The 72,089-nt window shown below is 36.8% G+C and overlaps 1 protein-coding gene across 1 annotated transcript; it reads left to right on the top strand.

The window, feature by feature from the left end:
* Positions 1–18,765: 18,765 nt before the first annotated feature.
* Positions 18,766–64,148, top strand: LOC131152415 (aspartic proteinase 36). Its single transcript, XM_058104281.1, has 10 exons — positions 18,766–19,364; positions 19,975–20,104; positions 20,213–20,460; positions 37,565–37,789; positions 47,255–47,417; positions 47,497–47,570; positions 48,506–48,593; positions 52,461–52,536; positions 53,263–53,334; positions 63,423–64,148. The coding sequence occupies exons 1-10, from the start codon at positions 19,009–19,011 to the stop codon at positions 63,572–63,574; spliced, it is 1,584 nt and encodes a 527-aa protein (XP_057960264.1). The 5' UTR covers positions 18,766–19,008; the 3' UTR covers positions 63,575–64,148.
* The last annotated feature ends 7,941 nt before the right edge of the window (positions 64,149–72,089 follow it).

The raw sequence follows: 72,089 nt of genomic DNA, 5'->3' as shown, positions 1-72,089 counted from the left end.
GATACCAAATTGTAACGACCTGCTTATCTTATCATATAATAAAACATAATAAATAAAATAGTCAACCTGAACCCGTGGGTAACAGGGATACCTGTCATACACAACGGAACCTAGGCAGTAGTAAATGTAAATCATCATTCTTATAACCACAAAATACCTAATGCCAGAGTCAAATATAATCCAAAACACAGTGTTTATATACAATCTTCCAAAAATACAAAAATAACCCTAGGATCCCATATCAAAATCTAGTTCAAACTTACCCTCCTAGTAGGGTAGTACAACTAACTCAACAGTGCCCACGATCCGTCGGTCTTTATGGGTTTCCTAAAAATTATTTAAGTTCGGGGCTGAGACACTTCTCAGTAAGGGAAAATAAACTAAATACAGTTGTGCGGCAACATGAATATTTGATGCAATTATACATATACAGTACATTTCTTATGCCTGAAAACATTCATCATAACATACTGAATTATCATATACTTTCATATTTTCTAATAAATCATACAGTTCATAAAATGTCTGATATAACTGATAATACTGAAAATTTACCCAGGATGTATAGCTAGCTGATGTCATGTATTACCCTCCCATGACGGATTATGCAACCCAAAGGCGGGACCTAACAATGGCTGGCTAACCACTGCCGAGTCAAAAATGTCTGTAAGTACGATGGGCCTGCCACACCCTGATCCAAACTGTCAGTTGGATGTCTATAACTCTACACTAAAAGCCACATTGACTATCCATCTCCCACCCCCTCTACTTGCAAAGGCGGTTAGCACAAGTCTGAACATAAATATATGATCTGTATAGCTACGGTACCGTGCTCCTGTAACTTAACTGAACTAACATCCAGGTTCTGATAACATATAATACATGATAATATACTTGCCTACCGCAAAAATATTGATAGTATTTTCTGTAATAACATATATACATACATATATACAGCCTTGCGCCAATTTCTTTCATATCTGCGGCCTTGCGCCGAACATTTCATAAAATACGGCCTTGCGCCAAAATCATACATATACGATGGACTTGCGTCGGTTATCAATCACGACCTTGCTCCAAATATTTCATACATATCATTCTGAATAAATAATTCATTTATCATGTATTTTAAAATCATAATGTACTGCATTATTTCATAATCTCTAAAAACATGTTTTATTCGTAAAATTGTCATAACATAATACTTTTCATGTAAAATAATATTCATGCCACACAATGCCGAATAAACCATACATTCCATTCTAAAATCATACTTTCTGGAATTTCATACTAATATATATACATTTCAACATAATAGCACTATTTTCCCCAAATATACATTTTTACCAACCTCCTCATATATAATATACATGCTTCCTGAAAATAAATTTGCTGATAAATAATGATAATAATTTTCATGGAAAATAACTGCTCTAATTTATTCTCTTGCATGACTTTTGAGAAGAAAACCCCCCCTAAAGTACACTCGTCTTGCACCCCCAAGGTATCCTGTTCAACACCCTGAAAACGATAACTTCCAGAACTAAACTTCAGTATTTTTCTGTGAATATCATTTCCTATAACTAGAAAGACCAAATTTTGCATAAAAAGTCTTACCTTAAACCAGGGATAAATTTCAACTTTGCCCCACCAACAATCCGCTCCGACAGACTTGGAGAGAACTTCCCCAAGAGCATCATGGTGACCTTAGATCATCAATCCATTGAGAAACAGGGCTGGAATCGAAGAGAGAAGAGGGAGAAACCATAGAGAGAAGAGAGAGTGAGGAATTTTCTGATTTTATGCGTAAAAATCCATGGTTTGGGCTATTTATACTATGGGCTTTGTCAACGAGTCACATCACCTTGTCGACGAGGTCAAGAGGCAATTTATCGACGAACTCTCCCCTTCGTCGATGAAATTTAAAATCACCCAAAACATCCTCTCAGCATCTTCTCGTCGACGAAGCACACCTACATCGATGAGCCCAATATGCCACATCATCGACAAATGCGAATCTATTACATTTTTCTCTCTCTTTATTACAATTATTCTTTGGGTCATTACGTGATACGTGAACATAGGCTGGACACCCAAGGACCTTCAATCTGGAGTAGTCTACAACATTTCCCGTCCAAACCTCTTCTGCCACTTTGCCCTCTAGTGACGCCTTTGGTGATTGGTTTATCAAAAAACAAGTCATACTCACTATCTCGGACCAGAAGTTCTTTGGTAACCCTACATTTAATTTGAGACACCGAACCCTTTCAAAAAGAGTCTGGTTCATTCATGCCGCCACACCATTTTGTTGAGGTCTCCGACGAACTGTAAAGTGTCTTTTGATGCCCTACTCTGCACAAAACGACATAAACCGAGAATCAGCATACTCGGTACCATTATCCGACCTTAAGTATTTGTTTCTCCTCCCTATAAGGTTTTCCACTTCAGCCTTCCAAATCTTAAACTTGGCAAACATATCTAATTTGTGATGCATGAAGTAAACCCAGACCTTTCATGAGTAATCATTAATGAAACTTAGATAATACACATGTCCACCCTTTAATGCAAGTCTAACCGGGCCCCAAACATCTGAATGCATATAATCAAGAATACCCTTTGTCTTGTATATAGCTGATCTGAACCTTGCCCTGTTCTGTTTTCCAAGAACACAAATCCTGCAAAATTCTAGCTAACATGATTTAACCCTTCAACAATTTCCTCTTGTGTAGTTCTTTCATTTCGTGTTCCCCCATATGCCCAAGGCGCATATGCCACAAAACGGTCTCATCTGATTCAGCATCTATGACTGCAGCTCCACCTACAATGGTAGTTCCCTGTAATGATATTCCCATCTAGTTTCTGCCCTTTCATTATAGTCAGATTACCTTTCCATACTATCATGACGCCACCTTTGGACTTGTAATTAAAACCATTACAATCCAAAGTTCCAAGTGATATTAAACTCTTCCTCTACTCTGGTATATGTATTACATTACACAATATTCTTACAACACCATCAAACATTTTTATCTTTATGTTTCCTATGCCAATAATCTTGTAAGAGGCATCATTACCCTTAAGAACAAATCCAGAATTCACTAACTTGTAAGTTTTGAACCACCCATTGTTTGGAGTCATGTGATAAGAACATGTCGAGTCAAGTATCCAAGAGTCCATTAGATTATCCGACCCTACTGAAACTGATAGAACATCACCATCACTACACATTGAACCTCCTTCGTGAATAACATTTACAAATTTTGAAGTACCCTATTAGCTTTAGTATATTCCCAAGAGGGGGGTGAATTGGGTATTTAAAGATTTCTTCCTAGGTTAAACCAGATCAACAGTATTACGTAGCCTAGGGTCTCTCTATGCAATTATAAACCCAATCATTTACAATAAAACATACACGCGCAGTAAATAAATCGTGGAAATGTAAAGTACATGCATTATATGTTATCGGGGTTTGGCCAATATTGCCTACGTCCCCGCCTCTAGCTTGCAAACCCAAGGATTCCACTAATACTCACTTAACAGGTGGAGCGGCATCAGTTACAACTAGGTCAATTAATGGGGCTGACCTCAACCTACAAACACACCTTACTAGAATGGTGCACCTAACTTTCCCAACCGGGTCTAAGTCAATCAGGGACTATTCAACAGGGTTAGTCTCCATCTTCAGGCCCACACCTGAAATACAACAATCAATTAAAATTTGGAGTACGAATAAAGTGCTTCTACACAAACAAGTATGTACTACAATACAACACAGTATAATCAATGCACATCAACACAATATATAAAAACTATAAGCTCTGTGTAGTAAGTGTCCAACTAAGTTCTTACAACCGTCAATATGTAATAACCACAAAGAGTGTACAATTAATATATATTTAAAACCAAGTATCAATATTGATCAATCATAGCAAGGGTTTCAAAGATTTGCAACAAGAATGTTCAAAATATCTCACAAGTGATTTTCTAAAAAAATATAGCTCAAAAGATATTTGAAAAATATGCTTGTAAAAATGTATTTGCACAATCAAAATACAAGGTTAGTGAGTCTTGCAATGGTGATGCAAAGACCCACTAGCTACAAGGTTTTCCCGCGTAAAGAGTATAGATTATACTAGGGAAAAACCTTAGCTAAAACTCTCCAACAAAATCAAACAATCAATCTCAGGTAAGGAGAGTTTTGAGCAAGTGTAGCTACTCAAGATCAGTAAATAACACTCTCAATAAACTTGGTTTATCAAAGGAATCACAATAGGAAAGTGTATTGGGTTTGTATGTTAAAAATAGGCACTTAAATTTTCAAAAGATTTTCAAGATATTCTAAGGGATAATCATGTCTTAATTTTGCAAATGAGCTTGTATATATAGGCATAGGCAAAATTATGACCATTGAGGACATAGGGGTAATTATTAAAATTGTTTTAAAACCATTTAAGGAAATTAACCCCGTTTAATTGTTCTTAATTGCGGTAAAAAATAAAACAACCTGAGAGTTTTAGGTGCCTAATTCACAATTCGGTCGCCCAAACAAACACACTCAGAATAGTTATATTTGAACTTCGGGCGCCCGAATATGGGTTCAATTTGCTGAACCGAGGCGATTCTCCAAAAGACCGCGATTCGGTCGCCTAGTCTAAAGTTTGGTATACCGACCTTGAATGTTCGGTCGCCCGAGACCTTTTTGAACGTATAAGTTCGGGCTGCTGAGTTCGTGGGAAAAGTCAAAGTCATGGTTCAGTTGACCGAGGATGGTACATTCATTTTTAGTTTGATCGCCCAAAACCAAGTCAACCTTTTGAATGGTTAAGGGTTCGGTCACTTGAGGTGTTTTGAACACCAGGGGTTCGGTCCCCCGAATCCTCACAATTTTGCCCTTTAAGTCCTAATTTAATTCAATTTATTCTCCTGATATTATATGTGATATTGGGGACAATCTTACGTGTAAGTGCAATGATGTAAGGTCTTTCTACGGTCTTTGAGTTAGTCCCAAAAACCTTGTGTCAGTCAACCGAACCCTAAGGTCACTCAATGGTCTTGAGCTTTGAAGTCCCTACATGTATGATGCACATCAATTATTATAGACCATTTCCTATATTACTATTATAAACCTGAATAAAACATAATATAGATTACAATAAAAATGAATATTCAGGGTCTTTAGTTCTCAAGTCTTCACATGCCACCATATGATTTCGCCAATATGAACCTGCACACAAACTTGACAGACATTAAATACCTTGTATTTGTCATTATCAAAAACGAGATAGAACTCAAAAAGTCAACAAACCCTCATGTTTCTCACAATTTCCCTTCTTCCAATCCAAACACTCCGGTTTCACATGCCCCTTTTTACCACATTTATAACACCGGATTTCTTTCTTCTTCTTGGATTGACTTCGGGATTTTTGACTTGATCCATGTTTGGATTTTCCTTTGCCTTGCTCGTTATTACCCTTTACCACAAGTCCTTCTCCTTCATCACATATCTTCAATCTTTGATGGAAATTTAGCAAAACACTTGTTACCTCTTCAAGATCAAGAGTTTCTTTTCCCCACGTAAGAGTGGTCACAAGATTTTCATAGGTATGAATTGAGGGCAAAGAGTGTAACAACATCAAAGCTTTGTCATCTTCATCAAACTTAACATCAACTCTCATCAAATCACTAATAATTTGATTGAATGAGTTAATATGCTGATCTAAGTTTGATCCTTCAACCATCTTAAGCCAATACAAACGTTGCTTAAGAAACAGTTTATTATTAAGAGATTTGGACATGTACCGACTCTCTAACTTTCTCCATATAACAGCTGGAGAATCTTCCTCCACCACCCGATAGAGTACTTCGTCGGCCAAACATAAGTGTATTGTAGAAGCAACCTTTGCTTGCAAATCTCCCCATGTTGCCTCATCCATTCCATCCTGTTGAACACCAAGTAATGCCTTTCCCATTCCTTATTGTACAAGAATATCTTTCACTCTCTTCTGCCACAAACCAAAGTTCCTGGTTCCATCAAATTTGACGATGTCAAATCTTGCAGAAGACGATCCCGATGTCATAACAACAATCGCTTTGATACCAATTTTTTGTGATATTGATCGAAATAATTAAGATGCACAGCGGAATAAATACAACAAGTAAATGACACAACCAGAAAGTGATAAACAACAAGAACAACAACCAAATTTATGTGGTCCGACAAAATTTACATCCATGGAAGCAATAACACAAGAATTTCACTAAGGAAATCACAAAGTACATAATACACTTCTCAAATGATAACCCACTCTGTTAATACACACCCAGAATAACATATATAACAGTCCCTCGGAGGTTTCCCACTAGTTACCCAACCACCCCAACGTTGAAAATTCAAAATGCAAAAAATTGCTTGCAGCCTAGAACTTCTCGTTGACAAGTAGGGGTGAGCAAACGGTCGGTTCAGCCAAATTTGGTTAATTAACTGAATTAACTGAAATTTTTGGTTAATGAAAACTGTTAACCGAACAAACTAAATAGTGGGGTCTCACTGAACCGAACCAAATTTAATCGAATTAATTTAAAATTAATTAATAAAATAGAATATAATTGTAGATTTTTTTACCAATTCCAGGTTAATTAAACACCTCATCTATTAATTTTATTAACAAAAAAGATATTTTTCTATTGAACTATAAGGGTAGAATTTCTCCCATCCTACCTTTAACAAATTAACATATACTAATTTATATTTAAATTTTACTTAATTATTAATTGGTTATTTCGGTTAACCGAATTAACATTCTTCTTAATCGAATCGATTATCTGAACTTTGTAAAACCATAACTGAATCGACCATTCTTATTTTCTTAACCGAACCGAACCAACCAATTTCAGTTGGTTAATTTGGGTTTCCCTGAATTATGCTCACCCATATCGACGAAAACAAAAGATTCGTCGATGATACCAAGAAAAACACTCGTCGATGAATCTATCCACTCGTCGACGATCCTATTTATCTGCTCTCGGTATCTTAGAAACTCTGAACTTTTGGGTCTCTCGGGATCTTCTCGTCGACGAATATAGGACACTCGTCAATAAGTCGTTGCTGTCTCCTCATCGACGATCACAGGGCACTCGTCAACAAGTCCCTACTGTGTTGCCCCTTCATGTTTTTCTTTCTTCTTTGTTTAAGAAAACCAAAGTATAAGAGCCATACCACAAACAACAGTTATCATCAAAATCAAGTTGATGAAACCTTAGGGCTAATAAGAGAGAGAGAGGGGGAAAGGAGAGAGAGAGAGAGAGAGAGAGAGAGAGAGAGAGAGAGAGAGAGAGAGAGAGAGAGAGATATCCCATCACAATTTGAAACATCATGTCCCAAACTACTCTACTCTTAAAAAGCTTGAAAATTTTCTAAATTATTCACGTCGACAAATATAAGTACTATTCTTTTTAAGCCTTTTGAGTAAATCCTTTTTAAGATGGAATAGTCGCAACAAGGCCAATTGATTCGCTTGTAGCCTAATTAACGATGTTATGGAGTCATTTCATCAAAATCTCCTTATAGGCCCAAGATTATAGATGTGCATAATAGACCATATTTGAACCCATGCAATTGCGAACAGTAAAAGCATCCATGTAGGAAATGGAGCTTGAGATGTACAAGCTTTCATCAATGACTCTTTTTTTTTTCAATTTAAAATTATAAAAAAATAGTATTAGAGAATCGGAGCCTCTACATTCCTTTCTTTTCTTGTTGTATTATGCAATAGTTAAATAATACAAATATTGATAAAAAAAATATTGTAATAATTTTTAAAATTTTGCCATCATTTTCTTTGTTTTTACTCTACTCTCACTACAATTCCTTATAGGAAATTTACATGAATGATGAATCTCACACTAGGGGTAAGTATAATTTGGGGAAACTCAAATTAACCGATCGAAATTGGTCAATTCGGTTCGGTTAAGAACACTGGATCGGTCGGTTCGGTTATGGTTTTACAAATTTTAGTTAATTGGTTAATCGGTTCAGTTAAGAGGAATGTTAATTCGGTTAATTGAAATAACCAATTTAATAATTAATTAAAATTTAAATATAAATTAGTATATGTTAATTTGTTAATATGTTAATTAGTATATATGCTAATTTGTTAATATGTTAATTAGTATATATTAATTTGTTAATATGTTAATTAGTATATGTTAATTTATTAATATGTTAATTAGTATTTGGGAAAAAATCTATAATTATATTATGCTTTTATAAAATTAATTTCTTATTAATTCGGTTAAATTCAGTTAACCAAATTATCCAAAAAGGTAATGCGGTCAGGTTCGATTCGGTGAGGCCCCTCTGATTACGCGCTAAAATTGCGTAATTAGGCATCTTAATTCGGTCATTATAACTTATATTTTTAATTAAATGTCTAATTACGTCCAATATTTTAACAAAGCACCATATTTATGATTTCTGAGTTTTATTAAACAATTTATGAATTTTTGACATTTTTTTTTATCATAAGAAAATTCCCGAGAGCCAAAACACCAATTCGTAAATCGCGCATAACTTTCCTGTCTGAGCTCCGATCGAGACAATTCAAAATTTTAGAGAAAGATGAGAAAGAGCTATACAACTTTTGTATTTTGAGATTTGAGAGATACTGGCTTTAGTATCATCAAAATCGTGTTTGTGCACTAGGCAAGCAGTGAGGTGTGTGAGAAGCAAATGAAAAACAAAAAAAGGAGTGGGCCAGGTCTTGATGTGACCCGGCCATGCAAGCCTAATATGTGTGTTTGCTGGAGTTAGGTGTAGGCTGGCAGTGGGAAGGTGGGGTAAAATCAATTGGAAAAAGTAAAAGTGGGAGCTTCTTTTGGGTGAATGAAAAATAAGAGAAAAGGAAGCTTGGGAGCTTGTGTAGGCGCTGGGGGAGAAATATTTGGGCTGGCACGTGCAGGCTAGTAGTGTGGCAAGGAAGAAAAAAAAAAGGCCAAGAGAAAAGGAAAAAAAAGGGGGAGGCATAGGGTTATTGGAGGCTAAGGGTTTATGAGGGCTCTCTCGTCAGTGCGCCACAAGAAAAAAAAAAAAAAAAAACACTAAGACAACAACTGCTACTGCTGTGTTGGAGGAGCTCCTCATGGCCACCTCCCCTCTCTCTCCCTCATTCTCTCTCTCTCACTCCCTCCCTCCCCCCCCCCCACTCTCTCTCTCTCTCTCTCTCTCTCTCTCTCTCTCTCTCTCTCGTTAATTAATTGTTATTATTTGTTTTTAGTTTGTCATTCAACCCATGTTTTACACTTAGTTTTAATTAATCATACATTGAATATTCTTCCTTGGAGTTAATGTTGAAATTTAAATTCTTGTTTAAGTTAGTTTGTGCATTGATTTATTTTGCTGTTAAAGAATCCTTTAATCTACTCAATCTCTCTCTTTGTGTTATTTTAATATTTGTTTAACTTTTGTTGGGGTCACTTAGAGTGGTTGCTTTTATTCTCTCCCTTAGCTTTGAATCTTAAATATTTGTTGGAATGAGATGTTGTTGGGTTTTTTTTAATTATTGAAGTCAGTTTATTTTTCTTTTTACTTAAAGTCATTAAATATAGTCTAAGTGATGCTTTGTGTTGAGTTTGCTTGCTGCATTTATTTAAAATTAGTGTTGGATTTAAATATTTGTTCAAGTAGTATTTTAGGTTAATTTATTATTGGAGGACTTTTGTCTATGTTAGCTTAGTTAATTTATTTGTTTAATTGTATGTTAGTTATTCTCCTGTTTATACTCGTTATGTTCTTATTTTAGGTTTTAATTTGTTTCAATTTCATCACGAAATTTCAAAGCCCCTAAAATTTCGAATCTGAACCATGTTCAATAAAACTTATTTTCTTATTTTCTTTGCCTATTTCACGCTAGTTTAAAACTAATCTGCATTCCCCGTGGAGACGATCTAGCCTATTTGGGCTAATTATTACACGACATAACTCCTGTACTTGGGATAGCCTTAGTGCTACTCATTTTTAGAAGTGAGTCAAGTTTTTGGCACCGTTGTCGGGGAGTGCCAGAGTTAGTTTTAATCTAGTGTTTCTCCATTTATTTTGATTTTTCTCATAATTTTAAAACCCAAAAAAATTAAAATATTTTCAAAAAAAAAAATAAAAAAAAAAATGATCATGCTTGACTGCTGCTATTTTGGTGACTGTCTGTTATTTGGGTTGATGTTTGATGCCTTGGGTTAGAGACATTTCACATAGGCTATACAAACTGTCACCTAGTACAAGTAGTAGGTTCCCTGTTTATATTGTAAGTGAGGACACTGAAATTGATTTGAGCGAACTTTTTGAAGAGAATTTTGAGAAAACCATGGCTGAACATCCACCTGCACCTCCACCTACACCATGCACTTTGAAAGAATTTTTGTAGCCTACACGCACCACTACACCATCCTGTATTGCTTTGCCAAATAATGCACTGAATTTCACCATTAAGCATGGTATGTTGTCAGTAATACCTCAGTTCCAAGGGATGGATTTTGAGAGTCCTTATCAGCATCTGACCAATTTTGAGTTGGCATGTACTACCTTCGTTACTAGAGCAGGAACTGATGAATACATTAAGCTTCATTTATTTCCTTTTTCCTAAAGGATAAAGCGAAGATCTGGTTTAATTCTCTAAGACCTAACTCTATTTATGATTGGACTGACATGCAACGTGAGTTCTTATATAATTTTTTTCCTTTTCAGAGAACCTAGTTCCTATAGGAACAAATCAGTCAATTTATGCAGAGAGGCGATGAGACTTTCCAGGCTTGTTGGGAAAGGTTCAAAGAGCTGATAAATATCTATACGCATCATGGGTTTGAGTTTTGGAGGCTGGTAAATTATTTCTACACTGCCCTCACTCCTGATTGTAAGATGTTTGTTTAGACTATGTGTAATGGGGAGTTCTTCAATAAGGAACCAGATGAGACACTAGCATTATTTGATTACTTAGCTGAAAGTGCACAACAGTGGAATACAAGATCTGATTGGGAACCAATGGTAGTGCAGCCTCTCAGGGCAATTGGTGGTGGAGGTAGATATGATGTGAATGAGGAAACTGATATCCAGGCTCATATTGCTGCATTAGCTAGGAGGGTGGAGGTTATAAAGTTAGAGAAGGTGAAAGCAGCGAAATCAGTTGAGGTGTGCTCTCTATGCGCCGACTCTAGCCATAAGGCCCAGGATTGTCCGATCATGACGGTAGTACAAGAGAGTAGGTCTGATCAGATTTAGTCAGCAAATTGGGTTAATAGAGCTCCCAATTAGCCCTTCTTAAACACTTACAATCCGGGATGGAGGAATCACCCAAATTTTTCTTGGAGGAATAATCAGGCTGGTCAATCTTCTTCACAGTTTCAGCAGCCTCCTTAGTTTTTTGCACCACAGTCTCAGCACCCGTATCAGCCACATCCGATTTCTCAGAACTACTCACCTCCAGGGTTTCCATCTAGTGTTACACCCGTTCCACTGAAAAGGTCTCTTGAGGATACTCTTCAATAGTTTATGCAAATTCAGGCCACAACTAACGATGAACTGCAAGGCGCCATTAATAAGATCAGTACACAGTTGAGTACCTTAGAGAAAGGGAAATTTCCAGTGCAGCCTCAGCCTAATCCTCTAGTATACCGGCAGCAACAACAGCCAGTGCATAATGTTTCAGGGGATTCCATTGAGACAACAAAGGTCGTCATTACTTTGAGAAGTGGGAAGGAAGTCCCCTGACCCGAGATATCTGCTGAAAGGCAAATAGTTGCTCGACACCGAAAGTTGCAATTGAGGCAGATGAGGCCAAAGAAAAATCAGAGGGATTAAGTCCAGAGTTAAAGAAGTCAATCGACGTGGAGGTTAAGATTAGTAAGGAGTACCAATCTGTGGTACCCTATCCTCAGAGGTTGACAGCTGATCAGAATAACAAATACCATACTGAGATTCAGGAGATCTTCAAGCAGGTGAAGATCAATATCCCACTTCTAGATGTTATTCAGCAGGTTCCTTCGCATGCGAAATTTTTAAAGGACTTGTGCACACTGAAGAGGAAATTGAATGTAAAGAAGAAAGCTTTCTTGATAGAGCAGGTTAGTGCATTGATATTGAGTGAAACTCCTCAGAAACTCAGAGATCCTGGTTTACCCACCATCTCCATTATGATTGGTGAATCTCGCATTGGGAGAGCTCTATTTGATTTGGGGAGTAATGTGAACTTGCTACCATTCTCGATATAAGAGCAGCTTGGGTTAGGTGAGCTGAAGAAGACTTCTATTGTGCTACAATTGGCAGACAGATCAGTGAAGGTACCATGGGGTGTTATTGAGGATGTATTGGTTCAAGTCGACAAATTTTACTACCCGGTGGACTTTGTGGTTTTGGATATGCAACAACCTATCTCTACCATTTCCCAAGCACCTGTCATACTTGGACGCCCATTCCTTGCTACCTCCAATGCGTTGATCAATTGTCGAAGTGGAGTGCTGAAGCTCACATTCAGAAATATGACATTGGAGATGAACGTGTTCAATGCTTGCAAGATGCCTAGTGGTTGTGATGACTCTAAGGTACGTGCAGTTGATGTGATGGATGATTTTGATATTTCAGAGTTATTATCAGTGTTTTATTCTGACAGTGCATTTAAGAATGACTCTCCTGAGCATCCTGATGTTTTTGATGAGACAGTTCCTTTGTCTAGAGAGTTGACAGAAGCTGAGGGGAAATGCACAAAGATAAATGGTTCCCCTCAGTTGTTAGATGCAGGTTATATAAGTAGTTGGCATAAGCCAACCTTTGAAGCTCTTGACTTACCAAAAGTCATGAAGTCATCGGAAGAAGAAGTCCTTACACTTGAGTTGAAGCCACTACCTGAGGACTTGAAATACGTTTTTATGGGCCCAGATGAGGGCACATTCCCTGTGGTAATTTCTTCTTATTTTACTTTGAAATAGGAAACTGAGTTATTGCAAGTATTGAGGCAGCATCGAGGAGCAATAGGCTGGACTATTGCAAATATCAAGGGGATTGATCTTGCAATCTACACTCACAACATCTTTCTAGAAGGAGATGCAAGGCCAGTTCGTGACATGCAGCAGAGATTGAATCCAACCATGAAAGAGGTGGTAAAGAAGGAAGTGCTGAAAATATTAACTACTGACATCATCTATCCTATCTCCGATAACAAGTGGGTAAGCCCGACACAGGTAGTACAAAAAAATTTTGGTTTAGTTGTCATTGAGAATGCTAGTGGAGAGTTGATCCCATCTAGAAAAGTAACGAGTTGGAAAATGTGCATTGATTATCATAAATTAAATCCAGTTTGTCGAAAAGATCACTTCCCGTTACCCTTCCTAGATCAGATACTCGAAAAGTAGCTGGTAATGCTTTCTATTGCTTTCTGGATGGTTTTTTTGGGTATTATCAAATTGCCATAGCACCAGAGGATCAAAAGAAGACTACCTTCACTTGCCCCTTTGGTACTTACGCCTTTTGTAGGATGCCATTCGGATTGTGCAATGCACTCGCTACTTTCCAGCGCCGCATGATGAGTATTTTCTCTGACATGTTAGATGAGATGTGTGAAATTTTCATAAATGATTTTTCTGTGTTTGGTAAGTCTTTTGATACTTGTTTGAAAAATTTGACTTCCATTCTAAAAAGGTGTAAAGAAAAGAACTTGTTGTTGAATTGGGAAAAGTGTTAGTTTATGGTAATTAGTGGTTTGGTACTTGGCCATTTAGTTTCTGAGCGTGGTATAGAGGTCGACAGAGTCAAGGTAGAGTTGATTTCCCAATTACCTATCCCTAAGACAGTGAGGGATATCCGTTCTTTCCTTGGCCATGCCGACTTCTATAGGCGTTTCATTCAGAATTTCAGTAGTATTGCTAAACCACTGTGTTCTTTATTGCAAACTGAAACTGAATTTTTATGGACTGATGCATGCCAACAGGCTTTTGAGACATTGAAAAAATATTTGACCATGACACCCATTATGCAACCCCCTCGGTGGGACTTGCCATTTGAAATTATGACAGATGCTAGTGATTTCGCTGTTGGGGCCGTTCTTGGTCAAAAAGTTGATAACAAGCCTTCTGTCATCTATTATGCAAGTCGTACCTTAAATGATGCTCAGAAAAATTATACCACCACTGATAAGGAGTTGTTGGCTGTTGTGTTTGCCTTGGAAAAAATTTGCTTTTATGTTATTGGATCTCTTATTATTATTTTTATTGATCATTTTGCTTTGAAATATTTGTTGACAAAAAAAGATGTTAAGTCCAAGTTGATAAGATGGATTCTACTTCTTCAAGAGTTTGACATCACCATTCGAAATAAAAAAGAGTAGAAAATGTTGTAACTGACCATCTTTCTTGTTTGCAGCTACCTGATATATTTGTATCCCTTTCTCCCTTAAATGATGATTTTCCTGATGAGCGTCTTTTTGTAGTGTCACATGCCCCTTGGTTTGTTGATATTGTGAGCTACCTTGCCATCGACCAAATGCCAGGCCATTGGGTAACTCAGGACAAGCGTAAGTTCCTTGCAGAGGTACGACACTACTATTTTGATAATCCATATCTGTTTAAATATTGTTCTGATCAATTGGTTCGTAGATGTGTGCCCGATGATGAATTTACTTCTGTGATGCATTTTTGTCATAGTGGAGCATGTGGAGACCACTTTGCTGTAAAGAAAATTGTTTCAAAAACTTTGCAAAGTGGACTCTATTGGCCTACTATGTTCAAAGATGTTGAGAATTTTTGTAAAACCTGTGAGGCTTGTCAAAAATTAGGGAAAATCACAGCAAAGAATGAAATGCCTATGTCTCCCATTTTGACTCTTGAAATTTTTTACTGTTGGGGGATTGATTTTATGGGACCATTCCAAAACTCTTTTGGGAATTCTTACATTTTAGTTGTTGAGGATTATGTCTCAAAATGGGTGGAAGCTATACCTTGTCGAACAAATGACCACATGGTTGTTATCCGTTTTCTCAAGGAGTTATTTGCACGTTTTGGCATGCCCAAGGCGATCATTAGTGATGAAAGGTTGCACTTTTGTAACAAACCGTTTGAAAAACTCATGCAAAAGTATGGAGTGACCCATAAGGTCTCTGCTCCATATCACCCCCAGACTAATGGTCAAGCTGAGTTGGCCAATAGAGAGATCAAAATCATACTTGAGAAAATGGTGCATCTTAATCGAAAAGTTTGGTCAGAAAAACTTGTTGATGCACTCTAGGCGTACCGAATTGCATTCAAGACAAATTTAGGGATGTCTCCCTACAGGTTAGTCTATGGTAAGGCATGTCATTTACCTATTTAGATTCAGCATTGCGCTTTGTGGGCTATAAAACAGATTAAATTTTCACTTGATGATGCCAAGGGTTTAAGGAAATTACAGGTATGTAAGCTTGAAGAGTCTAGGAGGGAAGCTTACGACAATGCCCACTTAGCAAATGAGCGGATGAAGTTGCTGCATGGTAGGAAAATCAAAGACAAACAACTTTTCCCTACTCAGCAAGTGCTTCTCTATGACTCCAGATTGCATCTATTTCCTAGGAAAATGTAGTCTTGATAGGGTGGCCCGTACATCGTTGAAAAAGTTCATTCTCATGGCGCAGTGGAAATTGTAAATCTAAGGAATGACAACAACTTCACAGTCAATGGCTAGCATCTCAAGCCTTTTATGACTCCATTCGATCCACATAAGGAGGTCTTGCTTCTGTAAGACCCCAGGGGAGTCCTCTGACCTTTCTCGTTTACTCTTTTCTTTTTCTTTTCGTTTTATTTGTTCTTATTTGCATCTTTTTTTTTTTTCTACTGTGTTTGTTGGTTGTGACTCTCTATTGTTTTTTTTTTTTTTTATTTTCTGTTGGTTTGTTTCCCCCATGCATATGTTTCCCATTTTCCCCTATGTTTTCACATTGAGGACAATGTTTCATTTTAGTTGGGGGGAGAGAATTTGCATGTGCAATAGTGCTTCCATGTGATAGAATTTTAATGTGAAAATTGCATGTGATGTTTGCATGTTAGTTAGGTCCACCTTTGGGAAATACTGTTATTGAGCTTATAGCATGTTAAATTCCTTATTTGTGAACGTTACATGCCCAATTTTTTTTTCTTTTTGAGGATATGAAACATGTAGGATGTAGTGCAGTCAAAGTTTGATTCAAAAGAGAGTTTTATTCACTTCATTTAGTTGTAACCAAGAGAAAGATGTTGAAAGTCTTGCTACACACACTACACAGGTTAGAAGACTTAGAAAGACTACCTTAGACCATTTCTAGTTGATATACACTTCAGTTGTTTGAGACTCTAATGAACCATATCCTAATGGTTTAGAAGGAAAAAGAAAGAAAAAGAAAAAGTTTGAAGCAAATGAAAACAAGAAACGAGCCAGGGAACAGTTGCAAAAAGAAGGAAAAAAAAAAAAGGGAAACAATTATATATTGGAAAGGGCTACCTATTACCGGGGCTCCAACTAAACAAAAAAGTGGGTACCTTTTAAAGTATAGTAATGTGAAAGCCATTTTTGTACATCCATGCACTGGAAATGGCTACTTACTACCGGGGTCCTAACTAATCAAAAAAAGTGGGTGTCTTTTAAAGTGTAATAGTGTGAAATCCGTCAGTACAATGATTTTGAATTAGAGTAAGACCGTGTGGTTGTCTCAGACTAATTGATTGTGTTGGAAACCGTTAATGTTTGCTGGTGGTCAATCTTGGAATTCTGATCCTCTCTTGTACACGTGAGCTTTGTTACATTCCATTACCTTAGAAGTTTTACTAAATGATGTATAAATCTTCCAATTGAGACGTAACTTGGATTAATTTGTGTCCTGTGTTCCTAAACTCATTAAACATATTTCATGACATGTAATTTTCATAAGTATTGAAATTTTAGTGCTTCTCCCCTAGTTTGATTGCATTCATGTTATTTGCTAGGGACTAGCAAAACGTTAGTTGGGGGAGTGTGATTATGCGCTAAAATTGCGTAATTAGGCATCTTAATACGGTCATTAGAGCTTCTATTTTCAATTAAATGTCTAATTACGTACAATATTTTAACAAAGTGTCATATTTATGATTTCTGAGTTTTATTGAACAATTTATGAATTTTTGGCATTTTTTTTTATAGTTGGAAAATTATAGGGAGCCAAAACCGGCACCAGTTCGTAAATCGTGCATAACTTTCCCATTCGAGCTTCAATCGAGACGATTCAAAATTTTGGAGAAATATGAGAAAGAGCTCTACAACTTTCATGTTTTGAGTTTTGAGAGATACCAGCTTCAGTGTCATTGAAATCGTACTTGTGCGTGGGGCTAGCAGTGAGGTGTGTGAGAAGCAAATGAAAAACAAAAAAATGAGTGGGTCGGGTCTTGATGTGACCCGGCCATGCAAGCCTAATATGTGTGTTTGTTGGAGTTAGGTGCAGGCTGGTAGTGGGCAGGTGGAGTAAAATCAATTGGAAAAAGTAAAAGTGGGGGCTTCTTTTGGGTGAAAGAAAAATAAGAGAAAAGGAAGCCTGGGAGCTGATGTAGGCGCTGGGGGAGAATTATTTGGGTTGGGATGTGCAAGGCGGTAGTGTGGCAGGGAAGGAAAAAAAAAGGCTAAGAGAAAAGGAAAAAAATGGGAGGAATAGGGTTATTGGAGGCTAGGGTTTTTGAGGGCTCTTTGGTCAGTGCGCTGCAAGGAAAAAAAAAAAAAAAAACGCAGAGATAGTAGCCGCTGCTGCTGTGTTGGAGGAGCTCCTCACGGCCCCCTCCCCTCTCTCTCCCTCACTCTTTCTCTCTCTCTCTCTCTCTCTCTCTCTCTCTCTCTCTTGTTAATTAATTGTTATTATTTGTTTTTAGTTTGTCAACCCATGTTTTACACTTAGTTTTAATTAATCATACATTGAATATTCTTCCTTGGAGTTAATGTTGAAATTTAAATTATTGTTTAAGTTAGTTTGTGCATTGATTTATTTTGCCGTTAAAGAATCCTTTAATCTACTCAATCTCTTTCTTTGTGTTATTTTAATATTTGTTTAACTTTTGTTGGGGTCACTTAGAGTGGTTGCTTTTATTCTCTCCCTTAGTTTTGAATCTTAAATATTTGTTGGAATGAGATGTTGTTGGGTTTTTTTTAATTATTGAAGTCAATTTATTTTTCTTTTTAATTAAAGTCATTAAATATAGTCTAAGTGATGCTTTATGTTGAGTTTGCTTGCTGCATTTATTTAAAATTAGTGTTGGATTTAAATATATGTTCAAGTAGTATGTTAGGTTAATTTATTATTGGAGGACTTTTGTCTATGTTAGCTTAGTTAATTTATTTGTTTAATTGTATGTTAGTTATTCTCCTGTTTATACTCGTTATGTTCTTATTTTAGGTTTTAATTTGTTTCAATTTCATCACGAAATTTCAAAGCCCCTAAAATTTCGAATCTGAACTATGTTTAGTAAAATTTGTTTTCTTATTTTCTTTACCTATTTCGCGCTAGTTTAAAACTAATCTGCATTCTCCATGGAGACAATTTGACTTATTTGGGCTAATTATTATATGATGTAACTCTTATACTTGGAATAACCTTATTGGTACTTATTTTTAGAAGTGAGTCACCATTTATTCGATTATATCGGTTAATAGTTCTCATTAATAGAAAATTTTGATTAATTTGATTAATTACCTGTCAACGGCCCTTTCATCACCCCTACGCGACAAGGCCTAATTAAAAATGAAAAACGGAGTGGATAAGCATTAGGAAAACCGATATGCTGGCCTAATGCTAGCGTGGGCATTCCAACTTGGCGAGCACGGCGTGGGCTTCCAGGAGTACCAAAACCGAGCGCCAATCATTTTCCTGACTGTTGGTCAGAAGGAGACGATCCGACGCACTCCCCCACCCCTCCCCTTATAGTCGCCTACCAACAGCCGCCGCCCTCGGCGGTCTGTTTCTGCTGCGGACGCGTGTGGGCCCCTCTCCTCCCGCAAGGCAGCGGTGAATGCCCAGCTACCACGCTGTAGCTCTTCTTTGCAAGCATCTACAAGCTCTCTCTCTCTCTCTCTCTCTCTCTCTCTTCTGCTGGCGAGCGTCGATGATGAAGTCGTCGTCTACTCCCTCTTCCATCTCTTTGTTGTCGATGGTCCTCATATTACTTTTGATCGCAACAAATACAACAACTGCGGCCAGTGGCGCCACTAATGTCTCTGCAAATGGGGTAATTCGCGTCAAGAACAAATTCGCAGGGCGTGAGCGGTCCCTTGATGCCCTAAAGGCTCACGACAGTCGCCGCCAGCTTCGATTTCTCGGCGGAGTCGATCTGCCCTTGGGCGGCTCTGGCCGTCCTGACGCTGTCGGGTTCACTCTTTGTTCCTTTTTTTTTTTTTTTTCGTTTATTTGTTTTTTTGATTGTTTGGTTTGGTTCTATTTGTGGTTGCGGTTCTCTTCGTTACTAACGGATGCATGTGCATGTGGCGTTGAATTTAATGCGTTCACCATTTCATTTTCTGTTCTTTATAGGATTTGACATGACTAAATTCCTGTTGTCATATATGAATATATGTTTATGAGTTAGTTTTAGTTTACATGCTTTCCCTGTCATCTGTTCAAAGCAGGGTTTCTGGTACAATGAATTGGGGCCCTACTGCCCTAGAATTCAAAAACGAGGCTTGAACTTCGATTCTAAGGTGTGGTCTATACGAATGAACATGGTTATGTAAATGAATATTTATTCCACCAATCCCCAATTCTTTCCCCACCCTGCCACCTCTCCGAAAGAAAAAAGAAAAAAAATTGCAGTAGAAGCTATAACTTTGGAGTCAATTCTTTTGTGTTCATATCTGGTATTATGTTCATATTTCCACATGTCCAACTTGTGCTTCCTCTGCCTCACGAGTCTCTTTGTATGTGTAGATGTGCACATATTTATCTAGCTATTTATTTATTTATTTATTTCAATGTGGTTTAGTCTGTACTTTGCTAAAATTGGGATTGGAACGCCTTCAAACAACTACTATGTGCAAGTAGATACGGGAAGTGACATTATCTGGGTTAATTGCATTCAGTGCAGCGATTGCCCCAAGAAAGGCTCCCTCGGGGTACCCCTTTCCTTTATCCATGCCTTTAGTACTTCCGAAACTACTCAATTGAAATATGCAACACTGCATTTCTGTATAATGCTTTTTTAACATGTGCTCTTCTGGTAGATTGAACTGACACTATACAATCTGGAGGACTCGCTTACTGGAAAATTGGTAACTTGTGATGAAGATTTTTGCTCCCAAGTAAATGGAGGACCAATATCTGGTTGCACAGCTAATATGTCCTGCCCATATAATGAGATGTATGAAGATGGGAGCTCTACTGCTGGGTACCTTGTGCAGGATGTTGTGCAATACAACTCAGTGTCCGGAGATCTTGAAACTACATCAGCAAATGGGAGCATTATATTTGGGTGAGTCAAATTCTTGACCTCCTGTTGTGGTAATTCGATATTATGTATATTATGTGTTGTGTTTCATGTAGAGGTAGAGAAAGGGACAATTGATGTAACAACACAAAACTATGACACTCCCTCACTTTCAATTTATAATAAGGAAATGCCTTGGACTTAAATATGTACTACCTTTTCCCGTATGCTCTTCAAAACTCCTCATGAAGCTAGGGCATATATATCATATGTTCCTAGCTTATTACAAATACGTTTAACCTTCTGGAGCCTTTGTGAATAAAATAGTGACTTAACCCTTTAACTTCACATTTGGTGACATGTTCTTCGAGAAGTTTCTATCTAACAAAGTGGCAATCAACTTCAATATGCTTTGTTCTCTTGTGATACATTGGATTCCAAGAATTTCAGACATTAGTCTCATTGTTGCATATTAGCACCATGGGACAATCAACTTGACACAAAAGCTCAAGCTACTAGGCCTTGAGCCGAACCTTATATACAAGCCACTCATTCTCCACTCAGATTTTCCATCTAGAGCAACCTCACAAGTAAAATTTCTCAAAAAATTTGCCCCTTCCTTGTGAGTTTCAACTACTCCCCCTTGATTTGAAGTCATTGTTGATCACTTGATGTCACAACCAACCAAGAGATATTACTCAACCATAGGAAAGGCAGGGAACTTGGGGAGTGTGCTCATCTAGGAAATGAACATCTATATCTACAATTCCTCTTCCATGGGTCTAATTCTATTAGATAAACATGCATGAAGACTCGAGCCCAACTTGAATCATTGGCTCTAATCTATTCATAATCAATTGCCACTCTCTACCTTGCTGTTGGTGCTTGTCACTTTGAATTATGAGATGAAGTCTACTAGCATTTTGCCTTTATGCCTTCATGGCTATTCACAGCTGTCGAACTCATTGAGCTCCACCGACCACTTCTTTTGTCTACCTAAATCAGGAGGCTCCTAGAAGAACTCTAGGGGCTGATCGGTTAGCATTATGATGGCAGGGGGTTGGAAGTAAGGCCTGAGCTTTCAAGTTGATAACACCAGCATGTAACTCATCTTCTTTGTTTTGGAGTAATGATCCTCTAGCCCGTTTAATGTCTTGCTAGAATAATAGACATGCTCTGCTTCTTATCTACTTCTCGTACCCTAATTGAGTGGGCTGAAATAGATAAATAGGGGAATATCTTGCCCCCTTTTTTGGTCTCCTTGAGAAGGGTTTCTTTTTTTTGTTTTTGGGGGGGGGGGGGGGGGGGAGGGGGGCCTGGGGGGAGAGCGTGTGTGTGTGTTCCCCACGTAGTTTTGAGGTTCTTAAATGATATGACATTTTCACTTTTCAGGATGCAAAGAAGGGCAAATAACGTAGAGATGAATAGGCTTAGAGACAATCCATCTTGTTAATTTGTGTACCTCACACATAGACTTGAGGTTTCATCTCTATTAGAGGCTGGATCTTTATGGGAGTAGTCTCTATCCTTAATTGTCCAAGACTCCAAGGAACTTCCTAAATGGCACCCCAATGTATGTTTGGTGGGGTTTAGCTTCATGTTGTACCTCCACAGCTTCTTCAGGTTGATCTGCGTAGATGCTTTTGACAAACTTGTCATTGGCAGAAACCTCCATATTCTACCTATTCGTTGCTTGATTACTTTTTTGACGAGTCTTTCATAGGTCACTTGGTGTAAACTGTCAACCATCGGTCTACAACCAAGAAATATTATTCTATTGTGGTTTTGTTTATTCTTTTTCTCGACATATCCTTTTCCACTTCTGTTTCTTGTCAAAAAGTGAGTATTGCTGTGGATCGTGCATGTAGTCCTATAGTGAAAAGTTGATGAGACTATATATGTGCGTGTGTGTGTATATATATATATATATTGTGATTAGCAAAGAAATTTTATTAGAGAGGGCATAATGTACAAGAAGTATAAAGCCAAAAAGAAAATAGGGAGAATAAAATCCAGTGGTATAAAACAAAAAAGAAAACAGGGAGAGTAAAATCCTCCCCTTACATCAAACTTGAATACTTACAAGTTTCACATCAGAACAATATCAATGCAAGAGAGTCAACCAGTCCCCCTGTATGTCTTTCAAAGAGATGTAGCGAAAAAAACCATTTGCTAACACCCACAATGATGAAAGATAAGTCACTCTGCTCCAAAGCAAGTTATTAGTCATAGCCACTCCTTTGAAAATTCTCGCATTCCTTTCCATCCAAGCACACCAGATTATAGCCATAATAGGAACCGCCATAAACCTTTCCTATCCTTTCCTTTACCAAAGCCTCTAAACATGATGGAGCAAAACATTTGCTCCTTCAATGTGGACAGACACACCCAGATCTCACCAAATATACCAAATATTTTGAAGACCTAATCACAGTGATAGGTCTCTCCTCTGTATAATGTGTGCAAGCTTTTTGGAATTGCAGGAGAACTTGGTATGCCCTTCTTTGGCAGGTGAATTTTGTGCTATTTCTTTTGCAGGCTTTGCTAGGAGGAAGGAGAAGACAGTCTTATGGAAGTGCGGTATACTTGTAGTTTTATGGGGGTTATGGTTGGAGCATAATGTTAGGGTATTCACTGGGAAAAAAATTAAATTGGGCGTTGGTTTGGGATAAAATTTAGTATTTGGCCTCACTATGGTGCGCTAGATTGAGATTTTTCGGAGGAATTGTTAGAGATTGGAGAATCCTATTGGCATGTTGATCTTTTCTTTTGTGGAATTTATTAGTTATTCTTTTCTGGATTGTTCCAGGCCTTTCTTGGGAGATGTCTCATTCCCCATCTTGTAAATTCTCTTCGTATTCATGAAATCTTCTTTTGCTATCCAAAAAAAAAAAAAAATGTAAGACCTAGTCACAATGATAGGTCTCTCCCCCAATTTATAATTTATTTGGAAGGCCAAAGCTCCCCTGAAGATTAAGGCTGAATCTGCTATACAAATAATCTGTTGCAAATTAGGAGACCTTTGAAGGCCTTATCTCCAGATGTTTGTGTACTTTGTTATCTGAATTATGAGTCAGTTCGTCGTTTGTTCTTACACTGTATTTTGCTTGGAGCAACTGGAATAATTTATTTGGCATGTTGGGAGAAGCCTTGGTTTGTCCACGATGGGTGGAATGTTGGCTATCTCCTTTGAGAGCTTCAGAAGAAGAAAGGATAGGGCTGCTCTATGGAAGTGTGGAATATTTTCAGTGCTGTGGGGTTTGTGGTTGGATCACAATGCATAGTTTTTTTCAGGGGTAAAATTGAATAGGCAGCTGATTTGGGGGAAGAGTTGTTATTTGGTTTCTTTATGGTTTGTTGTCTCTGGATGCTTTCAGGGAGCAAGCTTTTTAGAAATTCAGCGAGATTGGAGGAACTTTGCTCTGATATTATATGTTATATATATATTTGTGTTTTTAGTTTCTTTTTCTGAATTTTTTCACAATTTTGATGGGAGATGTCTTATTCTCCTCTTCGTAAATTCTTCTCTTTCTAATGAAATCTCTTCTTTTGCTATATAAAAAAAAATAATGTGTGCCAAGTACATGACAATGACAATATTATCCTTACTAACTAACACTTACTAACACAACCAAAAAGGTCTTAAATTTCGATTTTGACTAAAATTTCAAAGCTTCAAAAGTACAGAAATTTCAATGGAAAATTTGATTTCAATATATATTTCAATTTTAGAAAATGATTGAAACTAGCAGCGAAGCATGGAGTTTTTTATGAAACTTTACAAATGGTTAATAGACATAATAACGCAAGTTCTAGAACTAATATATATAAGTTAAATACATTAATTACAGGTATGTTGAGTATGAGGCGTAGTGGATGTAGTAAAATATTCATATTAAACATTAAGTTAATATAAATGAAATTCATAAATCAATTAAGCATTATTTATTATACAAATAAAGATTATTTATACATAAATGGTTAAATAAAATGTTGTTGGCAATATTAATGTTTAATTTTTCACATAATTTCAAAATCCCTTGTAATAACCTTTGGTTTCAATGAAAAAAAGAAGAAGATAAATTTCACTTTTCATTTAAAATATTTATTTGAATTCCAAGAAACTTTCGTGTTATAGTTAAAATTTCGAAAAGTTTTGTTGGAGTTCTGAGATTTCAATAAATTTTGCATGATCCATTGAAATTTCAATGGAAATTTTGCCATTGAGGGTGATGGAAAATGGAAATTTTGACAAAAAACATATAGTAGTAATGCGAAATAGCTAAGGTAACCGGTAACACTTTCCCCTAAGTTGGAGCATAGATATCATATGCTCCCAACTTGTTTAATCAAGAAAATGGCTCACAACACTTTCAATGAAAGATATATGGGGATGAGTGACTGTGAGATAGTTCAACCTTCCAACAAGGCTCTTTAAGGGTTAGCTAACAAATCATCCATATGATTTTCTGTTAAGATTTATGGATGTCTTGATAGGTTTCGATATCAATAGCATGGTCTCAACGAAAAAGTCCAGAGCATACTTCCTATATGCCAAAACAGTCCCCTGAGATTTGGATACTTCTACACCAAATAACAATTTCAATGGCCCTAAATCCTTGGTTTGAAATTAAATTTGTAGAAAATGCTGAAGGTGCTGGATACCTCGCTAATCATCATCAATAATCCTAGTACCATCCTCGATCATCATCATCAATAATCTCAATAAAATCCACACACAATGGGCAAAAAAGAAGTATGATGACAAAATAAAGAGTGATCTACAGTGCAATGCTGAAGACCAAACTCAAGTACTATGGCACTTAATCGATCAAACCATGCTTTGGGAAATTGCTTTGGACCATACACTTGAGCCAACATACTAATTTTGACCCCCTATTTGAGCAATAAACACTGGTGGTTGCTCCATATAGACCTCCTCCTATCATTATGTAGGAAGACATTCTTCACATCTAACTGATGTGGAGGCTAATAAGGCGTGGTGACAAAGGAGATGAATTAATTAGTTGAGGCAAGTTTGGTGATTGGGGAGAATGAGCTACAATAATCTGAATCGTACACTTGAGTATATCTCTTAGCAACATGGTGGGCTTTCAAACAAGCCTAAGGAACCATATGAGTTGACCTTCACCGTATGCACCCGGCGACAATCACCTGCAGACATATCATGAGGTAGATGTACCAATTCCCAAGCATTATTATCCTATAACGCATGCAACCATTGTAGTCCTTCCCCTAGAATGGGATAGGGCTTCAAAAACAAATTTAGGAAGAGCAATAGAACACATAGTACTAACAAAATAGTATTATGAGAGTGATAAGAAATCATAGCTAACTGAATTAAAGATTGTATGGTGGGTACAATTGCATTTACCTTTTTGAACAGTAATAGAAAGACCAACAACATAAGATAGATGAGGACTCAAATTGAATGAATATATTGGAGGATTGGGCAAATGTAATTGATCTGGATCCGACTCGGTAGAAGAAGGGACTTATCAAGACTCAAGGATTTAGAATAGTATGGTCTAGTCTTAAAGAAGGTGACATTAGCACGGACAAACAATAGATGTAAAGTATGGTTGTAACATCGATATCTCCTTTGAGTACAAGTGCTTAGAAAAATATAGCTGATAGCATGAAGATCCAACTTATCCATTCTTGTACTTAACTACCGTAGAAAGCACACAACCAAATATATGAGGGGAAGTGAGAAGAAAGGAGCCTTTAGGAATATAATGAAATATGGTATTTTAGCACCAAGGACATAGTAGCATTTTATCATTGAGAAACCATGCAAGCGAACATGACATCACTCCAAAATCCTTTCAGGAAATTCACTTGAGACAATAGGGTATGGTTGACTTTGAGAATATGTCTATTTTTCTCCTCTGCAACTCCATTTTGTTGTGGAACATTTGCACAACATTACTGATGGATCATACAAGAGTCATTCATATCGGTGTTGAATTGGGTATTGAAGTACTCCTTGGCATTATCACTATGAGGTATCTTGACTACTACATCAAACTAAGTCCTTATTTGAGAACACAAGGCACAAAACATACTAAACAACTCAAATTTTCATAAAATACAACCAAGTTATCCTAGAGCAGTCATCGACCAATGTAACGAAGTATTGGAACCCCAACTATGACCTGACACGACTAGGACCCCAAACCTTTGAATAAACTAACATTGTAACATGAAACTTGGGAAGCAAAGGGAACATGATGGTGCTTTCCCAATTGACAATACTAGCACTCAAGGTTAGACACAAAACTCAAAGTAGGAACTAGCTATTTTAACATGTCCAATGAAGGATGACCAACTCGAGATTGGATTTGAAGTGTGTAGCATTAGCATCGTAGACAACTTAAGGAGAGAGCGACTCAAAGTTAGGGGTGTACACGGTTCGGTTCGGTTCGGTTATTACCAAAACCGTCAACCGAACCGAACCTATCGGTTTTTAAAACTACTGAACCGCAATCGAACCGTATACCGTCGGTTTAAAACCAAACCAAACCGTTTATTTTACGGTTCGGTTCGGTTAATTCGGTTTTATCAAATTTTAAACAAACAAAATAAAATCGTAATTAAATAAAGACAAGTCAGGCCACGGCCAACTGGGCCACGACTTTGATTGAAAAGCCCAGCACGGAAGTGAATAAGTAGATCCAACTTCAATAAATAGGGTGAGGAAAATTTTTTCTTCCCATTTCCAATCGATGTGGGACGGCCAGAGCACCAAGATAATGTGGGCGTGACCGTGAGCGACTGGCTTGGGCGACGGGCATAAGCGTGGGCATTGCTGTGTGCCTGTGTGTGAGCGTGGGCATTGCTGTGTGGAGATGTGGGAGTTGCTGTGTCCAGTGTGCCTGTGTGTGTCTGTGTGAGCGTGAGTGTGGGCGTTGCTGTGTGTGTCTGTGTGAGCGTGAGCGTGGGCGACTGGGCGTTGCTGTGTGTGACTGTGTCGGCGTGGAGATGTGGGATGGGCGTTGGCGACTGGCGTGGGCGGTGGGCGTGAGCATCGGAGACTCGGAGAGCATGGTAGTCGGCACTGTGCAGTGTGCGGTGGGCGTGAGCATCGTGGAGATGTGGGCGTTGGCGACTGGCGTGGGCGGTGGGCGTGAGCGTCGCTGGTGTGGGCGTAAGTGTCGGAGACTTGGAGGGCATGGCCGTCGGCACTCGGCTGTCGGCACTGTGCAGTGTGCAGGTTACCAGGAGGCAGGAGATGGAGAAGATGATGCCTAGCGCCTGCTGTGGACCTGTGGTAGTAGCATTGTAGCACTGTAGCAAGCTGGTGGTTCGGTTCTTCCCAAGCACTCATCCCACATGGCCAAAATGGGAAGTTTTGGTTCTCATTCTCCTTTATAAAATCCTTCCCCACTCCTTCGGAAAGTATTAGTCAATAATTTAAATTAAAAAATTAATATAGGTATAATTTTTTTTTCATGTACTTGTAATCAAAGTTCCCATAGATAATTATTTTAAAATTATAATCGGTTTTCGGTTTTTACGGTTCGGTTTTTGAGTGAAACCAAAACCGAAACCAAAAATCTATTTTTTATATATACAAAACTGAAACCGATTACCGAAACCGAAAAACCGAACCAAAGCTTCAAACGGTTCGGTTTCGGTCCGGTTCTCGGTTTTTCGGTAAATTTTGTACACCCCTACTCAAAGTAGTACAGTCCACTAGCCTAATTCTTGTACCAATTGTCTTGAGATCCTGAATAACAACAAAAGCAGAAAAGAAGGCTATAGAACAATTTAGCTACTTCATAATTGTTTGAGGTTATATATGTGTTTTAGTATTATTATTATTGAGTGTGTTAGTATGTTAATTAGTGAGAGTTAGTAAGGGTATTATTTTCATTAGAATGTATTTAATTTGTATTATAAATAGAGGAAGAGACCTATCTTCAAGTTAGATCTTTCATTTTAATCAAATCTTAACATGGTCTCAGAGCGTGATTCAATGTAAACCCTATTCCCCTCAGCTGTTGTCGAAAAACACCATTCCCGCGACTGTCCTTTCCAGGTCCACCTCCATCTCATATTATTCCACAAAACCAACCATACACCCATAAATAGACCCCCTCGACAACCCACCCCACAAAACACCATTGCTGGAGGACACCCCATGAGCCCCCATGTGTCAGCCAAATTCCGGTAGGGCAGACCCCATGCGCCGGCGCATGAGTGAAGTTTCGGCCATTTTTTTTTTCTTCTGCCATGCTCTAATTCCTTCTTTAGGCTATATTATCTAGCTGTTAGGCCAGTTTTTTGCTAAAAAATTGAACCTTTTTCGACCATGCACTTGCAGTATTCCATTAATTTCTGTAAGGGTTTGTGAAGGCTTCTTTGTGAGTTCTTTGGGGATGTGGAGTATTGTATGTTCAGTTGTGAGGCTGTGGCAGTGCTATATCCGTCGGCGAGTTGTTCACCTCGTTCGTGGTTGTGTTGGTGCTTCACTTGTGATTGTCTCGATTATTGATTGCTCTTCTTGTTTTTGGCATGGTTGCTGATTTTTGAGTGCTGTGGCAGTGCTATATCCGTCAGCGAGTCACCTCGTTCGTCGTTGTGTTGGTGCTTCACATAGTTTGTGATTGTCCTGATTTTTGATTGTTCTTCTTTTTTTTGGCATGGTTGCTAATTTGTGAGTGTTGGGATGGAATCTATGAATCCCAAAAATTTGTTTCCTACATCGCTGCCACAAATAACGACTCAAAAGTTGGATGGAAAGAACTATGTTCAATGGTCTAAAGCTGTTCGGATTTATTTCATGGGATAATGGGAATCTTATCACTTGCTCCAATTTGATTCTTCTGATGAGAAGAGAAAAGACGTGTGGGTTTAGGAAGATGCCTTGATTGTTTTCCTTTTATGGAATATGATGGAGCCAGAAATTGCACGGATGTGTATGCATCTAGATACGTGCAAGGAGATTTGGAGAGATGAAGCATATTCATGAGGAGCTTAACGTCGTGCAACCTATAACTGTTGACGTTCGTGAGATGTAGAAGCAGAGGGAGCAGATGACAGTTATTTGTGTTCTAGCGTTTGAGACCTAAGTTTGAGGCAGTTCGATCCGAGATACTCAGTAGTGCCCAGCTGCCATCATTTGCCGATGTTTATTCACATGTGGCCGATGCAACCACCACTAACTTCACACCTTTGGGGGCAGCCAATGCAGCCTCCACCGACTTCTCACCTTGGGGTCGAGTTGGGGGCAACATACTATATGTATGTTAGAGGAAGAGTATTTCAAGTTCCAACAGTATCAAGCGTCACAACAAGCTTCTCTTCTCATTGCATCTCTTGCCCAAACAGGTAATCACACAATATGCCTTTCATTTAGTACTTCTCGTCCTAGTCCTTTGGTCACAAACTCCGCTACCATTGATCATATCATAGGTATAAATAGCTTTTTCTCCACTCTTCAATATCCTCCAAATTTACCTTATGTTACTCTTGCTGATGGATCCACTACTGCAGTCAAGGGAATTGGGACTATAAATCCCACTTCTTTTATTTCTCTTCCTTCGGTTTTATATATTCCCAAATTTCCTTTCAATCTTATGTCTGTTGGCAAAATTACTAAATATATGAATTGTTCAGTGACGTTCTTCCTTGATTTTGTGGTTATTCAGGATTTGAAGATGATGAAGACAATTGGGGGAGGGCATGATGCTAGTGGACTCTTATCACTTTGAGTCGCTATCTTCTTCTACTACCTGCACTGCTGCTGCCACACATTTCCAAATTTATTGTCATTTTGGTCATCCTTCATTGGAAAAGTTAAAATGTCTTGTTCTTAGTTTGAGTTTTGTGTCTAGTCTCGATTGTGAGTCTTGTTAGTTGGGAAAGCACCATCGTGTTCCTTTCATTTCCTGAGTCAATAAATGGGCTGCAAGCCCTTTTATGTTTGTTGTCATCCGACTATTTAGAAAGGTGCTAAGCTATGTAACAATATGTGATTGTAGCTCAATTTTCCCTTGGCTAATCTTCATCCCAGGAAAATCAATTGTTTCGACACCAATAATCATTTTCTTTTCTGACAACATAATTCCGTAGTGCTCCACCATATCTGTGAATAGATTCAGAAGCTTAGCATATGATGTCGTGTCCTTTGAAATTAGGAGGATATCATCAATATAGATCAGGGCATGATGAAGTATGAGCCGGTAGATCTTGATCATTGCCTTTTGGAATATGGACGGGGCCGCTTTGAGCCCAAATGGCCTAACAGTTTATTGGTAGTGGAAATTAGGTATGCGGAAGGCCGTCTTGGGCTTGTCATGTGGATTCACATGGACTCCCAATTGCCAAAAGCCCGATTTTAAGTCAGATTTTGAAAAAAAATTGGGCCTCCGATAATTGTGAAAATAAGCTGATCTTAATTGGGTCCTAGTAGGGTTGTGTCCAAGTTGGGTTTCTGTTACTTTGTAACCTTTGTGGATGATTGTTCATGAATGACTTGGTTATATTTAATAAAAGATCGTTATGACTTATTTCATGTATTTTGTGTCTTTTGTTATGAAATAAAGACTCAATTTGGTTTGCTAGGTCGAATACTTTGAAGTGATAATCGTAAAGAATTCACTACTTATATGACTTGGTTTGGTAGTTTTCATCAATCATCCTGTGCTCACACTCCTTAACAAAATGGGGTTGCAGAGTTGAAAAGTAGATTCACCTTTATTTTTTCTTCCTCCTCGTATATTTGGGTGTGTCCTTTGTTCATCGACCAACTCTTGAGCTGGACAAGTTGGATCCTTATGCTATAAAATGTGTCATTCTGGGCTCTCATATACTCAAAAGGGATATTGTTGTTATAGTCTTGTGCTGCATCGCTTCTTTGTTTCTCCCATTGTTACCTTCTTTGAGTCTACACCTTACTACACCTAGTCACTGAGCGCTTTTGAGCTCAATGAGTCTCTTCCTTTGCCTCATCTTCTAGATTCTACATTGCTGTCCTTTCCCAACCAACCATCTGAGTCTCTATGTAGTTCCAATCCTTCTCTCGTATTGATCATCCTAATTTGCAGGTGTATTCATGACGGTTGTTCTAAGGAAGAGAGTCTTCTCTAGCTTCTATTATCACCCCTTTGGTTTCCTCGTTTTATGATCATACTTCCCATGATGTTGATCCTCGTATTGTTGTTCAGGAAAGGTATTCACACAAGTACTCAACAACCATTTCCAACTATTTTTCTTATGACTTTTATCACCCTCCTATTATTGTTTTGTTACTGTTCTATCATAAGTATCATCTACTAACCTTCCTAAATCTGTTTTAGAAGCCTTAGCCTATTCTGCGTGGAGGGATGCTATGGTTGAAGATATGAATGCTTTACATGACAATGGTACTTGGGACTTGGAATCTCTTCCTTCTGACAAGTATGTGGTTGGTTGTCATTGGGTTTACACTGTGAAAGTGAACCCTGATGATTTTGTGGCTCATCTGAAGGTCCGCCTTATTGCTAAGGGATACTCAGGTGTATGGTCTGGATTATTCTAATACTTTTTCTCTGAGTGCCAAACTTACATCAAAATGTCTATTCATCTCCTTGGCTACTACTTTTCACTGGCCTCTACATCAGCTAGATGTGAAAAATTCCTTCTTGTGCAGTGACCTTGAGGAGGAGGTTTATATGGAGCAACCTTCTGGTTTGTTGCTAAAGGGGAGTTAGGCTTAGTGTGTTGGCTCAAAAAGGCTTTATATGGTTTAAAACAGTATCCCAAAGCATGGTTTGGTCGTTTCATTGCTGTAGTACTTGAGTTTGGTCTTCTACGACGTGCTGTGGATCATTCCGTGTTTTATTGTCGTACTTCAGTGGGTAGGATCTTCTTGTTGTTTATGTGGATGATATTGTTATAACAGGAGATGATGATAAAGGTATTCAGAGTCTCAAACTTTTTATACAGACTAAGTTTCAGACCAAATATTTGGGACCGTTGAAATACTTCTTGGGTATAGAAGTATCTAGATCTTGTATTGGAACTTTTGTGTCACAGGAAGTATGTTCTTGATCCGTTGGATGAAATTGGCTTGTTGGAATCTAAATCGGTTGATATACCCATGGATCCTAATAGCAAGTTAATGTCGGATATAGGTGATTTGCTACCTAATCCTGGATAGTATTGGAGACTTGTTGGAAAGTTAAATTATCTCATAATTATTGCGGCTGGATATATCTTTTGCGACATGTGTCTTGAGTCAATTTTTAGATTCTTCGAGGACAAGTCATTTGGACGTAATAATCCGCATCTTGAGATATCTCAAAGGTGCACCTAGGAGAGATATTTTATATCATGATCAAGGTCACACTTATATCCATGGATATATAGATGCAGATTGGGCTGGATCACCTTCCAATCAGAGATCCACCACCGGGTACTACATCTTGGTTGGTGGTAATTTGGTTTCTTGTAAGAGTAAGAAACAAATTGCGGTGACAAGGTCAAGTGCTAAATCAGAATATAGGGCTATGGCTTACACTACTTGTGAACTTGTCCGGTTGAAGAACATGTTGGAAGAATTGAGTTTTTTGCATGGCCTATGAAGTTGATTTGTGATAATCAAGTTGCTCTTCATATTGCCTCCAACCCAGTTTTCATGAGCAGACAAAGCACATTGAAGTTGATTGCCACTTTGTTCGGGAGAAACTTGTGCAGAAGCTCATTACAACCGCCTATTTGAAGTCGGACATGCAGCTTGCTGATTTGTTTACCAAATCGTTAGGGGGCGCTCATGTTAAATTTATTTGTAACAAGGTAGGAACATATGACATTTATGCTCTAGCTTGAGGGGGAGTGTTAGGAGTATATTAGTATATATGCCTTTTAGTATTATTATTATTGAGTGTGTTAGTATGTTAATTAGTGAGAGTTAGTAAGGGTATTATTGTCATTAGAATGTATTTAATTTGTATTATAAATAGAGGAAGAAACCTATCTTCAATTTAGGTCATTCATTTTAATCGAATCTTAACAGTAATCTTACCAATTGACGTGAGATTGAAGGGGAATTAGAAATGCATAAAATAGAAGAAAGAGAGAAAAAGGGAGTATGCTTTACTATTTCTATCCCTTACTATACTGGCGGACCCATCAACAAGGGTAACTCAAGGTAGATTTTTAGAATATTGGAGGGAAGAAAAGAATTTGGTTATGCTTGTCGTATGGTCAGTGACGGCAAAATCAATAACCCAAGGACTTAAGGGAGAGATACCAGATGATATGCAGATGGTAGGATTGCCATGAATGGGTAAAAACAAACTGGCATACCATTACAACAGCTCCAAGAAAAATAACACACAACCCTAATGGTACCAAACAGCCATTAACAAAGTGCCACAAGTGAATGATCAAAAAGGTTGGATATTTGAACAGAAGACATGACCAACAACCTGATATTATGGAGTATGGAAGTATTCAAGGCATACAGGAAGAAATTGGAGCAAACACAATGCTTAACAAGTTCTCATAGACCATTGGAGAAAGAGGAACAGAAGAGCCTTTGAAGGTGTAATCTTTCCATTCAGGCTGTCGTGTACCATTGGATTGCTATTAGCTCTAGCTGGCTTTTTGGAATCTGGGCTGGTTGAAAGGGACCCCTTTGTAATCCTTGATTTTGTTGATATGTTTCAAGAAGGCATGTTTCTCTTTCATTGTTTCTTTTGTACTTGGGTAGCATCCCCTTGATGCTTGTTTTATAATTTCTATTTGCTGATTAAAAAAAAAAAGCCCTCATTGTAGTGCATGGGGTTGGAGTAACCAGTTCTTGGCAGGCATGTGGGGGCACATTGGGGCCCCTTTGGTAAAGAAATTTCACTGATTTATAGATTGGCAGGTTCTATGGCTATGTATGGGGTTGGTTTTGCAAAATCTGAAGGGGTTCTTGAGATTCTGAAATGGCAATGACATCCAAGAATGTTTCCAGCCACTGCTGTTTTTCCCGGAGACTCTTGGAGTTGTTTTTGGTCTCTGGTGGTGTGGACGATCCTCCTATAGTGGCAGGTTTGCATAGGATATGAGGTTCAGGGTTTGGTTTGGCAGTGACGTTGCACTTAGAGTTTATGATCTTGCTCTGTTACAATGTTTAATTATTGGGTAAATTGGAAGACCCAATCACAATGATAGGTCTCTCCCTCTATTTACAATATATTCCCAGCACATGACAATGACCATATTCCTGTTACTAGGTCACATACTAACTCGTGCTTAAAACACTGTAATAAGTTAATAACACATGGCAGTAAAACTAGATAACTAATCAGTAACACAGATATTGAACTTTGATTTGTGGTACAAACTCTGGCAAACTGGATCAATGGACAATGACAGCTTGGCCACGAAAATTAACTCCAAGTAAAACCTGAAAAATACTTATATGACCTTAAGTTATATATATATATATATATATATATATATATATATATATATATTTTATAAATCAGATGGTAGTATTTGTTTTTTCTTCCTGAAATTCCTTCTTCAGTTCATGGTGCTGATTACTTGAGTAGACATCATTATTTGTGTGCTTTATGATTATGCTAGTAGCTGCTATTTAGTTATCCCAAAAATAAAACAGAACACACATACCCTTGACTCTCTAAGGCATAAGGTAATTCAAAGTAAGTTTGGGTCTCAACAGAATGGTTGGAATGATAAGGTTGGAAATTATTATCCATATGAGTCCTTGGAAATTGTTTCACAGATTTATCATCATTTTTCCCTTTTATGTTCCTTATAAGGTTGGTAGTAGGGGGAGGATTTGTTTCTGGCAAGATCTTTGGGCTGGGGTGGATCCTTTGGCTCATGTCTTTTCTCATTTTTTGTTTATCTACTCTCCATGATACTTCAATTTTTAGTTTTCTTTTAATTCGGAGGGTTATGCAATACTGGGATTTCCGATTTGTGTGGAATTTGAATGAAAGAGAGATAAGTTATCTTATTCTTTTCTTGAACTTGCCTGATTCTTTTCATGGTTATTCGGGGAGAGAGAAGAATCTGGATTCTTCTAGGAATTATTCTTGTAAGATACTGTTTGGGAGCACTTAAAAAAGGTTCTCATAGCACTTATCACTTAAAATAAGTACTTTAATAATTAAGTGGTGTTTGGCTTGTATCAGAATAAGTGCTGATAGAAGAAAAATGGCACTTTAGAAGCACTTATTTAAGAAGAAGAAAAGTGATTTTTAAGAAGCAATAAAGAATAGCAATTTTATAGAGGCGGTGCTATAATGGTAATTTCTATGACATTTAATGGAAATTTTGTAAATTCACAAAACTTCCTCCCCCTTCCCTCCTTCTCTTCTTCTCTTCTTCTCTTCCTCTTCCTCTCTCCCCCGCTGCTGTGCACTCCGTTGCCTTCTCTTTTGCCGCCACTGCCACCAGCCTGCTGCTCCTTTGTTGCTGCCATCACTGGCCTCCTCCTCACACTGCTGCCATTGTCTTCTCCTCTTCCGCCCTCTGCCCTCCGCCACTGCTGTGGGCATTTTAGGGTTGGGGTGTATTGAATCAATTATAAGGCGGCACTGTTAGACATGATCCTTCTACTGAGATGCATTTAGGTTGTCGCAATTTTGGGTTGGGGATGTATTGAGGAAGTGAAGAAACACCTTGAATTTTTTTTTTTTTAAAGATCAATAATATTTGACTGGTTAAAAATAGAAATTAATATATGTATTATCTGGTAATTAGAAAATAAATATTAGAGGCGTTAATTGACATAAATATTAATTATATTGTTAATTAAAAAAATTAAAATGTTAATTGCAATAAATTAACTAAAATATTAGTCTATTTAATAATATAATTAGCACAACTTAATAATCATATTTTATTGTACATATAGTATGTTAACACTATGTTGAAATATAAAACATTTATTTATATTATAACATACATTTATGTAACTCTTATAATAAAAGTAGGTTTCCATATGCCTCTTATATTTAGTACTTATAATTAGTGCTTCTTTTAGAGACAATCAAACAACACTTATAAAAAAACATTTTTTTAAATATTTTAAAATTTTTTATATAAGTGGTTCCAAATGATCCTGTACATTCTTTCTTATGGAATGCTAATACTCCCTAAAATTTACTTGGACGTTGATTATTAACAACATTTATTCTAATGAGTTGCTTTGGAAGAGTAGGCCAAATAAAGCACTGTCACCACATGAATGTGTCATTTTAGGAGGGAGGAGATTTGTTGACATTTGTTCTTGCATTTCCCTTTCTCTTGGAAATTGTGGAATAACTAGTTTGGATTTTATTGGGAGAAGTAAGTCTGTCCTTCAGCTGATTTTTATGCTGCTAATTTCAGAGGTTTCGGGAGGGCGAGGGAGAGGAAAAGCTTTATGGAGGTCTACAAATTTCGCCATTATTTGTTGTATTTTGTTGGAGAAAAAAGGGCAGAATTTTTAAGAGTGCATAATTTGGTGTGGTACGGAGTGATTTTTCTTGCACCCCTTTGGTGTTCAGAAAATGGTCTCTTTTGGGCTGTATCTCTTGATTTACAGGGAGATTGGATTGCTTTGCTGCACTAGAGTTAATTTATAGCTTAGTGACTCTTTTCGAACTTCCATTGGCTACATTGAATTGTTGGAGAATGCCTCATTCTCTGCATTGTATTTATTTTCTTTGATTATAAAAAAAAGGCAGAGATACATATTTACTAAACCAGTTATAGGATGCTAGCAGTGCTCAAAATGTTTTAATTAGATAATCTCAATTACTCATCGTTGGCTTAATCTAGAATATTTTTATGTTACCTTTAACTGCATGTGGATAATTTGACTAGAAGGATATTATCAGAGATGCTGAACATTATGATCTTGAATTGTTTCATAATGTTTTGATTTCTTTTCTGGTGGATTTTTTATTTTTTATTTTTTTTGTGTGGGTAAGTTTTACCACGAGGTTAAAATGTCTTTCCCTTGTAATTATTTTACTTTTCTACCTAGGATTTGATATTTATGTTCTCTATAATGGTTTTTAGGAGGGATTCGTTCTTTATGTTTTGTAGGTTATTGTACTTCCTCATTTTATTATCAGTCCGTGATAATTTGTTTCAGTTTTAGTATTTATGCACTGCTTTTGATGTTTAGGTGTGGTGCTGGACAATCGGAAAATCTAGTTTCATCTGAGGAAGCACTTGATGGGGTACTTGGTTTTGGAAAATCAAATTCGTCCATGATTTCCCAACTAGCCTCGTCTGGAAAAGTGAAAAAGATGTTTGCACACTGCTTAGACAGTGTAAATGGAGGGGGTATATTTGCTATTGGGCATGTTGTGCATCCTGAAGTCATAAGAACCCCGTTGATACCAAATCAGTATGCATAACTTTGTCATGATTGCAGATGTTATTTGATTTTTGGTTCACTTTGCTGATTGAATCTGGCTTGCGTCTTTAGAAACTGCACCACTTAGAAAATCTAATTGTGATTATAAGTGAAATGTGCCATCTCATTCTAGAGCAAGTCAATTGCTTCTATGGTTTACACTAATGAGAAGTTTTTATGGCGATTTTTGTTTTGACACAGGTTGATTTGTTGAGTGTATCAACTAATTTAGGGCTTGTTTGGTAACGTTGTTGTTTTCTATTTTTTGTTTCTTTTTATGCACAGTGAAGAAAAAGATTATAAAAATGTATTTGTTTATGTTGTCAGTTTTTTGTTTCTGTTGTCGGTTTTCAGCTGTTTGCGAAAAAATTGAAAATCAGATTTTATGATTTTTAGTTGTTTTGGCAAACTGTTGCTAGAAATTTTAACATCTAGAAATATTTCTTTTTGATTAAACCATTCATTTAATACACTTTAATATTAAAATAAAAACAAAATGATCCTATAAATTTTAATATAATCAAAATAAAAACATACATAAATTTCAAAAAATAATAATAAAGCCAATTGCAAATATTTTTACTAGATTTCATGTGTCATGTCCAATAAAATTCTTATTTTAAATAAATTTTGAAAGTGTAACAATTAAGTAAAAATAATTATAATAATTTTTATTTTTATTATAGTATTTTTAATGTATGTTATTCTGCAATTTTATTATTTTAATTATATTTTTAGAATATTATTTGATTTAAAAGATGAAAATGAGCATTTTATAATTAAGTTTTTAATTTATTTTAGTATTATAAATATTAACGAAAAGGGTTGCTGGTTTTTGGTCTTTTGGTTTTTGTTTCTAGTTTTTGGTTTTTTCATTTCTGTAATTTTTGATAGTGATACCAAACGACCCCAAACTTTTCTATTGCATGCCTTTACAGTTATTAAAGTTTGTTTTACTCCAAATATTACATATTTATTGCTATGAGAACTTCATTGAAACTATGTACATCCATGCTTCTTTGATGGGTGTTTTATGGTTTATCTAATTTAGCTTTCTCAATGTAGGAGAAACTAGTGTGTTGAAGAGGTCCAAAGGTCAAATTATAAGGAATTTTGCACACTCAACTGGTAGTCCTGAGGACCCTAAAACAAAAAGATTTAATTTGGACTGCAGCTTTGAAAGAATTAATACTACTGATTTGCTTAAGAAGAGAAGGCTTAATAATGCCCTGTCTCTGGATGTTTGTCTCCTTTGTCTGAGGAGTGGTGAGACTTGTTCACATGTGTTTCTTCGTTGCCCATTTACTTGTGTATTGTGGAATAAACTTTGTGGTATATTTGGTGAAGACTGGGATTGACTCTCCACCTTGGAGGCCTTTTGTACTATCACATTTTGGGGTTTTAGTAAAAAGGAGGATAGGAAAGCCTTGTGGCGATTCACTGTTATGGCTATTATTTGGTGTGTCTGGCTGGAGAGGAACGCTATAATTTCCAAAGGGGTAGTTACTGCTAATAACTTGCTTTGGAGTGGAGTGGTATTTTTTGCTTCGCTGTGGGTGTTGGCTAATGGTTTTTTTCCTCATGTTTCTTTGGAAGATCTGTAGTGGGATTGGTTGGCTCCATTTCATTGAGTTGGTGTTCAGTTTATGATGAATTTTCATTGTAATTTATTGTTATTGATATAAAAAGGGAGGATTTCTTATTTTTCATGTTTCTTTCTTCATTTTTTTTCATGGCATTCTTCTCTCTTCTAGTAAAATTCTTTGTTTATAAAAAAAAAGGGGAAGACTTTTGGATTATGTGTTTATTTATTGTGTTGTATGCCCATTATTATTTCTTGATTGGGTTTAAATAGTATGGGAAATGTGGGGGGGGGGGGGGGGGGGGGTGAGAGGTGTGTGTGTGCGCGTACTTGGAGTTTATTTAAATTTATGGAAGAGTAAACGGAAGGAGGCTGACTTATTGTACATGTCCTTAATATGTTGCAAAGAAGACACGGAATTTGAATATATTTTTTAAAATTTTAGCGGATTGTTATGGTTTTAGAGAATATAGGTTTGTTATGGTCGAGGGATTATGGATGAGTCTTTTTACTTAAATCCCTCTGTCCCCTCTTCTTATTTATTTATTTATTTATTTTTTTAAAAAGAGAGATATGGATGGACAATTAGGATTTGAATCCTTGTCAATTACTTGGATCTTGGAGTACTTTTTTGATGATAAGGTGATTAGTGCTCCCGGGGTAGCTAGATAATTTACAATTGTGACCTTTATAATAAAAAAAAACTAGATACATGTCTTTTTGGTTGGATGGCAAATCTGTAATAACACTAGTGCTAGCATAGTGTTAGAGGCAGCAGATTCCGAAGACCAAAAGAATCACCTTTGCCTTAATATTCCATATGTGTTTGGATCATGCCCTACCAACAATACTACACCAAGTCCTGCCGAGTAGTACTCGTCCTCAGATCCATTTAGAAAATATCGTGGCACACGAGCCACTAAGGTGGTTGTCAGGGAACTATTACTTGAACAATAAGAGAGTTAAACCCATGTTCCACAAACCCTAGGGTTATTCTCATCCCTATAGCACAATCCTCGTGTTACTCTCATCCGCATAGCACGATCCTTGTGTAAGTGAACCTGTTACTAGCCACTTGTATGCCGGAGGTAAAGAAAGTGAAACCATACACTACTTGAGATAGTAATACAAAGGATCAATATCTCTTGATGGTAAACAGGTATAAGATGATTACGCCAAAGAGTATATATCGAAGGGCTAGCTTGGGTGCATGTCTCAACCTCCTAGTCAAGAGTGAAGTGTGATCTCATTCTCCAATGTGTTGTCCATGAAGCTTCCAACCCCATGTGGAGGCCCAAGACACCTCTTAAGGATGTCAAGAACTTGCTGCTGACTGTCTTTTGGGTGCTCACCTAGTGCTTGGGAAGGACATTGAGGATGGAAGGATGTTCCCCTGCTGTTCTCTATAGGGGTATAAATCTTTCTCACATTCTCACCTTAGCATGAGTAGATAACTGCAGGCACGGTCTTAAATTTCGATTTCGACTCAAATTTCGAAGCTCCAAAAGTGCGGAAATTTCGATTTTGATGTCGATTTCGATTTCGATTTGAAAAAATAACGGAAACTAGTAGTAAAACATGCAATTCTTTGTGAAACTTTAGAAATGGTTAACAAACATAAAAATATAAGTTTTAAGACTAATATATTACAAATTAAATACATCTATGTTTTGTATGAGGTGGAAAAGTTGTAAAATAGTATGTGTATCAAACATGTTCGTAAGATAATGTATATTAAACATATTCAGTTAATGCAAATGAAATTCGTAAATCATTTAAATATTATTTATTATACAAATATTGATAATTTAGATATGAATGGTTAAATAAAATATTACTATAAGTTTATTTTTTCATATAATTTCAAAAGCACCTGTGATAACCTTTTGTTTCAATAAAATAAATAAAATAAATTAAAAGAGAAATTTCACTTCACTCTCAAGGTTTCGATAAAGTTCGACAAATTTGGCTAAAATTTCGAGGTGTTGAGATTTCGACGGAAATTATGCAAGATGGAAATCGACTACCATTTCGATTTTGAAGGTGACGGAAATCGGAAATTTCGATAGTTTCGTGGAAATTTAAGACCATGACTGTAGGTCAAAGTATCATACATCATTGGCCCAAAAATGTCACTTGACAGCTATCCGGATCCACAACAACATCATAGTGACATTTCAAGTACGTACTATGACGTCTCCATAATTGAATTCAAGTTTACCATAGTTCCTTTCATAACCTAACTGAAGTGATCACCGTGCCCTTCCAAGGCTGCTCTAGTCATCTTGCATGTGTCATAGACACAAGAACGTAAGACTGTGACATCATCCCTCACTCCATCTTATCAACATCTTCTTCAGTTTTCTGTTGAAGCTACTGCTAACACCGCAAAATCCTTTGAAACAATAGGGCTGACCAAACTATTCTACCCTATACACACAATCTAGTTGCATTTCCAAAGTATACCTGAAACCAATTCCATTAGAAGACCTTTGTGAAAGCAATCATGAACATAAAGTTGTCTTCCAAACAAGACCTTACTTACATTTTACTTTCTTTAAAAGTAGTGTTCTGATCTCCAATTACTTCAAGAAGTTTGACATCCAAGAACATTGATTCAACTCATTTGCCATCAGCAATCATTAATGCGACAAGTTTCAGTTATAGAAAATACTCACCCAGCACTTCTCTGCCTCAACAATCCATGATAGAGATTCTGACTTACATTTTACTTTCTTTAAAAGTAGTGTTCTGATCACCATTTCCTTCAAGAAGTTCGACATCCAAGAACATTGATTCAACTCATTTGCCATCAGCAATCATTAATGCAACAAGTTCCAATTATAGAAAATACTCATCCCACACTTGTCTACCTCAACAATCCATGATAGAGATTTTGATTTCATTCTTATACCTCAGTGCCTTAAACTCCCTCACAAATTGGTAGAATCCTTTGGTCTGCCAACACCAACTCTTGCCTTATGTCGACTAGAAATCCCAAGATCAACTGAGACCCAAGGAAAATTCATTCACATGTTGTTCCAGTTGTGATTCCTTTCCCCACAACCCATCTCTAAGACCATTACTAGATACCATCACTTGGAGGTTGCTACCAATTCTATTCACATGCACAAAAATTCATTCATAGTTCCTTTCTTTCCCAAAGGATCCTTTGTTTTTTACCATGCTTTCTCCTTCGGTAGGTAAGGCTTCCACAGTAGTTACAGAAAATTAGGATGATTTTCTAACTTTCAACCCAAATTCACATCTCCAAATTCTTCAATGTGTACCCAATCTCGTAAAAATCACAATTTTCAACCGACCATCATCAATTGTCTTCTAACTTTCCAACTCAAGTCCAATTTGTCATGGATGACTTTCTAATTCCATTGCCTTTGACTTTTCCAATCTTGAACTTAGGCATTCTCGGCAACTCAGGAAGATCTGCTCTTTGGCTAAGTTGCACTACAAGTTACTTGCATAGAGACACAAAAGGCACTCCAGCCAACATGGCACATGTGCCCCTGGAAAACAAGGCTCAAACACCCCCTAGCAATCAAAGCCCAATGCCCTTTAGCAAAGGGTAAAGATAAACCCTTTGGCCAATGGGCACAATTTCTTAACTGTTAATTCCTTAGTCTCTCCTACTGTGTTCCCAGTTGAACTCATACCATAGGTACCTCGTAGGGTTCCAACGAAATTCTCTGAGCAATATATGTGGTTTCCATCGAGTCCACATATTCTAGGTTTCTACCACTGTGACCAACATTGAGCTGCACTCATGTGGCTATGGAACCTTCTTATTGATCTAAGAATCTCGCCTTTCTCTTTGGAATGCGAACCTTCTTTAGTAAAAGAAGCCTTTGGCAAAACTCCCGCAATCATCCATTTCCATAGATCCAAGAATATTGCCTTTTGACTATCGAATGAGGACACCACAAAAATCTTTGCGGATCACCATTTGAACTAGAGTGCCAACCAAAATAGGAGAAATCTTGTAGCATGACCTCAATACCCACCTCAAAGGAACATTCATCTTAGTTCCCAAAGAACAAATTCTTATCCCCTCCACTTAGGGTATCTCAAGCATCGTAATTTCCTTATAACAAAATATGGAAGGCCCACCTCAGCTGAACCACGCAACATGTAAAACCATTGAAGGGGAGAGAGTGACCAACACACATCTACATGTGGATTGACCATATATCCTCACTCAATGCTACGCCTTAAGTTTCAACCATAGAGTTGAAGCCAACAATATCGATTTGATTTCAATTCTCAATTAGTGACCTGCTCAACTGTCACAGGGCAGCAGATTTCCAAGGCCACAAGAATCACCTGTGCTTCAATTTGCCATATTTTTGACAGAGTCATTCCCATCTTCATCCAAATCTTGTCTAGTTGTACTCATCCTCATCCATGGAAACTCTTTAGTATCCATTTGGGTGGTCAAGTATCATGGCATACCAACTCTCGACACTAACTGATATAGTTGTTGAGGAACCATGACCTGAATAGTAAGGGAGTTAAACCCATGTTCCACAAGCTTAGTAATCCGATCTCCACAACACAATCCTTGTGTAAGTGAACTTGTCACTAACCACCCATATGCTGGAGCCAAGAGAAGTGACACCATTCACTACTTGAGATAGACTTACAAAGGATCAACATCCCTCAATGGTCCAACTGGATATAAGATGGCACCGCCCACGAGTATGCCCACTAGTCAACACAGGTGCACATCTCAACCTCCGGGTCGAGAGTGAAGCATGATCTCTCATTCTTCATGGGTCATCCATGGGGCTCTTATTCCTACATGGAAGCCCCAGACATCCTCGAGGATATCAATAACCCGCCCTTGAGCACCCTTGGGGGTGCTCACTTGGTGCTCAAAAGGACACATGAGTTGGTAGGACGCTCATTTGATGTTTCCCCTTGGGATATACTCTTTTTGTCACATTTTCCCTAGAGCATGCGTAACCAATCCCATGGGTCAAAGTGTCGTTCATTGGCCCGAGAATGCCATTTCGGTAAGTGTCTTGATCCATGACAACATCTGAGTAACCAACCCCTTGGGTCAAAGTGTCATGTCTTGATCCATGACAACATCTGAGTAACCAACCCCTTGGGTCAAAGTGTCATTCACTTGCCCGAGAGTGCCATTTCGATAAGTGTCTTGATCCACGACGACATCATAGTGACATCCAAGAATGTACTATGACATCTCCATAATAGAATCCGAGTTTACCATAGTTCCACAACCCAACCAAAATGATCACTGTGCCCTTCCTAGGCTGTGCAACTAGTCATCTTGCATGCGTCATGGTCAACAAAACATAGAACCGTGGGACACTCCTTGTTGGTTATTTTGGAAAAGTGGAAAAGGAAATGTTGGCTACGAGGCTTGATTGGTTAGTAGGCTGAAGGCCAAAGCTGTAATGGGACCATGAGAGTATAAATTAGGGATACTTGGACTGAACCAACACCATGTAAGCCTCAAGGAGACTTGACCTTGTGATTCAGCCATGGTGCTAGTTGGTCACTGTTGTATTCACACTAAATAGATCCTTATACGGTTGGGCACCAGAAGTCAAATCCTTTGACAATCCTTCTCCAAGAAATAGTCAAAAAACTAACTCTTGAGAGAAGAAAAACTCCCCAATTAGTGAGATCAGACCTTGTGAAAATATCAGCATTTGAAGAGATCTCCAAAGAATCTTATTAATCTTTGTATGTCATCATTGTGCAGCAATTCTCCTTTTAACAAGTCCCATTGTTTGTGATGATGATGGAAATGATCAGCAGTAGCTATCTAGTATTCACTCTCCTTAAGGCAACACCTTGAAATCGTAGATGTGGAGTGCTTGTCTGTGGATGCCGCTGTTGGTTCCTTGGTATGAGGAGCAATGGAAGCCTCTTGGTGAGCAGGTGAACAGGGCCTAACTTTGACAGGGTCAAATCAAGGAGGGGGCTGGCAGTAGAAGAAATAGGTGTTCGTAGTGGAATGAATAGGGAAGCACGTAATTGATGAATGTTGAACCTGTTGAATTTCCATACACTTCTACAAGAGATGGAACTGAGGAGTGGTATATAAGTGGGTGAAGTTGAATATGTTGGTACCTTGCGTATACTCTTTTAGCTCAGTTCTTTAGCGTTTACATCTAGCAAGTTACAGCTTATTCAATGCCTTCTACTTTGGATCAGAGTTGGATTTTTCCAGTCATGCATGTGGCTTTGGGACGAGCCAAAGCTGGTGGAACTGTGAGACTTTGAAACTGGAGAAGTGGCATTTGCATTGGTCCATGGACAAAAAGCCCACAACACAACAAGTGATGGATGGCAGCCTGCAGCAAAGATGAGCAGGGGGATGCTGTCAAATAGGGGAGGAGGCTGATGTGCTTGCAATAGAGGACCGTACAGTATGCTGTGAAATGATTCGAGAAGCATATGAAAAAAATGGATGAATAGTGGAAGCATATGATGGATGAATAGTGGAGTTACAAAATTTTCATCCCACATTGCGGCGAGATGGATGTGGGGAGTGGTGTATTAAGTGGATGAAAGTTGAATATGTTAGTGACTTAAGCATATGCTTGTAGCTTGGTTGTTGAGTGCTTATAGCAAGCAAGATTGAACACACGGTGACAAGTGTTTGGAGAAGATATTCAAGACATACTGCATCTCTTGACAAAGTTGAGGCATGGATATTATGTAGTAGGGTATTGGAATCTTTTGTTTGCGTGACACATTATAGTAGAAGGATCATAACCAATATATCACATTTATCAGACTCTAATATTATTTTTTTTAAAAATGTTAGATTACCTCTTTACCTAAAAACTGAAGCTATTAGGTTTTGGGTCGATATTATATATCAAGCTGTAGCAGTCCCCTGCACGTGCACTTGCAGCCGGACAGCACTTGAAGAGATAAACACATGATAAATAATACCCATCAGGGGAATATAATGATTTTTTAAAATACCACACAGCAAACATAAGCAACAAGGCTAGAACCCAGGACCTATTGCTATCCAGCTCGGATACCATATTAGATTACCACTTTACTTAAAAGTTTAAGCTATTAGATTGTGGGCCCACAATGTATATCAAGGCTTTAACAAAGAAATTATCTGGTATAAACAGAAGAACATCAAAAACAATAACAAGCTCAAGGCAAAGCTACACAGCCCTAAGAGAATTGTCTGCTTCAACCCTCCTCCTAGGGACTTTTTACTGTTTAACAGAAAGAGAAACCATAAACTAAACAGATCCCCCAAAATCATCTCTGTTTCCTGGTCAAGCTCTTGTTTACCTGTTAGCTGTAAAACCAGGTTAAGACCACTAATAAGACACGTGATACACTTTGTTGACTTCAGTCCATTGTGGCGCAGATAAAGAGGCATAAATTCCTGCCATTCGAAGCACCAGATTATTTTTCACAAATGAGTAAGCAACTAGGTCCTTGTCATTGATATGAAATATAGAAGGTATTGAAGTTACACATAGTTCTAGAATGCTATATCATGCTGAAGTCTAAAACAAGACAATATACTGGTTATGTTAAAGTATTCCATAATTTTATAACAGCTGTACTGTAACAATTAGGGGCATTTTTTGCTTGGGTTGCAACTCCAGTGCAGTTTTTAAACATGACAATTGGTTGGTGAGCATAATACATTTGATACCATTTCTTGTTATGAAAAATGGTGCTTATCTTGTATTTTATTGTTATTTTTTTAATACATGATAGCTTATGCATTCCTGCTGCCATGACAACTATTTCTTAAATGATGTCTAGTTTTCTCTCCTCATTTATGTCTGATATTGTGTAGTTCGTTCTTTTAAAGTATTTCTTCTTATACAAAATTTCAGGCCACATTATAGTGTCAATATGACGGCAGTTGAAGTTGGAGGTGAATTACTTAATCTACCAACAAATTTATTTGAGGTAGGAAACAACAAAGGGACCATAATTGATAGTGGTACAACCTTAGCTTACCTCCCAGAAGTGGTTTATGAACCATTAGTAAAAAAGGTATATGGTTAAATGAGCTTTTTGAATTGAAATTCTCCATTTGAATTGCTCACTTACGTTGTTTAACATGTTTTATCAGATAATCTCTCAGCAGTCTGATCTGAAAATGCATACTGTTGACAATCAGTATACTTGCTTTGAGTACTCTGAAAGGTATATGGTGCAATAGTCTTGAGTCATTTGCAGTATTTATATGAAGAAATGGGAGAAAATAGAAAGGCTATATTCATACCACAATTTAAAAATTTATTTTCTCAGTACTTGCCAATTTTCGAATGCTTAAAATGTTTTGGTAGTAATTCTTTGGCATCTGTAACTGTTGCTTTATCTTTGTAACATAGAAATCTGTAAAGAGATTTGTTTGGTAAATTTAAGCATGAAGGTTATAAACTTCTAATCTTACTCTCCCTCATTTTATTCATGTATTACAAATCAAATTTTAAGTTGTGGGGCCAGATTAGTACAGCAAAACAATTCATGCCTTTTTCAGGATTAAAATGAAATTCTCATGAGAAGGGTGTATCTTATTAATAAAAAGGCATTTTCCAAGAGATTATTATCTAAGTTTATGATAGGGAAGCTATTAATTGTTCAGTTTTTTCCTCATTGTTGATTCTAAATTGTTGTTCTATGAAAAAAGGAAGGATTGGAAAGTTTATATCATTCATCTATATTTTAAATTTGATTTTGTGGCTTAATTTTTATTAATAAAATTCCCACAATATTGGAGACCATTATTCAGATGTCTCTTACTCATGATATGCTTGTGTAGTGTGGTATCTAGTATCACATTCATTCTAATTTGAAAATTCTTTGTCATTGATACCCTCTAAATTCCTTCAGCTCAATATTTTTGTATGTATGTTGACATTGTCACTATGAGATCCCCTGATGGAGTGGAATGGTTAGAAATGACTGATGTAGTTGACCCAAAGTAGTTGTGAATAAGGTTTGTTATGTCCAGCCTGATTGTTTCTTGTATCCTTTGTTGTGCTATCTCCATATATTTATTCTATTAATTCCAGGCTTTCCAGTATTTTTTGTTAAAGTCTTAATTATGTTGTTTCTATTTTAATTTTCTATTGCAGTGTGGATGATGGGTTCCCGAATGTAACTTTTCATTTTGAAAATTCGTTATCTTTGGATGTTCGTCCTCATGAATATCTATTCCTCTTTGTAAGTGACTGAGCCAGGGAAGTTTAATTGTCACTTTCTTCAGTTATTTTCATTTTCAATGACCTTCAGTAATCTCTCTCTCCTCCCTAAACCCCCCCCCCCCCCCCCCCCCCAAAAAAAAAAAAAAACTCACATAGGTGAGAAACTGTTTTTATTCAGCTTGTTAGTTATTTGTTCATTGTCATAATTATAGCATTAAAAACCAGTGTAAGATGCGTGGTCATGTTATAGATTTTAAGTTTTTATGGTATCAGATAAATTATTCTCCAGGAAAATTAAGTTATGCTGAAGGATAAGGATTTATATAATCAAATGCGGATAGTTTTTTAATAAACAAAGAATTTAATTTAGAGAAGATATGCAATGTGGAGGACCAGTCATCCTCCAATAAATTTAGGAAACAATAATGGAGAAAAAATTCCATCAAACAAAACTAATGAAGCAAAGCATTCCAGGCCCGCTGCATACCAGTTAAAGAGACTTCTAAAAAAATTAGTTGTAGAACAGCAAAATGATGCAACAGAAAACACATGCTATTTTTTTTCATTAAAATTTCTCTTTTCCTAGCCAACCTATAGAAAAGCCTTGTTTACAACTTGCCTCATCCTTAATCCATTTGATTCTAATCTTCTGACTCCATGTAGCCTCCTTTCTCATAACAACCACCTTAAACTTATTTAACTATTGAACTCTTCTATCTGTTAAAAGCTGTCTTCTTCTAATCTATCTAATGCACGTACCTCCTGTTAAATTTCTCTTTCTGACATGCAAATCATCAAACACGTCCACATTTCACACTTCAAAGTTTTCCTTTCACATACTTCAACCTCCTGGTGGAACAAAAATCCCTCCCACCCCTCAGGTACACATACTCTCCCCCACCATTCTTTAAGTAAACCGTGAAAAACAGAATGACTCAACCTAATGTTCGCGAACCGAAAGGAGTATGGTCCCATCTCACTAGAATCTGGATTATATTCAAACGGTAAGGGATAAATTTCCAAGGGCTAGCATGACTAACATTCAACACAGCTCTAGCATCTCACCTGTTCAATTGAAGCTCATACTTGCTATGAATTACCTTATGCTGTAGGGAGTCATATTTTAAAGGGAATTTCCATAACCACTTCCCTAGTAAGGATGTGTTTGTAGACACCAAATTGCAAAAGACCAACTTTTCCTTACTCTTAGATCTAAACACAGTCTCTCACCTGGCCAAATGATCCCTCTCAATAATGCCCTTGCCAAACCATAAAATCATCTTCTTTAGTTGATGGGCTACTCACATAGGATCCTAAATAGAAGCAACCAATATAACTAGACCCCTCTAATGTAAAATAGGATCTCCTCCACCTTTCTAACCTCCTAGAAAACTTCTTACCCATCAGTTCACACTAAAAGAAAAGACAGTAGGATTACCACCAAAGGCAACACTCAAGTATTCTAGTGTTCCTTTGATATAAACTTAGAAGGGGGGAAATCGTAGCTCTATTGAAACATGTGCCAATTATTCTTGCCATGTTGATTTGTTAGGCATCTTTCTAATTATTTTGTTCCCCTTTTTCCTTTTGAAATTTTTTCAAGATCTTATCTTCCCTTTCCACAGCTTATTGAACCTGCCAACTTCACTCTTTTGCTTGGGCTATGGAGAAACTTTTCTTCTCGAATTTTCTCCTATTATGCTGATTTTGCATTGTATAACGGTGGACTCAACCCTGCTTTAGCACTGTTATTTCTTGGGCCATCTTTTGTTAAATTATTAGTCTTGTTTTGATACTATGCCATACGCATCTGTTTTGATCTTCCTTGTACCTTCCAGAACCTATAACTCAAATCTTGTTATTTAGTGGTGGTGATCAATGTTTTAAAGGGCAAAGGCTTAAGGTAAGGCACGAGCCTTAAGGGGACATTTGGTTTGTGGCATCTTTTAATGTTCCTAGGAATGTTTTGCCCATGGCGTCTCATTCCCACTTTTTTGGGGGGGCATCTTAGTCTGATGCAGGAAGAATATTAAAGTGTTTAGTTGTGGAAAACAAGTTTTATTTTTCATTTCAGTTTTTTAATTAAATTACAAAAAATTTAGCTAATTTTTCATTTTTACAACATTTATATGAAATAAATGAACAAAAATAAACAATTTTGGCACTATTTGCTTGTATAATAGTTTTATTTTTCATTTCTAATAATGCAAATAATTACAAAAATGCCACCTTGTTTTCCAATTTTTCTAATTTTTCAAATTCATATAGAAAAGTTGGAAAACATCTTTTCATTATTTTTCTAGATTTCTAACTCTTACTTTGCATATGGGAGCATGGAATTCAGATCTTTGAGTTTTGTTTGTGTGGATTATGCGTAGAGTTTCTTCTAAATCCACACAAATCCAAATTCAAGCCCCAAAATTTATGATTTAAAATTTACCTTTATAAAATTTGAAAATTTGGAAAATAAGTTGTTTTTTCAATTTATTTTGAAATTTAAAAATAAAAAATAAATTTTTTTTGCACATTTAAACAAACTTTTTATTTTCTATAATTTTAATATGAATCTTGAAAAATTAAAAAATAAACTAAAATTTTTATAATTCTTTGAATAACTTAAAATTATAATTTTTTTTCCCCATAACTAAATGGGCCGTAACATTCTTGGGAATAAAGGATTCATAGAGCATGGGCATCCCATTCCCATGGTTAAGTTTCATGGGAATCCCTGTTCCCGTGGGAATCCTGGTTTTGGGAACAAAATGAGCTTGTTATATTGGCTAATTAGACATCAATGCCCCTATTATATAGTAGTATTACACACATAATGGTTAAAATTTGGAGGCTATATTGCCCCTTATTATTTTGGTTAATTGGATTATTAAATGTTATTATTATTATTTTTTAAAATTTATGGCCATTGAAAGTTATAGGACATGGATTTAAGTAGGTAAACAATCTTAGTAAGTTTTTTTGTTTTTTTTTTTGTTTTTGTTGAAATTATAATCATTTGTCATATATTGTTGATACACATCTAAAGGGTATAATGGTAATTCCCATGTTGGACCAAACATTGGTGTGAGAATCCTATTTATATTCCTAGGAATCTTAGAGCATGAAGCAATCAAAAACATTCCAAGAAGTAGGTATCTTAACGAGGGTCTTGGGAATATTTTTGACTCTATGAACTGAACACTCCCTAAGTATTTGGGCATAGCCTTTTAGGGATATTTTTAAAAAATAAAATGTGTAATAAATTGCTTTTATTTTTTTAAATATGAAAATATTAATAAATTATAATATAAATTTAAATTTAATTTGTAAACTACTTGTTGGCTGTTTTAAAGAGTACTAAATTAAATTCATTGAGTAAACTGTGTCAAAAGATAACTACAGGATTGCAAAGTTGAAATTGGTTTTATGATTGAAGATGCAACTCTGAATTGTTACGGAAAGGTTTAGGATAACAACTTTTAAAGATCGGACTCAGATTAGTTATTCTTTTTCATATAAACATTTGGATAAATTTTTTGAATGTGTAAGCCTCACTATATAAAGCGTTCGCCTTTCTGGAGTTTGGTACTTTAGACTGCTTCAAGGTGTTTTGGGCTTGCATTGCGTTGAGGTGAGCTTCAAGATGAGCTTTAAACATTGGTTCTGTGTGGGTGTTTGTAAACTTGGTGAAGCATCTTTATGTTCTCTAGTCTTTTTCCTAGTCGTCGCTTTCCCTATCATATCTTGAATGCTCTGAATGTTCATTTTTATCTTGCTCCTATGTTTCATATATTTTATCCTGGATTTGTTATTCATAGATTGGCCATTTATTAAACTATTTTTGGTTTTAATGTACATGATTGTACTTGATTTTTGACATAAATAATTACAGGGTGGTTTATGGTGTATTGGTTGGCAAAATAGTGGGATGCAGTCCAGGAATATAAAGGACATGGCTCTCTTGGGAGGTATTTTCATGAAAAATTTTACGTGTCAATTGTTAAGATTTTGCAGTTTAGTTGGTGCTAGAAGCTATTAGGGTTGAAATTGTTCAGGCTTCGCTGCATAATTAGGGGGATACTTCCCATTTTATTGTACAAAATATTTCATGCTTACAGTCTGTGGCAGTCATTCTGTGTCCCTCTTCTGTTTAGTTTGTTAGTTCTGTTAAAATGAAAGTACTTTGTTATTGCTAAGAGGGAATTCTTCGAAATCTTCCCTTTTATATATTCTTTCCTCTTTGATAATTTTTGAACTGCCATAGCATCTACTTTATCGATCTTATATTATGAAAGTGATGGCTTGGCTCTCTGTTTTTAGCTTTCAAGAAAATGGCATGTAGAGAAATCAAACGAATCAAATAAACTAAACATCATTAAAATCTGAAATGCAACCATGGGATTTAAATTTCTAACACTCAAGATCATATCTTATACTACATGTCTGTGCCACTTTTGGATGAAAATTTGATAATGCTGTCATGAGGAGTTCAAAATTAATAACAAATGACTGGTAGAATTTTTCTAAAGGAAAGAAGTATATTGAAGACCAAAAATAAAAAAATCCTAATACAATCTAATTCAGAAATGACTGGTAGAAAATTTCAACCATTAAAATGTTATTACATAGAGCTTGATGGATGTGATCAATAAATGTGAGTAATGAATGAGATTTGTTCATTTATTCCATTGCAGACTTAGTACTTTCGAATAAGCTAGTCATATATGATCTTGAAAATCAAGTCATCGGATGGGCTGCATATAACTGTGAGTATCATGTAACCTTTTCCTTCCATTATTTTTCCAAGGTTTTAGATAGTTTCTGTCCATTTCATTTTAAAGTGCATTTTTTAATTCATCAATATAGTATGCAGAGTTCTCTATTTTCCTGAAGATTGATCTTTGTTTTTATTTTTATCTGCATGAGGAGTTCAATGTGCTCTCTGAGTTAATATGTTCAAGCCCCTATCCAATTTTGATTTAATAATTTTTCATTTGAGCAATTAGGATTTTGTTTGTAACATACTCAACAACCTTTTTTTTCCCAACTTCTTTATATTGATGATAGTGTCATATTGAAATATTGTTGGATCCCTCATTATCAGTGCACTTGCAATTGTGGACCTCACCATCTACTTCTGCCACCATGATTACCGTGTTCATCATTGAACCCTCAAGATTGTTCAACTGTGTGTGATAAACTCTATCCCTCGTGCAGACTTCTCCATACTAGAACTAGGATCATGCAACAAACCGTCTTTGGACAAACTATCTATAGAAGAAGCCTGAAGTACCTGAGAATAAGAACTTCTACAAATGTGGGACACTCAACTCCTAATATCTGAGATTTCATTGGATTGAAATCAGGTTCACACCAGCCAAAAGCTTGAGTATAACCGCCTGTTCACTTTGTTTTTGCATCTGACATTAGTACTAACAGGTTGAAGTGCATTCAACTCCTTGTAGACTAGTTTCATGTTTGCAAAATATTCTATAATTGATTGATCTTCATGGCACGATTCAAAATCTAAAGAGCTATCATACATCCTTGTTAAAGTATTGGGAGATTGTAACCTACATAATCCTGTATCTCTTTACATGTGTAAATGTTTACACAAATGAGCAATATGGGGGCTACAGAGTTCCACAATAAGACAGAAATGTGGGCATCTTCTTGAAGTCATGCATTCAGTTTATTAATATCTGTAGGTGCTTTATCATTTAGAAGATGGCTTCCTTGATTGGTGAAATATATTTTAAGCACCTTACAGCGCTGCATACAAGGTGGACAAAGTACTTTATATCGTGTTCTTAGAATCCATGAGAAAGCCCGAAGGCCCTAAACAAACAAAGGGACAACATAAAAGCACACTGATATTGTGCTCAGAGGACTAACACACTATTATGGCACTAAACAAGGTGCTGCCTAGATTGAGGTGGCCTTTAGATACTGCAGTTAACTAGCCTTTGGAGTTTGGATATTTTCAAGGAATTGAAGTTTCTTGTTATCCTAATGCTTTCATTTATTTGAAGGACTATGTTCATTTTTAGAAGGAACAGTTTCTTGGGTTGTAAACTGCTTCATTGACCTGTGGATCCTAATGTGAAGTTAGTGGGTGATCAAGGAGATTTGACTGTGAATTATTTGAAATTTACTTTAATGGATCTTGTTTTTGTTGTTAGTACTATGAGCTAATGTATATATCAGCCTTGGGTGTGACACTGGGATGTAATTACTCATTAGAGTATTTGAAGAAAGCTTTGGACTTGATTTGTTGTACTAGTCTAGTTATACGTATATTTTTGGGTTCTCCGAGTCTGATTGGCTGGTTCAGCATTTGATAGGAGATCTACAAGTGAGTTGCAAATTTTTATGAGGTAAGCTAGTTATTGTAATAAATGACTCATATGTTGAGTGAAACACATGTACAATTAGAAAACATGGTAGATAACAGCAGTGCTGGAGCAAATTGTCGACGGTTTTGTCAGGATGACAAGAAACAGTCGACTGTTTTGGTGCTGTTACTTCGACTACTTGCTCTTGGTATTAAACTGTCAACGGTTTGGCTCGGTACAACGTTGGTTTCCGAATTTTGAATTTGGGAAGTTATACGGGTTGAGTTTCAGGGGGAAAACCTCTGAGAGGGTTATATATGCATGGTATATGTTGTAACTCTATAATGTTCGTGTCTTTTGACAAGAAGATAATGAAAAACACTGCCGTTTGCTCCCGTGGATGTAGGCATTGCCAAACCAGGTAATTCTTCGTGTCATTGTTTTATTGCTTTCATTATAATCTGTGTGATTGTGTTTTCTGTATATTTCACATGCTATTTATAACAAAAGCTCCTTCACATGAAATTACACATATACCCGTAAAACTACATTACATACCCCTAGAATACACAAATATTACAAACAAGCCCCCAAATATACATAATACTATTAATACTATACTAATTGGCATCTTTCTTTAGATAGGGATACTCAGTCTTGGGCTTTGGATCTTTCAGGGGTTTATTCTTGTAAATCTTTTTTCTAGTTTTTGATCTTTTCCAACTCCTGTTTTCCTCTATTTTCATGTATTTGGAAGGCCAAAGCTCCCCCAAAGATTAAGGCTTTCATTTGGCTGACTGTGCTTAATAGGATCAATACTAATAATCTGTTGTGAATTAGGAGAACTTTGAAGGCCTCATTTCCAAATGTTTATGTGCTTTGTTATTTGAATTTTGAGTCAACTTCTCATTTTTTCTTGCACTCTGATTTTGCTTGGAGCATCTGGAATAATTTATTTGGAGTGTTGGGAGAAGCTTGGATCCAGCGATGGTGGATGGAATGTTGGCTATCACTTTTGAGGACTTCGGAAGGACAAAAGGATAGGACTGCTTTGTGGAAGTGTGGAATATTTGCAGTGCTGTAGGGTTTATGGTTGGAGCAAAACGCACACATTTTTTCAGTGATAAAATTGAGCAGGCAGCTAGTTTGGGAAAAAGGTTCATTATTTGGCTTCTTTATGGTGCATTGGCTCTGGTTGTTTTAAGGGGGTGAGCTTTTTAGAAATTTAGTTAGTGAGATTGGAAAATTTTTTTTCTTTGATATTTTAAAGTTTGTGTGTGTGTGTGTGTGTGTGTTTAGTTTCTTTCTTTTTATGGATGTTCCCAAAATTTTGATGGGAGATAGCTTATTCTCCTATTTGTATATTCTTCTCTTTTTGATGAAATCTCTTCTTTTGCTATAAAAACAAATTCTATAATAGCTAGTAACTAAACCCAACAATTCACATCCCAATTCTTTTGAATTATTCTCCAACAAGGATCTATCCATGGTCTTGCTTCTTGTCCTATATCAACTCTCAGTTAGAAAATTTGGCCTTGAATTTTGAAATGTTGGAGGATTAGAAGCACGAAGCAAACTTGGATTCTTCGAAAGCAAATACTTGATTGGGACAAGAAACCTTGCTGCATTGACAGCATCATAGACCTGGAATGAGAACCGGCATCAATGAACTCTTTGGGGATGACAGACCCTACAATAGGAATGTTTGAAAGACTTTGGATGTCTTCAAACACATTCATTTCCTTGCTTGTAGTGACTTCAAGTTGAGTAGCTCAAGGCAGATTCTTTTTCTTGGTTGATTGGTAGAGCGGGCTTCAAAATGATCTTCTTACTATTATAGTGGAAGACGTGTGTTCTCAAATCCTTGAGCAATCATCCAACCAAGGAGAACCAAGGTGTACATGGCCAATATTCATAGGTATTGTATCACACCAAACATTAGCCAAATATTCAACCATTGGCATAGGAACCAAGCATCTTTCACAAACATGTAGAGTAGAGTTCTCAACCCAAGATATCACATAAGGCTCTAGGTGAGGTTCCAGATGAAGCTGCATTCGGGTGACTCCATTTATGAAGACCACATTCATTGGACATCTTCTGATGATTTTGCAAATCTTTTCTCCACATTTGAGAAAGGTGTTGAAAAGCTTGAAATTGTGCCCAAAGTTTCACAAATGGCATTCCTTTTTCCTATAATTTGTCACCATGTTGCTGAATTTATGCATATATATACTGCAGCTTTATATAACCAACCGCCCTTTAACACAATTTGCCCCCAATTTTCAATCTAATCATGCAAAACCACAAATTTGACTCCTAATTTCTCAAGAACCTTCTTCAGTTCACATCTAGTCTTGATTGTAGTACTGCATTGATACAAATTCACTTAGAAAATTCACGAAAGGCTGCAATAAAACTTGATTTTTGTTTTGGGCAGTGACAATTTCTAGCTTTTAGTGCCAAATTATTGTGCCTGCTTGCAATATATTGTGTCTGCAACCATAATATCTCCTTGCAGGACAAAATATCGTGGCTGGATCAATTTCTCCCGATTCTGGCAGCAGGAGAAGATTCTGGGGGGTTCTCCACTCGCAGGTCGCCAGCGCATGGGGCACGAGACGCTGCTGATGCTTCAGTGATGAAACTCCGGATACTAGCAGATCAGGGGCTGGTGAGTCTAGTAGTGTGGTGGCAGTGTGTCAAAATAACTTTGGCAAGGCTGAGTTTTGAAGGGGTTAGCGGCTGGGTAACCTAGTGATGGCATGTGGGACCATGTGCGTGGTGGGATGGTGATGAAATTTCAGGGGGAAGGGTTTTGAGGGGTTCTGTTTTTGATGGTGGTGATGGCTTCACAAAATTATTTCCAGGAAATTAGGGTTTTGAAATCTGGGTACAACATTGGAATTTTCAAAATTGTTCAAAACTGCAATTTGGCAGCATTTTTTTTTTTTTGTCATTTTTTTATACCGGAACTTGAGAACAGAGATGATGAGGTGTGACACTAACAGAAAGGGTGAGTGATTAATGGAGAGAATGAAAGATTTTGGTTGCCTTTTTTTTTTCTCTCTCTCTCTCTCTCTCTCTCTCTCTTTTTTTTTTACACCGGAACTTGAGAACAGAGATGATGAGATGAGACACTAACAGAGAGGGTGAGTGATTAATGGAAAGAATGAACGATGAAAGAACAAATAGAATTTCAGAATGCTGAATATCAGAGAGGAGAAGAAAAGAAGAAGAAAAAGAACAAGGGAGAAGGAAAGACAAGAGGATAAAACTGCAGCAGGCTGAGCAACGGGTTAAAAACAGCAGAAAATTGAGGGAAAGGGATGTGGACAGCAGAGAGAACGAAGAAAGAGAAAAATGGAGAAGGCAGAACAGAACAGGGATGGGGGAAGAAGGGAATAAGAAGGAAGAAGAAAACAGGAGGAGGAAAAAGAAAAAAGAAGAGGGAGGGGAAATGGGGGAATTGAAATGGAGGAATGAGATCATGGTTGGGCTCTGATACCAAATGGTGTAGGGGCAGCATCAAATATCTGCAGCCATGGGAGAATTTAGAAGAAATTGAAGAGTGGAAGGAAGGGTAAGGGAGGAGAGACGAGATACAAGGGGGAAACTCATGTTCACAACTCAATTCAAATTCAACGACTGTCTACAATATGGCTTTTACACTATTTATAAGAAAGCCTCTTCACATGAAACTACACATATATCCCTAGAACTACATTACATTACATTACATTACATATCCCTAGAATGCACAAATATTACAAACAAGCCCCCAAATATTAATAAGACTATACTAAGCTAACACATAGTAAACTACTAAGTAAACCCAACAATCCTTGTCCCAATTCTTTTGAATTATTCTCCAACAAGGATCTACCCACGGGTCTTCCTTGCCCTACATCACATATATATACCTAATATATGAAGAATAATTATATTTTCAACAAAAAAAATTACTAAAATTATATACTTCCATGTCATAAAATTCTCAACAATCATAATTTTTTTTAAAAAAAAATCAACACTTGAATAATCCAATTAACTAAAATAATTGAGGCAGTAGTGTGTAAATATTAATAATTAAATTATATCATCATAACACAATAATAATATTGCTTTCATTTTAATAATAATTTATTATTTTAAATATAACAATGGGGTGTAATAATGCTATATTATAGGGGCATTGGTGGTCAAGTGGCCAAAATAACAAGGGCAATTTGGTAAAAAAAGTAGCATTTCCATGAGAATGAGATTCCTATGAAACTGACCTGTGGAGGAGGGTAGGAATGAGATGTCTATATTTTGTGGGGATCTTTAATTCCCAAGAATGTGAAGCTGTGTACCACATAGGATTCTCATGCCCAAACAAATATGAGAATGAGATGCCATGGGCATCACATTCCCAAGAATGTTATAAGATGTCACGAACCAAATGCGCCCTTAGGTTGTGTTTGTGAGCATGAATGTCAGGCTTCAAATTTGAATTTGTTTGGTTGTAGACAAAATTCAGTACAATTTTTGTATTGTATTTATCCAAATCCACACATTCCAAATCCATTTTTTACAATAATTGAAGCATATTTTTTTTAAAAAATAAATAAATTTGTGGACTCAGTTTAATCCCTTCAAAACAATCAAAGGGCTTCATCTTCTTCATTGTTGATTAGCTACAACTGTCATGCTTCCTGAATCCCAAAGGGCATGTTGTCGTTGTTACCACTGCTGAGCAATCCATGCCATCTTGAATCCACCACTTCTCCACATCTTTATCATTGTTCTTCCGACAGACTAGGCATGCCATCACCACCGACAGTGGAATGAAGGTTATCATTTCATCCAACACCGAAGCCTCAATATCAATCATCTGCACGGACGCTCTCGCTCTTCATCTCCTCGATCTCTATCACCTAAACTTCTACCATCATCTTCGACTGTAGCAGTGCTCGTAGGAGTGGAGATGAAGTAACCAAGTTGTGCCCTAAATTTTTTATTTTCTCAGATAAGCATAAATAACAGTTCGGCTAGAAACAGTACAGCCAGACAACCAAACCAGTTTAGACCAGACGAAACTAGTTCGTTCTGGCTTGAACCAGCCAAGGGAAAAAAAAGATGGAGGCCATTTTTGCCTTTACATCCGACAAGATTGATGCTGGGATTTATTCAATGCTTTACACCCTTACCTTGTTCCTTGATCCTAATGATTGCAAATTATAAGAGAAAACTTCCTTTAAGCCTATTCAAAGGTAGTCCAAAAAAAGAAGAGCTAGTTGGATGCTTTTGTTGAGATTGAAGAAACGGAAATAGTGGATGCATCAAAATTGGAACCGGGTGCCAACTAATTGATTTCATTATCACCTAAAAATTGGAGCTTGATTCACAACTAGTTGATTTCATATCCCAATAAATTTGTTAGTTGTACCTCCACGGGGCTATTTGCTCAAAACAATCTTATTTCCTTTTGAAGGCAGCACATTACATTGGCCTCCCTCAATAATGGTTACGATCTGGATTTTCATCGTTATGATTTTTAATATTTGAGGTCGAATTTTTTTATAATTGGGGGAGAATGATGCAATGTACAACCAAGATCTATTTTACTTCCCTAATTTTTATTGTATTTTCGTATGCTTTGTTTAGGTTAATTTTGTTAGGATTACATCATGAAGGGATTGCTACCATAATTGTTAATGTATTTTTCGTATGTTTTATTTAGGCTAATTTTATTAGGGTCACATCATGAAGGGTTGTAGGATATTATTTAGGAAGCAAGATTCTAGGGTGTTATTGAGGGCACTAGTCTTTTAGTTTATTTAGTTTCTTAAATTGGCTCTTATTCTCCAATAAATAGTTCTTTATGTATTAGTTTTAGGGAGATTGGAATTAAGAATTAAAAATTGTTTAAGGTTCGTCTTGCATGAGTTATGTATTTTAATCTTTTTGTTTCCAGTTTTTTTTTTTTGGTTGCATTTTAGTTTGTTTATTTTGAATAAGAAACTGGTCAAAATGGGCATACTTTTGGAGTAAGGTTGATTCCACCTGCATATCTTGTTCCCCGTCATGGAGTGCTGTTTGTGCTTTCTTTATAATTGGAAACCAAAATGACATATATTGCATGCTTTCATGAAATAAAATCAGAAAATGCAGAGAGTTGACAACAACAACAACAACAGAAAGCTAAACTCCCACTAGGTGGGGTTGGCTACATGAATTTTTTTCTGCTAATTCACCCGATTGAAGGCATTTTCCTCAGCTAAGCTTAAGAGCCATTAAGTCCTTGCTCATTACCTCATTCGAAGTTATTTTAGATCTACCCCTAGCCCTTTTAATATTAGAAATAATAACTAACACACTCCTTGCAGGTATTCTTCTCTACTTGCGTTTTAAATGCCCAAACTATTTAAGCTGCCCATCTCTTATCTTGTCCTTGATTAGTGCTATACCTAGTTTATTGCTAATATCCTCATTCCTTAATTTTTATCTTTTAATGTTATACTACTCATCGACCTTAATATTCACATTTCGACAACTTTCAATTTTTATGCATGTTGTTTCTTAGTTGCTCGACATTCTGATCCATAAAGCATGACTGACCTTATAGCCATCGTATAGAAGTTTCCTTTAAATTTAAGGGTATTGTACGATCACATGAGACGCCTGATGCAAATTCTATGTATTACGCATTTACTCCATCTTCAATTTCTTGTTCCACTTGCGTTAGATTCAAGACATCTAAATGTACTTCTTCTATTAATTCGCCAATACTCCTCTTTATATTACTGAAATTATAGTTCATTTATTCTCTCTTATTTCTACTTATCTTAAAACCTATAGTCTCTAAAGTGATTCTCCATAGTTCTAACTTAGATTCCACCCCGCTCATACTTTCATTAATCAAGATAATATCATCTAAAAACAACATATACCAATGGATCTTATTTTGGATATTTCTAGTGAGTTCATCAATCATCAATCACTAAATAAAAAAATAAGGGCTCAAATTAAAACCTTGATGTACACGTATTGTGAAAGGAAATTCTCTAGACTCTCCTCCTACAGTCTTAAAGCTAGCCATTATTCTATTATACATACCCTTAAATGACCTCAGTATATCTACTGTAAACTCCATTCTTTTCTAAAACACACCAAGAAATTTTCTAGGCACTCTTATAGGCTTTCTCTGGGTCAATAGAAACCATATGCAAGTTCATCTTCTTTTTCCTAAACTTTTCTGTTGATCTTCTTAAAAGATAAATAGCTTATGTTATTGATCTCTCGGGCATAAAACCAAATTGATTCTCTATACCCTCGTTTCTAGTTTTATTCATTGTTCAATTATCCTTTGGCATAGTTTCATCATATGATTCATGACCTTAATTCTGTAATAGATATTAAAATTTTTAATATCACTTTTGTTTCTGTATAAAGGTATTGACATGCATTGACAACCCTATGTTAAATAGAATCCTGGAGCCATTTTTTATTTTTAACTCCATATATGGTAGCACTTGGCTGGAGAAAGAACGGAAAAAAAAAAAACATTGTCTTCATTTTTTTCTACTATTTGGGACTGTTATATCTATATAGTTATCTGTGTTTATACACTGAAATATTTTTACTAATGTTAAATCTGAATTTTTTGTGCTTGTTTGTTCATATTTGCACTACAGAACTTAGATAATGCTTGGTCAGCTGAATGTTACTGAGAGGGAATAAAATAGATTTTGTATAGAAATATAGTAGTTTGCATAAAAAAGGTCGTTCTATTTAATTTTTATGTCAAATTATACTGCAAAAATTGATTTATTCCAACTGACATGGAATTGCTTAGGAATAGCTGTACCTATGTTGAAATTTGGGAATAATTTTATTTCTAGTCCAATCCTATTTGTTATAGCTAATATACATTGTTAGCCCACAACCGAACATCTTAAGCTTTTAAGTAAAGTGGTTATCTAATTGGTATCAAAGCTGGTTTCCAGGTCTTGGGTTCCAGTCTTGTTGCCCGCATTTATTGCGTGGTGTTTGAGAGCTTTGCATTCATTGTAATGGTTGTTATTTATCATGTGTGTAACTCTCCATGAGCTGTTGGGCTGCACGTGCAAGGGAGTGCTAAAGCTATTGATATACATTATTAGCCCACAACTTAACAGCTTAAGCTTTTAGGTGAAGTGGTAATTTTAATACTATTGTTTAGAATAGCACTGAATTTGTCGTAGTGACTTGCGGCATTTGCCTTAGCACCAACTTCATTTTGACTATTATTCTCCTACACAAAATATTATTCCTTTCCACCTTACTCCTACTCCTGCTCTTACTCCGTTCTTCAAACCAAACACAACATTGATATTCTACATATACAGTAATGGTGGCTGAAGTTCAAGCCTGAAGGTGGAAATTTGAAGCCTTGGACAAAATTCACTATGAAAATACATTACTGTCATTGAAATAATTGAAAAAGATTTGTGTTCAAGTTTTTTTGGTTGACTTTGCAATGGCTCATATTTCAGGCTCTGCGAGTATTAAAGTGAAGGATGAGCAGACAGGAGCAGTTCATTTAGTAGGTTCTCACTATATATCTTCTACATGCCGTCTGAATGCCCGAAGGGCTGCTGTAATCTTCTTGTTGCTAACAAATCTACTGTACAGCTTAGCTTATTGAACTGCTACAACAAATGCAGAGTCCATACCAACATTCGAGGATCAACATTAAAGAAATTTGATCAATAGTAAAAAGAAAAAAAAAAAAAACTATTAAAAAATTTGTATTTACATTTCATGCCAAGCATGCAGGTACTCTAGGCATTGTGCTGGGAGTTTTCACCATGTCAAGTTTCCATTCCAGCGTCTCTTGGTTTCTGAGAATTTTTGAAACTTGAGCTGCACTTCAAATCCCTTGGAGTTGGGCTGAATGCAAGTTTACCAGGATTCCATCACAGGCTTTTTCACGTAGACAATCCTTGGGCACCTAAGTCATGATAGCATTTGTAAAATCTTTTCACTTGTTACTTTAAAATATTGCAGACATAGTGCATCACCTCTCTCTCTCTCTCTCTCTCTAAACAGGGAAGTAAAAGGTATGAAGATGGTATAGGACATGAGATTTGAATTCAGTTTGTAGTATAGATAAGCTGTTTCTAGGCATTGAGCTGAGAGCTCGGTGGACATTTGACAAAATGAACACTTTGCTAAAGATTGAATGTATTATTTTAAATATATAAATCAGGTTTTGAGTATAACTGGATTAATCTCTAAATCTTAGTACCAGATTATTTTAGTTTGGTATCTATTCTTTGGGTGTTAGGGAGACTGGACTTGAGAGACTGAGAAGTGATTGATATTTAGCATTGGCAAATTTGTGTTCTTTAGGGACAAGAATGTTGGAGGGAGCATTTAAATGGACCAAACCAGAAATGAGAGTACTTTGTTTGGTTTATAGGTAATTCAACACCTGGTTTATAAAAAAAAGTTGGTTCATTAAATTTTGGATGGTTAAGGGTTTATTTTTTATTTAGAGATTATTAAACACAAGCAAAGAAGACTAGCTCTTAAGCAGCACCATGATCTCCACGTCATAATTAACTTCTACTGGAAGTTTGGACGAATCCAGCATTGCATTTTATTTATTATATTTTTGGAAAGAAGCCTGACACTTTATGATGAAAAAAATAATGATGAAAGAATTATAGTTGCACATGACAACTTGTCATTAGAAAAATTTAGGGTTGATGTTTAAGACATTGTGAATTAAAGATTTAAAATGATTTGGACAATGATAGGATTTTGTTTAAAAAGAATACTATTTTGATATTCATTAGATTATTTAGCACCCGTAAAGTAAAGGGAATTTCTTTTATAAAGTAGTTTCGATACGGATGAATTAAATTTACTGTTTACCGTTATTATTAGTGTACAAGTAAGATAACTTTTATTGAATATGGATAAATGGTTGATATAGTTTTATCCCATGAGATCAGATTCTTATATGATTCAAGGTTGCCTGAGGAAGAGATGGTTATTAAATTTCTATGCCTTGGGTGGCGCACGAAACCGTGACAAAAAACATGAACTGAAATTGAACTAATCTAAACGTATAACCCGTCTTTTGGATCAATATAATAATTAACCGAATAACCTAGAACAATATTTCATTTTACTTTTTTGGATACAATTTAATTCGATTTTATTATTTGATTTGGTCTTTGTTGGCCATCCCCAATCTTGTACTCACAGAGAATCCAGGATGCTTGCCACGAAGAATTTTAATGAGATTTTGATGGGATTACATTCTCATAAAACTCTACAAGTTAGCCTCACCTCTTAATGACAATTATGAACTTGTAATGCAATCAAAATGTTACAAAATTGATGTGGACTACAGTGTCGGGTTCAAATATTTTTCAAACTTTTGAAGATAGATTGAACCACGTAGCAGAAATTTAAAATCGACAAAAGAAACATACATGGCACATGCCTGTTCATGCAATGCTTTAAACGGTTTAGGCTGAGGCGGAGGGATTATAAAATTTATTTGGAATGAATGTGTCGTCGAAAGAGCAGTAGGCGTCTAGCCAGACCGAGTCGTCTACGCTTACAGCCGAACTAGGGAACTTGAATTATTGCATTGAAATTGGAATCAGTGACCCAAAGTTCACAGGATGACCTTGCAAGTTTCAATTACTCGTTGCGAGTTTTGCACGGCAATTATGTGCGTTCTTATAGTCCCCTTCAACGGATCAAGCGCCTAGACCTCAAGTGTCAAAACTTGCTGACCATCCTGCGAGTTTTATATGGCCAAATCTTGCTGCATCGTTCGCGAGTTTTGATTGAGTTACGTTTGTCCTCTTCCTTCTCTTCTCATCTGTAGATGCATGCGAGGAGGAGCAGCAGCTACTCCAATGCACGGCTGACCGTTGAGAGGCTCCCCTCCCAATAATTGTGGCAGTGAATGTTGAGAGAGCCAAGTGCTATTGAGATGCATGAGCCCTCCTATTTGTATTCAGAATTTTGAGTTGAAGCTGTTGTAAGTTGGAGGTGTAATTTGTAGGCATGTATTTTGTATTTGGTGATTTGAAGCCTAAATATCCTTGGAAACCCTAAAATTTCAGGTTACCACTTTCATGTATGTTCCACTTTTTAATTGATGAATTATTTGTGTAAATTTAGTGCTTGTGTTTCAATTTGTATCCTAGTTACCATTATATAATTTTCCCTCACATGCTCACAATGTATGAATGGTGGTATTTGTTAAATTTTTTGAATTTGTATGTTACTTTCTCAATTTTGTGAAAAAATGTTTTTTTCCCTTGGAAATTATTGAAAAGTTAAACACAAGTTTTGCCAAATTTGGGAAATGGGATTGTAATTATTGACCTATTTTGATTTCAAACAACCAAATGCTTCTTAAGTTAATAGTAATTAAAAGCTATGAGTAGTTATGTCAAATTTGATATTTCTAATTAAGAAAAACACATTGCACTCGTTGTTATAGAACATAAAGTTCCAATTTTTTATTTATATTTACAAGTATGGGTTGAGCCCTTTATGCAAGTTATCAAATGCCAATGGAAATTTGATTGACCTTTGTGTATATAATTGGACTGGTTTATTGCTAATTTTGTGGTCTAGGGGAAGAAATTCTTTTTAGGAAAACCTAACTTGAAAAGGGGAAAATAATAATATGTTTAACTATACAAATTTATTTCATTGTTAAATTTTATTGTATTTTAGCATTTAATTTAGTTTTAACTATGTCAATGTGCATTTATTACTGGAAAACCCTAATATTTACGTAACTTACGAATACAAATTTGACATCCACAGGAAAACACGCTTAAAATAAAAAATTGTTTTAACTACTTTGTTTCATAGGCATATTTCTTTACTTGAAAAAGAACATTGTGCATTTGATTTGTATTTGTAATAAATACTATAAGTATTTATTTTTTAAGTCTATGCAAATGGGTTTGAAAATTTTTGAAAGTGTCTATGAAAATGTCTGTTCCTACTTGTACAATTTCCATTGTATTGAGACCTTATTCTATTCTATTCGTATGAATAGGGAAGTAAACGAAACATGATTTTAAGTTTCTAAAATGTCGAGTCAGTGGGATTATTCCCCTTCTATTAATGGAAGGAAGTATGATAACTGAAAAAGAATGCGAAAGAAGAAAACAAAATTCAAAAAGAAAGAACATGACAATCTTAATAAACCGTTTCTCCCTTTATAATATAATATTGGTAATTTGATTATGTTATGTGTCTATGATTTGATATTTGGCTAAGCATGGTAATCTCTTAAATTGTTTCTCCCTTTATAATGTCATATGAGTAATTTGATTATGCCATGTATGTATGATTTGATATTTGACTATTATTAGTTGGTTATTTTTATAATATTGTTAGAGTGATCTTGTAATTACTGTCGAATATTAAACTTGACTGTGGCAGCTCTACTAACCCCAACCCACTTTGATTGAAATTAAGCCAGCTACCTCCACCAACTCCAGCCAATTTTGTTGAAATTGATCTTCACCTACCATCCCATCCAAGGCTATATATATGGAGTTATATGTGTGCGTAATGTTTGTGGTGTAGAAGAGAGAGAGTAACTAGTGAGAGAAGAAACTTTGTATTTTTGAGAGTGTTTGTAATTTCCATATTATTATTGAAATCAATTGAGTGTTTGTGTACAATCATAGTGTTTTCTCACTGAGTTCAATCACAACCAGTGATTGAGTGACTCCCTTCCACCCATCAGTGGTATCAGAGCGCCAAGATTTTTCGATATTTGCCAAATAAAGGCGAACATAGAGGAATTCGAATCTTTTCCCAAATTTGAAGTTGCTCCAAATCAATTTTTGAGCATACCATCGCATAGATTACATCGAGATGAGTCCATAAGTGAAAACCACGTCTCAAACGAAGTCCAGAGGCCTTCCCACACGCTCACACGCGCCACCAGCTAATACAACATCATCGACACGCTCCGCACACGTCAGCGAGAGTGTTAATTGGGGATGTCACATGCCTACACGAGTCTTCTTCACCCAACTGATGAGATCCTGCCCGGAGACATGCAACCCGATTTGTGACCGGCCAACAGCAACTCAAATCAAAGACCCGCGAGCATGACCCGACCCGAGACCGACCCGTGTCTAGATCTGTGGATCATCATTGATATGCGGCTCACCCAGAGGATGCCACGTGGCCTAACTATGTTAACTGACACTGTTAATCATCGTTAAGAAAAATCGAGCTAGCACAAACTAATCCAAAACTTTTTTTTAGCCAGTTTAGTGTTATTTAGACTGATTATTTACTTCCCAAAACCGGTTCCTAAAAGTTTTAGACATTCTGAACACAATGGTGGCTCCAGACTTGCCAAAATCCATCCCCATCATTTATTTTTGATATATATCGAACCCGATGGTGAATGGTACTACACAAGCGGTCATTCCAAAGCTAATAAAGGACAACTACGACAACTAGTGCATTAAAATGAGAGCCCTACTAGGTGCTCAGGATGTCATGGATATCGTTGAAGATGTGTACCAAGAAGCCCCATCAAAAGAAGCTAAAGCATCTACGTCTGATGCTCAACGAACGACCCTTTGCACCTATTGGAAAAGGGATTGCAAAGCCAAGTCCATTATAAACCAGGGCCTTGATGAGGCCACCTTCTAAATCATCGCTTCTTCCAAGACGTCCCAAGAAGTCTGGAATATTCTCCACCGTACATACAAAGGAGCGGACAAAGTGAAGCGGATTCACCTCCAAACTCTACGAGGTGAATTCGAATCCTTGCAAATGAAGTCGTTTGAGTCCATTTTCGAGCACTATACTCGGGTAATGGTTGTCTCGAACTAGTTGAGGAGAAATAGAGAGAATCTTATAGACATGAGGGTATGTGAGAAAATTTTGCAATCTTTGGATCCAAAATTTGACTACATAGTCATGACGCTGGAAGAAACTAAAGATCTGGAGACCATGTTTGTAGAAGAGCTTGTAGGATCTTTGCAAGCTTACGAGCAGAAGGTGAACAGAAGAAGTGATGGTAAGTCACTAGAACAACCTGCAGTCAAAACTATCTTTGACTGATGGGAGACACGAGCAAGTAGGGACGTCACACTAAGGACGAATGCGAGTTCGGGGATCTCGCAGAAGAGATCCAGATATATATAGAATCCATAGGAGGAGACCAAGGCTGATAAGGAGGATGTGGACAATAGAACAACGTCCCACGAGGAAGAGGATGTGGAAAAAGAGGTGGTGGTTACAACAACCATTAGAACATTGATAAAAGAAACACTGATTGCTATAACGGCCATACGTTTGGCCACTATAGCAATGAGTATTGGGGGCGACAACAAGAAAAGGTTAGCGAGGAGGCTAACCTTGTCGAAATTGAAGACGTAGTTAGAGAGTCGTTGATGCTAATAGCGCATAGCTTAACCCAAGACCAAAGTTTTTGGTACCTTGACTCTGAAGCCAGCAACCATATGACTGGCAAAAAAAACCTATTCATTGAACTTGATAAGAAAGTTTAGAGGGAGATCTCTTTTGGCGATCTCTCTAAAATTCCAGTTCAAGGGAGAGGAGATGTTCTGATCAAGTAGAAGGTTTGCGATCATGCTTTCTCCAACGTCTATTATATGCTAGACATGAAGTCCAACATCCTGAATCTTGGACAACTTGAGGGGAAAGGCTACCAAATTAGCCTTAGAGATAAGCAGATGGTGATATCAGACGCTCGAGGTAAGCTTGTCACTCAAGTCACCATGGTAAAGAATCAAATGTTCTCTCTTACCAACCATCACGACACACCAAGATGTCTAAGCGCCATTATCAACAACAAATATTGGTTGTGGCATGTGAGGTTTGGACACCTCAACTTTGAAAGCATGAATCAGTTGGGAAGCAAGAAGATGGTGAACAACTTACCCAACATCCAGCATTCGAATGAGAAAAATGTGAAAGTTTTGTTCTGAGCAAACAACACAGAAAAAAAATTGGAAAGCAAACTAATTGGAGATCTACCATGTCACTCTAGCTAGTACACATGGATGTGTGTGGTCCATTGAACCCGATTTCAAATGGACAGAACTGATACTTCCTTACCTTCATTGACTAGAAGACTTGGGTCTATTTTCTAAAAAGGAAGTCAGAAATGTTTGACAAATTCAAAGAGTTCAAAACTCTCGTGGAGAAGCAAAGTGGCTATCTCATCAAGTCACTTTGATCAGACCAAGGAGGAGAGTACAAGGAAGTAGATTTCAAGCAATTACTTAGGCAACAAGGGATTCAAAATCAATTCACACCAACCTACACTCCTTAGTTGAATGGTGTAGCTGAGAGGAAGAACTGCACGATCCTTAACATGGCCAGGAGCATGTTAAAGGATAAGAATGTGCCAAAAAGTTTTAGGCAGAAGCAGTGTTATGTGCAGTCTATCTGCTCAACAGGTGTCCTACTAAGAGCCTTGATACAAAAACACCACATGAAACTTGGAGTACTCACAAGCCCAGTGTGAGTCATCTTAGATTGTTTGGGTCCATAGCCTATGCCAAGATCCCAAAGGCAAAAAGAACAAAGTTGGAAGACAAATGTGAGAAGTGTATCCTTGTTGGATACGGCGACAACATCATGAGATATTGGCTATACAATCCCATCAACAAGAAATTCAATTTTAGCTAGGATGTCTTTTTTGAAGAAAATGAATCTTGGAAGTGGGACCAAGCTGAATCTTCAAAAGATGCAGAATTGACACTTGAAGGAGAAGAACCCACACAGATAAGAGAAGTGACTATCAAGTCACAAGTTCTCGAACTAAAGATACCTCCACACAGTTTCCATTCACCACAAAAGAATGAAGTTTCATCACCAATTAAGTGTGAAATCTCATACATGAGGCCTAGAGGAGCCCATACCTTAACTGATATGTATAAAAATACAGAACATATGGAAGAGTATGTTACTCTATACTGTCTGTTGTTGACTAGTGACCCGGTTAGCTTTAAGGAGGCTAACGAAGAAGACAAATGAAGAAGAGCGATGGATAAGGAGATTCAATCCATCGAGAAGAACAAGACTTGGGAGCCAACAAATCTCCCAAAGGGCCACAAGACTATTGGTATGAAATGGGTCTACAAGACCAAAAAGAACGCTCAAGGAGAAGTTCAGAGATACAAAACAAGACTTGTCTCCAAGGGCTACAAGCTGAAATAAGGGATTGATTATGGAGAAATCTTTGCCTCGGTTTCTAGGCTTGAGACTATTAGATTACTAATTTCGCTCTCTGCACAAAATGGATCGAAGATTTAACATCTAAATGTGAAATCAGCATTTTTGAACGGTTTTATGAAAAAAGAGATCTATATCGATCAACCACCTGGATATGTGAAGAAGGGAAAAGAAGATAAAGTGTACAAACTAAAGAAAGCACTTCATGGCTTGAAGCAAGAACCTTGTGCGTGGAACATAAAGATTGATGACTATTTTCATAAGAATGGATTTAAAAGGGACATATCTTCACCGGCAACAATCCCAAGATGTTTGTTATTTTCAAGAAGAGCATGGTCAAAGAATTTAAATTGACAGATATTGGCCAGATGGTTCATTTCCTTGGCATAGAAGTCGTGCAAAGTGAGCAAGGAATCTTCATCTCCCAGAGCCATTATGCAAAAGAAATACTGAAGAAATTTGGGATGGACAACTGCAAACCTGTGACAAATCCGGTTGAAACGGGATTGGAGTTGACAAAGAATGAGCAAGGAGATGTTGGCTCCATATATTTCAAGAGTCTAGTTAGAAGCTTGAGGTATTTGACGTGCACCAAACTAGACATACTCTATGGAGTTAGACTTGTCTGTAGGTACATGGAGACTCCTCGTCGGCCCAAGTGTATGTCTAGAGGGGGGTGAATAGACGTTTTTCGCGACTAATGATTTTTTCTACAAAACAAAAACTTTGTCAAGATACAAGTGATTGATATAAAAATAAATGACAAAGTAAATACCACAAGCAAGTAAAGAGATAAGGGAGAGAGAAGCTCAACACAACGATTTTACCATGGTTCTGCACCCAGCCTACGCCACGCCTTGAGACCAACTCAAGGATTGCCAAATCCACTAAACGATATCCTTTAAAGATGGAGAAGCCTTTACACAAAGGGAATC

Source organism: Malania oleifera, chromosome 3 (genome assembly GCF_029873635.1).
Source record: "Malania oleifera isolate guangnan ecotype guangnan chromosome 3, ASM2987363v1, whole genome shotgun sequence".
In the NCBI taxonomy this organism is placed as follows: Eukaryota; Viridiplantae; Streptophyta; class Magnoliopsida; order Santalales; family Ximeniaceae; genus Malania; species Malania oleifera.
Note: the sequence above shows the minus strand (reverse complement) of the source record. Positions and strands in the feature narration are given on the sequence as shown.

Bases quoted from the DNA above. Each gene is read 5' to 3' on its own strand.
- LOC131152415 (XM_058104281.1), top strand. From the start codon at position 19,009: ATGCCCAGCTACCACGCTGTAGCTCTTCTTTGCAAGCATCTACAAGCT. The intron at 19,365-19,974 runs GTTCACTCTTTG...AATGTGGTTTAG, and splicing joins GGCCGTCCTGACGCTGTCGG to TCTGTACTTTGCTAAAATTG. The intron at 20,461-37,564 runs GTGAGTCAAATT...TTTGATGTTTAG, and splicing joins AATGGGAGCATTATATTTGG to GTGTGGTGCTGGACAATCGG.